We start from the raw sequence: 72,089 nt of genomic DNA, 5'->3' as shown, positions 1-72,089 counted from the left end.
TTTTTGCATAATTACTTTAATTAAAACCTTCTTAAACTTTGCATGTGACTTTATTTTTTATTACGATAAAAGTAAAGGTAACTCAAGGTATCTTTTCGCCCCCTTGAGTTTTTTCTGTATCCGCTACTGTGTGTTCCTGGAAGCAAAAACAATCTTAAGCGACCCATAGACGTTCAATATTTTTGTACAATGTGGGTTGTACAATATTTTGACGGCGGCCCCTAGACGGTCAATATTATTGAACAATATTTTGGTTTGCGAAAAATGTCGAACCATGTGAAGGCAATATTACAGGTTGTGCAATATATTGCGCAGTCGCGCGAGCACAGGCGTGCAACCAAATTGCGTTCACAGTCCATATATATACACACAAATAAATTAATAGGCAAGGAAAGAAAGTGATAGGAACATATAATAGAAAAAGGATATAGAAATATTTTAGTCACCCACAATGGGTAAGAATATAAATTTTTGCTGAAGTTTTTTTCACAATATGTTGATTATTACTATCTCATTTTCTTCTAAAGATTGATGTTTTTATTTTATACTTTTTTCAAGTTTTTCCGTTCAATTTTGTATCTGTTATGAGCACTAAAAACTAGCCTATATATCGGACGCCATGCACGAGGTCCAGTTCTCGTACCTAACGACTCTAACGATGGCTGCTCTTATATTTTAACAATAAATTTTTATTTTATTGTTGTATATTTAATTACAAAATTACACTTATTTTATTTAACGACGGGAAACAAGCACGTGGCTGAGCGGATAGTAAAATACTTGATATAATTTTGATAAATTATAGTTGTAAGAGGCTATTTTTAAATTTAAAGAAAAATAGAATTTACTTGTTTTCTGGTTGGTCCTCTTTGAGGGAATAATGACTTGCTGTTGCTTTATATTGAAACTGAATAATTAATAAATGCTGATAAGTTGATTATATGTTATTGTTTAAGCTTCTCGACCTCTGCTATAAGAATCCTGTGGGGCGTGATTAATCTCTTTATTATAACCCGGTTATGCCTAAATTTCCGTCTTAAATAATACTAACGGATTTTAAAATAATATTATGTGTTGTACAAATTATATTTTTCTAGTTGTACATGGGTGAAGACCTGCAAAGGGGTTTACGCATTTATTAGTCCATTTGGGTCAGAAAACCACAAACTCAGGTAGTCATGGGAACCCAAACATGTTGAGTTCTCACATGAGTTCATGGTGGCAAGGGAGTGCTTAGTAATTATTAGAGAAATTAACCATAGAATTAACTCATTAATAATTATACATCCATGAAAAGATTAATTGGCCTTTGCAATAAATAAATATAAACAGCCAATGGCACCTTTGGAGGTGACCAATGATGCAAGCTTACCCTCCAACGTAACAAAATGTAAACCATGTGCTAAAACTAGAAGAATCCTATTACAAAATTAAGTTTAACATTTATTGGCCTTTGCAATAAATAAATATAAACAGCCAATGGCACCTTTGGACGTGACTAATGATGCAAGCTTGCCCTCCAACGTAACAAAATATAAACTATGTGCTAAAACTAGAAGAATCCTATTACAAAATTAAGTTTGTGCATTTATGGGTTAGGCGGCGATACCAAATTCTTCGTACTTACTCGATCTCTTCCATTCGATACGGGAATCCTTCCTCTTTGAGGTCTTCTGGAGAGAACTCCGTGAAGCCCATATCGAAGTAATAGGTATCGAAACTCGATCCGTTCAGTCGATCTCCGTGTAATATCTCGAATATCTCGTTGTCCCTCAGCGGCCGACTGGTTACCACGCCAGAGAAGCCATCGACGTCACTGTCACTACGGTTACGAACGGGAAAAATCAACAAGAACAATTGAATGAGCTTCCAAAGTTATTTAGCTTTCCATCTTGAAAACTAACGATGATATTATAACTGTAATGTGACATTGCCCAGGAGCGCAGCGAGGCGGGGGTTTTGGGGGTTAAACCCCCCCCCCCCTAGAGCTCAGAGAAATATTTAAATTTAATCCATTTTACTTAATAGGATTGATATTACTAATAGAATAGTGTGAAGATTAACAAAATATCCCTCAGAAAACTGTAAAACTCACCATTTTGAACAATTTATCTTAAAATTCCGCAGTTTATTAATCTCGCACCTACCGCTTATCCTGGTGGGTATTCCATACCCCCACACACACCGGTATTAGTTGCACCTAAACCCCCCCCCCAGCCTTAAATCCTAGCTGCGCCCTTGACATTGCCAATCAGTGGTGTAGCCAGGAATTTCGTTCGGGGGTCCAAAATCAGGGGGGAAATTTTTTTAAATACATGGTACTAAATAATGGGTTTTAAACTAATTTTAACCCTTTTTATAATCAAAAAACTTCATTTGTTAAGGGAATATTTTTCTAAAATCACGATTTTTCATTATTTGGCTTTCTTTTATCAAGGAAAATAACTTTTTTTTTATATTTCGGGGGGGTCCGGACCCCCGGACCACCCCCCTGATTGAAGCGCGCAAATCACACGATTACTTATGCGAAGTAAAAATCATCGAAACACAATGGCCTTCTCTAGCGGGTCACTAGAACGATATTATGACCAATATTGGAGTAAATATGGACTATGATATTATTATGGACTAGATAATATTATGACCAATATTTATGTAAATATGGACCCCTGGCTACGCCACGGTTGCCAATGACAACCCAAGGGTTCGTGGATAATAGAAGCAGGCATTTGGTGTCATTCTATTTCTGTTTAATTGAGGTGAACGAACACTTATCGTGATTACCTGGAATTTTTTCATCACTAACAACAATATGGCGGCCAAGATGGCCACGAAAATAGTCTTCTTTCTAATTTTGTGTAGCAATCACAAAACTGATGTGCAATCAAAGGTATTTAAGTTAAAAAATGGGTATAAAATAGTGAAACAGAGATCCCAAAAAAACGTCAAATAATAATTCACATTACTGAAAAAAATTTATAGGATGGACCTGGTCACCTGGAGATGTGTAACAGCTTACCTCAAAACATACATGCATTAACAAAGAAATTTGATATAGGCATGCCCGGACATTTTTAACTCTTATTTATGGAATTTATCGTAGATATTACTTCATTAATTTAATTTTTAAATTGATTTTCAACTCTGAGTGTGAGATTCCGGTAACTGAACGCCAATGGCGACGTTAATTGAAAAAGAAATTGAGCGGTACCTGTTGAAATTAGAATGAAAATTAGCATGGCTTATTGTCGATTTTGTATTGACGGGAAATTTGTTGCGAAAATTTAGAACGCGCATTGTCGAATTCATTTTTTCCGATCGCAGTGCGACCGTGTTTTGTCAATTCTAATCGTGAATTATAGAAAAGAAACATCTTTCAACGGGAAATAACATGGCATCATATGAAATTGAGAAGTTAAGTACGGAAAAAACATATATTTGACTAAGAAACAGATCAATTCAATGTGAATACCTTTTGCGTCACAGTTTTACGTCTTACATTAGCAAACCTATGGGAGATGGTTCTGGTACATTCCAATTTCCTCTATGACCGTCCTGAATCTTAAAATCTAATATACGATTTTAATTTTTCCCGGTGAATACTTCTGACGAATATTTCTCGGGTTCTCAGCCAGGTTTATGCTTTTATACAAGCCGACGTTTCGGAAAACGACTTGTCTTCCATTTTCAAGGCTGTGTTACTTTATGGAAGTCCAATTTCCCACTGAACTGGATCGACCGTTTACATAGGACAACAATGCAGCTCAGGTGTCGTCCGATTGGCTGTAGGTCTTTTTAAATTCTTCATGTTCTTCCGTTATATTTTTCATACAGCTGATTAAAGGTGTATCCATGTATTGCTAATATGAAAGCCGGTGTCCCGATTGAAAGTTTTTGGATTGAGGCGGATCTCTATTGCTTCCTTAATTGTGCGGTCCCAGTAACGTTGTGCGTGGCAAAGGATTTTTGTATCTCCCCATCTAATATCATGGTCTTCATTAATGCTGTGTTCCGCCACGGCCGACTTTTCTCGTTGCGCTAATCTGAAAAATCTTCGGTGTTCTTTCAGCCTCGTCTCAATCGTTCGGCCTGTCTAATATTTTCTTGTATCCAAATTTAAATACACTTTTGCATTGCTTTATCCTAATTTAATTTTTTAATAAACCGTACTATACGATGCGATTCCTACTAATTTCGATCACAGAGCGGTAATAGGCTGAAATTTATGGTTATATGTGTGTTCATTGTTTACGATTTTCAACGGTACGTATTGCGGTTTGAAAGGAACATTTTTGTCACAAATCGACGCTAGTTCTAACTATTCCTTCGGCATGAGCAAAAAGATCTTGTGAACGACTCAAATACGAATTGAAAATTCGTCAAAACATTGTCATGGGAAGTCGAGAGGAGGTTGCCATGGACGACAGAATCTCCTTACCTGATTGTGTAGACTGTCAGATTGTCAGCAGTGACGACAGAGTTGTTTCCAGAGGCCGGATGGAACTGCAAAGGAGCATACATATCTATCTCTGAAGAGGACCTGCCGAAAGGAATAAAGGAAGAATGTGTGAAATTAATTGGACCGCCATATCTGTCCTCACAATTAAATCGACGCCATTTTTGTCCTAAAATTAATTGTACCGCCATTGTTGTACTGATAATAGGGTAGTTTCCTTCATCAAAGAAATCGAAAAGCATTGATTGCGATTCCTTACCCACCATTAGTGTATTCGTAGTATACAAATTATTTGGTTTTAGAAATCCAAGTTCAGACGAATGGCAAGGGTCAATTTTATCCTCATTTGAAAAAGTCCAGATTGGCGCCCATGCGATGCCACTCCACGAGACGTCAAAGAGACCTAGTTTCTATACGAGTAGATAGCAGTTTTACATCGTCTGAAGTTACCAATGCATGCATGAGGCACAGAGCTCAGGGAAACATCTCTTAATAATCATACATAAAAAATACCTAAGTTCGGAAAGTTTCCTTCGTTTGATAGGGGAATAATAATCCTTGTTTAAGCCAAGCGCTACCTGGTAGCAGGGTACTCTGCTACCTGCTAGCAGCCTGGGTCGTATCAGCGCTCAAGCCTTGCCCCAAAGTCACCTCACTTGCGGCAACGGGAACCAGAACGACGTCACACGGAGTTTTCCCATCATTCCTACTTAGCCGAAGCGTTTTCGCGCGCTTGAAAATTTTCACTTTTCATTAGATCGCGAAAAATAGATATCGCCATTTAAAAATCTGAAAGCGTGATATACGTACTCCAGGAGTAATAATCTTTCGATTCAGGCAATAAAAAAAATAGGGAACCACCCTTTTAAATCGACGCCATTTTTGTCCTAAAATTAATTGTACCGCCATTGTTGTCCCCATAATTACAGCCAAACCGATGGTTTTGCAAAGAGCTTCTTGTTTTGGCTGCTAGGAGTCTACAAAACTGACTTCTGATTGGAGATTGGCCGCGATAAAATAGAACCTGTTCTAAATTTCATATTGGGCAAGAAATTGTGTCCAATTGAAGTGAACGAACACTTAATATGATTAGCTGGAATTTTTTCACTTGGGATAACAACAATATGGCGGCCAAGATGGCCACGAAAATACTCTTCTCCCTAATTTTGTTTAAGGATAAAAAAAAAATATTGGACTTGAAAATTGGTGTGCGTCAGTTGGACCACAATCCAATATACTGGCCAATATATATTGGGAAGTGTCATGCAGGCTTCAGCGTATGTGGAATTTGTAATAAGAAGCGTCACTGATTTCCTGAACCAAAGTTTTTTATTGCAATTATAAAATTCTACGTTTTTATTAGTAATGGACGGAACCAGGATTTTTATCGGATCCGGATTCGGATCGGATCCTTGATTTTCGGAGCCGGATCTTTCGGATCGTATATTTTCGGATCCGAATGCATTTTCAAATTCCTGACGCTGAGATTCCCCGATGATTGTTCAATCTCTTGGGAAGAGTCACACTGTGTGCCAGTCGTATTTTGCTATTTATTTTTTCCACGGCTGAAATTCTCTTACGTAACCTCTGCGAGAGCTTTCAAACAAAACGGTTCATGAATAGGACAAGAATCGCATGCGACGGCGCATTGGAAGAGGGAATCGGAACTCTTTCCACCCTTATTTGCATTCACTGAAGCTATTATTTAAAATTTCGGATCCAGATCCGATGTCTTCCGCGAGTTTGGATCCGATGTATCCGATGAGGGCCAATATCCGCGGATTTTGGATCCGAGGTATCCGATCCGACCGTCCCTAATTTTTACTAGTTGCTTTTTCACAACATATTCATGGTAAAGAAATTGCTATCGAGAGAAAATGGTCACCCCTGCTATGAACATTTAAAATTCACACGTCTATGGTTTAGTTCGAGGAGAGATCTACCCTAACCCATCCAGGGAGAATATTTTGCCACCCCTACCGAAAAAATGGGTGAAATTCACTCGTCCGTACCTTTTTTCGAGGAGATCTTTACCCTAACCTGAAAGGGGAGAGGAATTGGTCAAGCCTACCCTGAATGTGTTTACATCATACGCAGGTGATTTATTTCGAGGAGACGTTTACCACAATCTACCCAGAGAGAAAATTTAGCCTGCACCGTTACCATTATTGTGTGCAAATCAAACGATTCTGGCTTCGTTTAAGGAGAACTTTACCCTAACCCATTCAGGGAGGAGAGTTAGAAACCCCTAGCTTAAATGTGTGAAATTAATACACCCTTGGCTTAGTTGAAGAAGAACTTTACCTTAATCTATCCTGGGAAAATATCTGATCACACGCTACCCTGAATGGGTATAAATCTAAAACTTCTAGCTTCGTTCAAAGGGAGCTTTATCCTAACCAGCCCCGGGAAAGGAATTAGTCAAGCCTACCCTGAATGTGTTTACGTCACACGCCTGTGGCTGACTTCGAGGAGAGCTCTGCCCTAAATTATTCATGGAGGAAAAACTGGCAACCATTACCCTGAATGTATGCACACCACACGCTTCTGGCTTAGTTTCAGGTGAGTTTTACCCTGACCTTTCGAGTGAGAGAACCTTGCTACCCGACGCTGAATGTGTGTTCATGAATCGCCTGGGTCTTACAATACGATGGTTTCCTATTTTATTTGCCTAAATCGGAAGATTATTACTCCTGGAGTACGCATTTCACGCTTTCAGATTTTTAAATGACGATATCTATTTTTCGCGATCAAATGAAAAGTGAAAAATTTCCAGCGACGGCTAAGTATGAATGCTGGGAGAACCAAAGTGACGTCGTTCTGGTTCCCACTGCCGCAAGTGAGGTGACCTTGGGGCGAGGCTTTGAGCGCCGATACGATGCAGGCTGCTAGCAGGTAGCCGAGTACCCTGCTATCTGGTAGCGCTTGGCTTAAAAAAGGATTATTAATACCATTTCAAACGAAGGAAACCTTCCTACCTTTAAAGGCAATTTTAATAATTGATTATTAAGAGATGTTTCCCTGAGCTCTGCGCCTGATGCATGCATTGGTAACCTCAGACGATGTAAAACTCCTATCTACTCGTATAGAAACTAGGTCCCTGTGACATCACGTGGAGTGGCATCGAATGGGCGCCAATCTGGCCTTTTTCAAATGAGGTTAAAATTGACCATTAACATTCGTCCTAACCGGGATTTCTAAAACGAAATAATTTGCGTATTATTAATACTTTAATGGTGGGTAACGAATCGCAATCCATGCCTATCGTTTTCGTTGATGAAAGAAACTACCCTATTATTTAGAGGAGCCTGACTATGTTATCTGGATGTTTTTGTGATATTGATTTCTGCCTGAGCTGTATCTTAACTCACCGTCCTTCAGCTTCCTCTGAATAGTCCATTTCTCCATGGGATGTGTCGTGGTTCGCTGTAGTCCCCCGTTCGCCTGTGAACAGATATTCAGGAAAGAATTTAATTAGAAATTTGATTAAAATTAAACCTTTAATAAGGTAGTTTCCTTCATCAAAGAAAACGAAAGGCATTGATTGCGATTCGTCACCCACCATTAGTGTATTCATAATATACAAATTATTTGGTTTTAGAAATACCGGTTTAGACGAATGGCAAGGGTCAATTTTTATCCTCATTTTAAAAAGGCCAGATTGGCGCCCATGCGATGCCACTCCACGTGACGTCACAGGGACCTATTTTCTATACGAGTAGATGGGAGTTTTACATCGTCTGTGGTTACCAATGCATGCATGAGGCACAGAGCTCAGGGAAACATCTCTTACCTTTAAAAACTGGCTAAGGTGGGAAGGTTTTCTTCGTTTGATAAGGTATTAATTATTATTATAGTATTCTACTGATTAAGGTAGGTTTCCATGGAGTACTCAAGAAGTGATCTGGGAGCCTCCCTTTCCTTCCAGCACTGCCTTCTTCAATTCACTGTAAGGCCTACTCTCTATCAATCTATCTAAAAATCCTATTCTTTTCCTTCCCCTCCCTCGTTTCCCTAACATTCTAACCTCTATAGCACCATTTTCAACATCCCCTCACCGCAAAGCACTAACTCCATCCATACCTTCTGTCTCCTCCGTATCTCATCCAAAAGCTGCCTCTCCTCGCCAACCATATCCAGCACTTCGTCGTTCCTTTTCCTCTCCGTCCATTTCACCCTCTCCATTCTTCTCCATACCCACATCTCGAATGCCTCCAATCTTCTCTCGTCTTCTTTCCTCAGTGTCCACGTTTCCGCACCGTAAGGTATTAATAACCCTTATTTAAGCCAAGCGCTACCAGCTAGCAGGGTACTCTGCTACCTGCTAGCATAGCAGAAGAAAACTTTCCGACCTACACTAGTCTAGCTCTCTGCCTACACTTTTTTTCGAAGTAGAAATACTGAAAAAAGGTTATTTAAGACTTAACACTTCCCCGGTGAAGAATATGTATAAATTCTACTCGGGATTCCACACGGGCGTTCTTACATAATCTTACCCGTGCGGAATCCTGAATAAAGGTTGTTTTTTGTCTTATTGGTATGGACATGAACATAGAAATGTTCAGCCATGGGATCCCCCTATCGCCGGACTTCGAAACCATTTTAATTCTCACGAAATAATTAAAACTCTACGAAATCCGAAGTTGTTTTACAAAACGATAGCTCTTTAATTTTTTCTGAGATCGAAAATTTATTTGAATTATTTTCATTTTTACTTGGAAGTACGCCAGGGAGAGTTGCAGACTTACTTAGACGTTTTTGTTTATGATGGCATGATTATTCTGGACGCAATTTTAGCTCTGTAAATTGAAATGATATGCTGTGATGTTGAAAATTCAATAAAATAGTCAGCAATATGCCCATCCAATGAGGAAAGTTATTCAATGTCGATAGACGCACTTAGCACAATGGGTCTAGATGGCAAAAACCAACATCACGCAACATATTTCTTACAATTTACGGTACGGTACTTAGCACTTTGAGTGCCAGCCGCCAATTTTAAAGCCCTACTGAAAAATCCAGCCATTTTTACTAAATTTGCAATTTTTTTTTAAACATTAGCATCAAAAATATATTTATATGGATGTGTATTTCAATAAAAATGGACTTTGCTCTTCTTTGTGAATGAGTCGAATAACATTTAATGCTAACTTTTAAATATATATTTTAATAATGAAAACCTACTGTGTTTTTAAATAAAAAAGTTGCAAAAAATGATGTACCGCCTTAAAATGAATAATATTTTTTATTACGCTCAATTTGAACTATTTAAACAATGGAAACCATACAAAAACTTTGTTCCAAGCAAATCATTCAAAATCCTGGATGACAAAAAGGGTCACTGCACCCTCAACGAATGGTTCTTTCCTCCAAAGAATTTTCACACGAAGTAGGCTGAGATAAGGGTGCCGGTGGCTACAGAGGACTTTCCGTCCTCAAGATATCAAAAGAACTCTTTTTCCATCGAAAATTGAATTGAAAATCCATTTTTGAAATAACAGAACCACTAAGCAGTAAACTGGACAAGTACCATGGGCGAAATATTACAGCTTCACGCAAACAAAGTCAATAAAATCAATAGACGTAATATTACGTTCATGGAAATCCTCACAAGGATTAGGAGGACGTAATATTACGCCCATGGCACGCAGAGTGTTAAATCAATCTAAACTTGGGGCACGCGCTTTCATTCCGTGCCTTAATGAATTCATTAGTGCGTGTGTGGAATAGTAATTGGAATATGACTTAAAGAGTAAAAAGGCCCTGCGAACGACGAGGGACTGTACAAATAACAAAACGTCAAACATTCATTTTTTGAATGAATTATTAACTTTTATTATTAAAACATAAAAATTTCAAATTACACATCCCTAACAAATAACGACAATGGGGTGGTTTTCTTTTGTTTTTTTTATTGCCTGAACTGAAAGATTATTACTCATGGAGTAGGTATTTCACGCTTTTAGATTTTTAAATGACGATATCTATTTTTCGCGATTAAACGAAAAGTGAAAATTTTCAAGCGCGCGATAACGCGACGCGTAAGTATGAATGCCGGGAAAAACTCCGTGTGACGTCGTTCTGGTTACCGCTGTCGCAAGTGAGGTGACCAAGGGGCGAGGCTCTGAGCGGTGATACGACGCAGGATGCTAGTAGGTAGCAGAGTACCATGCTGGCTGGTAGCTCTTGGCTTAAATAAGGATTATTAATACGCTATCAAATGAAGAAAACTTACCGACCTTAGCCAGTTTTAATAGGTTATTATTAAGACATGTTCCCCTGAGCTCTGTGCCTCTTGCATGCATTGGTAACCTCAGACGATGTATAACTCCTATCCTCTCGTGTAGAAACTAGGTCCCTGTGACGTCACGTGGAGTGGCATCGCATGGGCGCCAATCTGGCCTTTTTCAAATGAGGATAAAATTTGGCCCTTGCCATTCGTCTAAACCGGTATTTCTAAAACCAAATAATTTGTGTCTTATGAATACACTAATGGTGGGTAACGAATCGCAATCAATGTCTTTCGTTTTCTTCGATGAAAGAAACTACCCTAATAAAGGATTATTAATACGCTATCAAATGAAGGCAACTTTCCGACCTTAGCCAGTTTTAATAAGTGATTATTAAGACATGTTCCCCTGAGCTCTGTGCCTCATGCATGCATTGGTAATCTCAGACGATGTAAAACTCCCATCTACTCGTATAGAATCTAGGTACCTGTGACGTCACGTGGAGTGGCATCGCATGGGCGCCAATCTAGCTTTTTTCAAATGAGGATAAAAATGGACCATAGCCATTCGTCTAAACCGGTATTTCTAAAACCAAATAATTTGTATATTATGAATACACTAATACACTAAACTAAAAATAAACATTAGTCTCTTGGTGCAATGGAGTCTGCGACATTTTTAGTGAGTCCATCTTTAGCCAACACAAACAAACTGGATGGTACAACCAACGCGAGAGTATGAAAAACACGGTGAACTCAAAATGTAACCCGCAAACGTACATCATTTGGCCTTGATATTTATTGACTGTCATTGCGAATGTCAGTGTAGTTGGAAAATGAACCCGTTTGAATTCTATCGGCACATCTATCTGAATAATAGGGATTCGTGGTTGTAATACATCTTCTCCTTGGAACTTTCCATGCAAAACTTTGACAACGTTTTTCGTTAATTTTTTAAAGATTAATCGCGTGCCATTCCGCAGCCGTGGTGGATTCAAATTACGAAGAAAGTAACTGGAGATCCAATCTTCAGTTGCAAACGGTGCGATGGCATGCCTGGCAAATCCAATAAATTAAAAAATTTAGATGAATAATTTATAGCTTCGCTGGTTTCGCAAACTGTATCGATAGAAGAGATGTCAAACAACATGAACAATATTGACGGTCGTCAAGGGGACAGTAAGCCAGTAACGCTGAAATTGAACCTTTTTTGGAATGTTTTTTTCTAAATTCACCGTAAATCATGAGGAAAAGGGAATTCGATTGCAATAATAAGAATGTGCATGACTCTTTCTTTCCAATAATACATGTTTCAACTAAATGTGACCATTATCACTAATTTAAATAAGCAAAAGCAAAAAGGTCTGCAAGCATCAAAAAAGAACTTTACATGCATTTCTTATGGAAATAACTCAGGGCCCTGGAGAAGAATGAAAAATAGTTTACAACATATTTCCAGTCCTACTGAACATACACACCAAATTTCAAAAGAAACGGTCGAGTCGTTTCGGAGAAGTTTGGAAACAAAAACAGCGACACGAGAATTTTATATATATATTAGAAGGAAACAGTTCTCACCCGTTTGCAAGTTGTTGACGTTGCCATGGCAAATGGTGAACAGTTGAATGACGAACAGCGACAGTATAATCTGGACCATGCGACAAACACGCTGGTTTTGAAGATTATGTGTAGAGGAAGCCATCATGGATCGGTGTTTACCACTAGTCCTTTTTATATCCAGCAACTCTTTCGTGTAAAACTTTTACGTCAGAAATATGGCAGTCGAAGCTCCAGAGAGAACTTAACACCCTCAGCGAGCAATTTCGGAATGTTACGGTAGAAACTGACATCCTTATTTATATGGTTAAGAAGGACTGCAGTAATCTCGGGTCTTATTAAATTCATTACGTTCATTAATTCAAAGAAAGAGGGAACTTTTCCGCTCGGTGATCGCCACTTGTACACGTAATGTTCCTTGAATACATTAACATATCCTTACGCGTTAAAAGATAACCCCCATTGAAACCAAGAACGCCCGTCTCGCGAAATATTAAGTTCATTAAGTCTCTTTAATCAAAACAGCGGAAACTAATTTGCATGGCGATATTCATTTGTGACGTAGTGTTCCGCTGTGTATGCTCTCCGGGAGAAAGGGGAATGTATTTTTGAAAAGACTCTGGTCACACTCCATTTATCTCACGTCCAATTAAATTCATTACGCTTATTAATAGATAAAAAGGGAAATATTTCGCTTGGCGATTGTCATTTGGTGACGTTTTATTCCGTGCCGTTCGTTGTCCGGTAGAAAGGGGAATGATATTTAGAAGATACACGCCACACTGAAATTATCTCATGCCGAATTTAATTCATTGCGTTTCTTACCCGAAATAAATACGAAATATTCCTCTTGGCGATTGTCATTTGTTGATGTAATATTCCGTCCTGTTTGTCATCCCGGAGAAAGGGGAATAATATTTAGATGATAGTCGTCACAATGAAATTATCTTACGCCGAATTTAATTCATTACGATTCTTAACCGAAATAAATGAGAAATATTTCGACTGGCGATTGTCATTTGGTGAAGTATTATTCCGACCTGTTTGTTGTCAGGGAGAAAGGGAAATAATATTTATAATATACTAGTTACTCTGAAATTATCTCACGTCGAATTTAATTCATTCCGCATCTTAACCGAAATAAAAGGAAATATTTCGCTTGGAGATGGTCATTTGTTGATGTATTATCCCTTCCTGTTTGTTGTCAGGGAGAAAGGGGTATAATATTTAGAAGATACACGTCACTCTGAAATTATCTTACGCCCAATTTAATAAGGAAAACTGGATATTTTTGGTGAAAAAAAAACAAAATATATGGCATCACAAATTTAATACCTAGATTCCCTAAGAATAACTCACTAAAATACGAAAAATAATAAAAAAATGTTGACCCTACCGGTAGAGTGACCCCCCCTGCCCCAGAATTTGACTCACAAGCCGCCACTGACGAAGACATTGCGACGTGTATCTTCTAAATTTTATTCCCCTTTCTCCCGGACAACGAACAATACGTAATAATACTTCTCTAAATGACAATCTCTGATCAAAATATCCTCTATATTATTTCTACTGCATAGACACCTTTTTCTCAACTTATACGCAACCAAACCCTACAAATGAGGTACCAAAATCCACGGAATTCATCAGAGAACATGCGACGGCATATCTTACTACCTAAATATTGCTATTGTTTCCTAAAATTGGTTTTTAAAATAAAAAAAATTATAATCGATTAAAAAAAATAATAATCGAATACGGCAAGATTGTCCTCATCCCAAGAATACAGTTAACTTCGTCGGATCCCACCATGCCTTTCAATTTGACTCGCAGACAATTTCCCATTAAGGTTTCCTATGCGATGACTATTAACAAGGCTCAGGGTCAGACTTTGCAAAGAGCTGGCTTATTCCTGCCTGACCGTGTATTCTCTCATAGCCAACTTTATGTAGCACTCTCTAGGGTAAGGTCTTTTCAAAATATTTTTGTAAATATTAAGGAAAACGCTAAACAAGTATTAACAGAGGATAGTGTAATTACTTCCAATGTTGTGTTTAAAGAGGTCCTCTGACCTCAATTTGTACATGAACATTCCAATTAAATCCGTACACAAGACCCTGCCTTTTTTCTACATTTCAAAAATTAGAAACGCGCCTATCCCTCTGTGGACCTGCATTGAAAAGAGCGGGGGAAGCCCGCTGGGAGCGGGCGCAGCACGCTCGTTTCTCATGTATTACGGTTAAGAAACGTAATGAATTAAATTCGACGTGAGATAATTTCAGAGTGACGAATATATCACAAATATCATTCCCCTTTCTCCCGGATAACGAACAGGAAGGGATAATACGTCACCTAATGACAATCTCCGAGGGAAATATTTCCACAGGATTTTTATCTTCTCTTTGCAAAGGAGTACATACTTTTCTTTTATATTTCACTCATCTTTGTGTGTCCAATTGCTAGCATGAGTATGTGCAGTGTGTCCCAAAAAGAATGGCCCGATTTTAACTCGTAATAATATTGAAACAAATGTCACTAGGCAACCGAAACAGCGCCATATGTGATCGGCATTGTTTAGAGGTTTAGAAAAATCCGCAGAATGTCACTACGAGCGCTGACGTGGAGCGTGCAACCCTTAGACCATAGGTCTAACAGTTAGGTCTAACAATAAGGTGCAGCCAGTCTCCCTGAAGATGACGTGCAGGACCGCGAGACCAGGCTTTACACTCTTGGCCTCCTATGTCCCCAGATATAACACCATGCGATTTTTTCTCTTTGGGGATATGTTAAACAGCGTGTTTACGTTCCTCCCTTACCTCGTGACATTGATGAACAAAAAACGTGAATATCAGCTGCTGTAGCTTCAGTGACAGAAGACACCTTACACTCAGTTTGGGATGAATTCAGCTATCGGCTAGATGTCGTCCGCGCAACCAATACAGGAAATATTCAGCGTTTATGATGGTTTTTTATAAACTTTTGTCTTTTGTGAATAATTTAGTACACAATATGTTGATGTTAAGCCCTTCTTCCTAATAAATAATCATATTTAATATCTGCCAAAGGATGAAGTTCGCCATGAAAAAATATTTGACTTAGCCGGAATTCGAATTAGTAAGCACGACCCTCGCCACATGTGCCACAGTGTGGACTTGTGACGTCAACATCTTGTTCGGTAAAACCCATCCCGAAGTTCGCTCTGAGAAGATGGCTTGGTGGTGTAACTGGTAGCACGCCTGACCGGCAATCGGGAGATCCGGGTTCGAATCCCGGCTAAGTCAAATAATTTTTCATGGCGAACTTCATCCTTTGGTGTATTTAACTTTGCACCCGTGCGCGTGACTGCGTACAAAGTCACTTGTTCCTTCAGTGCTTTGAAAATATTTAATATCTGTTCATTCTGTTTGGGACACACTGTACCATGGGGGATAATAGTATCCCGACAAAGTTTGTACCGCCACTATTTCTCCGCGTGATAGCATGAGAAAGTGAAAATAAAACTTTTCAGCCAAAACATGTTGTCCTATCATGTCATGCCTTCCAATTCTGTCAAAATATGTTTAACGTTGTACTATCCTATCGTTTTGTTCAAAGCAATGCTGCTGCCACTTCACATCAGCATGTGACCAGATGCATGAGCGTGAAGACATTCGCTTTCTCTGAAGATAGTAGAAAATAGAGAATTTTGTTGCCCGCAGGAAATTACAGCTTATTAAATTTTAATCGCTGAGAAGCGGCTTAGCCTTAACCAGGCCTAGATTGTGCGTGAACCATCCTGATGACTTTTATTATGTATACGGTGAAATTACTTTTAAGGTTCAAAGGTGGAAAATTACTCCCTTTTTCATACAGGGTTATTCATTTTTCAACAAAAATAACAGTCTGAAAATTGATCTGCCAAATCATGGGAATGGCAAATTCCTTATGACGTTTTCCCTTAGTTCAACCAGTAAGGAGCTCTACAGTGGTGCTACGCAACACATGGAGAGCCAATCCTTTATCTTGGCCACCCAACAGGCAGTCAAAATAAAGCTTATAACCCTGTATGAAAAAGGGAGTAATTTTCCACCTTTGAACCTTAAAAGTAATTTCACCGTATACATAATAAAAGTCATCAGGATGTGACTAGTGACGGCCAAGGATCCCTGCGGCCTCATGGCACCAGGGGTCTACCAGATTCCATGCGAATGCGGCCAGGTGTATGTCGGTGAGACAGGAAGGACTATCGCCACCAGGATGGAGGAACACCAGCGGCATTTCAGGCTCGGCCAACCCGAAAAATCCGCCGTGGCTGAGCACAGCATATCACGCGACCATGCCATTCGCTGGGAGAACACGAAGGTCCTGTGCCGTGTGGACAGATTCTGGGAAAGGCTGACCAAGGAAGCTATTTTAATTCGGACGACGACTAACACCATGAACCGTGATGCTGGTTACGCCCTAAGCAATTCCTGGAAACCGGTTCTTAAATACGTCAGCGAAGACCGGGAAAAAAGGCGGGAAAAGGCGGACCAATCACGAGTCACCTGACCTGGAGCCCATGCTATATAAGTGGGATCACTCAACGCAAAGACAAGCCCTGATGACGATGGACGACTCGCCCATCGAAACGTCGGCAGAGATGGAGAACCTTATCCGGTGGCAATCCCGAATAAACTTCAACAACATCATACGCCGGGAAAACCTCAGATCTTTCTTCATCAGGATGGTTCACGCACAATCTAGGCCTGATCGTGTTTCTGTGAATTGTGAACTTCGTGAAACTCTAATAGAGCCTTATTTATGGCCGGATAATGTTGTAAAGAGATCGGGGACATCTCGTACTTGGTTAACACAGCACGCCCTCACCTACGGCTTCGCACCAGCCATCGTCGCCGCCAGCCCGCGGCAACAGCCAGCGGCAAAGCCGCCACCGCAACTCGGCGATATCTCCGCCGGCAGTCGAGGACACCCACGGCGTTCTCCTGCCACACCCTCCGCCATCGTAGGACTTCCTGCACCTACCTGAAGAGCCGCCTAGGCCCTTAAGAGGACCTTTTTGGGGACTCCAACTTTTTATCTGCAAACCAGCTAAACGGCACCCGGACATCATTAGAAGATCAGCGCCCTCAAGGGTTTCGGCCTCCGAGGCCCTTAAGAGGACCTTTTCAGCAGATTCCAAGATAACGCCAGAAGTCATCGGAAAGGCTCCAGCACACCCAGAGGCACCAAGCGCCCTCAAGGGCTCAGGCCGAAAATCCACTGGTATCGTATAAAGACAAATCATTTTTTCACATTGGCCCTCTGAAGGACCTAACACAATCTTTACCCGTAAATTGCCACACCACTTGCCCACAAACACCATTACAGTTCACTACTCAACACTAGGTACACGCACCCGGCAAAGGCTCCTGGGGGAATCGGGTGCAAACCCCAGGTGGCGCTTTGACCGGTCCCACATTCGGTCGCTCTCGGTCGGCAACCCCAAGGCAGAGGGCAACCTCACTGCACGCCTTGGGGGACCCGCCGGGTCCCCTCGCTAGGCTACAGACACACCAACATGGCTACCGCACTAGACACTGACTCACCTGCCTCTCCGGAGACAGTCCCAATGGCTCCACTCGCCGAAGATCCGCGTTTCCTCGCCCTCTTGAGCGAACGCGGCGCCGAACTAAAATCATTTTTCCTCGAGCAGGCTGCAGCCACTACTGCCTTCACTGCACCGCCCGCCTTTACCGTCGTCAACAACAGTTCCAAAAAACGCAAGGCGAACACCCCGCCTTCATCGAACTCTACTTCCCGCCCGACTTCGCCCATTCTGAATACCAACCGCTATGAGGTACTTAGCCAGGACGGAGACGATATGGAAGAGGAAGCACCGGAACCCGAGCCATCATCCAAGATCCCGCCCATATTCATTAGGGACACTACGAACTGGATTGCAAAGAGGAAATTAATTTACTCGGTTTGCGCATTCCCGCCCGTTGCTTCATTGCGCAACAAGGACATTCTAATCCAATGTCAAAAAGTCGACGATTTCCGGGCGACTACCAGAATCCTAGCCGACAACAATATTCCGCACTTCACTTATCAGCTAAAAACTGACAAAAAGCCCCATTTTGTCATCAAAGGTGTGCCCGCGGATTCCACTCCGGACACGGTCAAAGCCGAGTTAGCTGCAAAAGGCATCACAACGGAGCATATCGTCCAGCTCCGATCCTCCCGACCGACAGCAGCGGAAAACAGAAAGCGTACTCAGCTTCGTCAAGCCGACCCTGCCGCGCCTCTACCATCCTTGCCCTTGCGCCCGCTGCCGATGTTTCAAGTACGGCTAGACTGCCCGGACGAAAGGGCCAGGCTGACACAAATGATGGACATCTTCGGCCTCAGCGCTAAAGTCGTTCCTTTCAAGCAATCCCCGGGGCCAATTCAGTGTCGCCGCTGTTTGAACTTCGGCCATACCCATAAGACCTGCGGCCTAGAACCGAAATGTTTCAAATGCGCTGGCCCTCACTTCTATACTTCATGCACAAAGGCAAAAGACGCACCTGGAAAATGCGCCAACTGCAACGGCGCGCACATTGCAGTATATAAAGGCTGCCCTAAATACAAGGAAGTAGCTCGCCTCTTACGTCTTAGAACAGCCAACGAAACCCCGGCCGCAGCTCCACCTACTCTGGATGAAGTAAACTTTCCAGCACCGCCTCCGCCAGCAAATGCATGGAATGCACGAAAACAAACTGTTCGCCCTACCGCAATTGAAACAACCTCCGAACCATCCCAACCCTCCACCTCTCAATCTGTCCCTCGCCACTCCAATCCCCAACCGACAGCTCAGACCGCACCAATCACCACTCAACCTGTCAGAAACCTTTCCCAACCATCAACCTCAACTCAAAGCCAACCTACTCCGGCTCCGCAAAACCCCACTGCCACCACGGAATCGTGGAAAACCCATTTAAAAGCCTGGTTATCAGGGCTTATCCGGAAAATAATAAACCCGGCCGAAGGCAAATCCAGAATGGATATCCTCTTAGAGGAGATCATCACAGGCGCCATGCTGCTCGTCAATGGCCTGTAAAACATACAAGACTCTCAACCACCTTAAGCTGCTATCGTGGAATGTGGGCAGCATCAAAACAAAAAAGGGCGAACTTTTAAACATATTACATTCCCATCAACCAGACATAGCCCTCATTCAAGAAACCTGGCTGCGACCGAAAGACGTCTTCAACATCCCGAATTACTCCACTCGGCGACGAGACAGGAAGGAAGGAACCGGCGGCGGAGTGATGCTCCTCTACAAAAAACACCTTCTAGAAACCCCCCTTAAAGCTCCACCCACTGCAGCACTAGAACTAATCGGTTCCAAATTTGCCACCGCAAAAGGCGACCTCAACGTCTGGAGCGCTTACCTGCCCCCGAAAGGACACGGTATCCAGCAAAAAGACCTGGATGCTATCCACTCCATCCTCTCCTCCACCACGGTACTGGGCGGAGACTTAAACGCCAAGCACAGCGCTTGGGGCTGCAAAAACACCAACTAAAAAGGACGGAATCTACATCACGCCGAACTTACCTTTCCCTTCACAGTTTTACCCCCACCATCCCCCACCCACTTTACTGCAAACCCAAATCACCCGGCCGACATCCTTGATCTTTTTCTTACCAAAAACCTCTCTCCATTCCTCCTACCGTCCACCTTGCCACTTACAGCATCCGATCATGCCCCTATAATTCTAAACCTCCCGCTCTCTTACCCAACCATTCCTCCTCCCCCGCAAGTAAACTGGAAGAAATTCAAGGATTCAGCAACCAAGATCAGTTTTCCGGATCCGCGCTCCAGTTCCACAACGGAGGACGTGGAAAAACACGTTTCCCTGCTCAACGCCAGTCTAAAACTCTGCCTAGAAGAAGCATCATTCACCCTAAAACCTACGCCACTGATCGACACATCACTTCCGCCGTCCATTCTTCCACTCATCCAAAAGCGAAACAGCGCGCTGAAACAATGGCGACGCACCCAGGACCCCATCGTGCGGAACTTATATAAGGCCCTAAGGAACCGAGTTACGTCAGCCATAAGGGCCCACCGTCAAAAGCTGTGGGACGAAAAAATTGCATCATTGTCCCACAAGGATCATTCCGTATGGCAGCTTGCCAGATCCCTCCGAAATCGAAAAACCCCTCCCCCCCCGGTGAACTTCAACGGCACACAAGCCACCACGGACGAAGATAAGGCAAATCTATTCGCCAATCAACTGGCGGAAACGTTCCGTGACGCTGAACACTCTGACGCTAATGAAGAATGCGAAGAGTCCAACTCGTCCATTTCTCTTTGCCCTAGCCCAACATTCCCTCCAGTTTCTCCAACCGAACTCCAGTCACTTATTCAACAACTACCAAAGAAGAAAGCCCCAGGACCGGATAACTTCACCAACCATCTGACCAAACAGCTCCCCCCGAACTTTCTTCTCTACCTTCGCCACCTCCTCAACACCTGTTACAAGATGTCATACTTTCCAAAAGACTGGAAATCCGCCAAAGTTATCCATATTCCGAAACCGGGGAAATCTCCAAATGACCCGAACAACTATAGGCCCATCAGCCTACTATCGGTTTTCGGCAAACTGCTGGAAAAATCCATCCTACTCCGATTACTCCCAGAACTTCAAGAACATCACCTCATCCGGGACGAGCAAGCAGGATTTCGCTCCAGCCACTCCACCGCTCACCAAATAACCAGGCTTGTCGAAGCAATCCAATTCAGCTTTAACATAAACAAGTACGTCGTAGGTGTCTTCCTGGATCAGTCCAAGGCCTTCGACCGTGTATGGCATAAGGGTCTCCTCCACAAACTTCACTCCACTCCCATTTCCATGTACCTAACAAAAATTATTCAATCCTACCTATCCGACCGTACCTTCTTCTCCTCCGTTAACCTCGCACAATCTCCACTACAACCAATCTCCTCCGGTGTCCTACAAGGCTCTATCCTTTCCCCATTCCTATTTAACATCTACATCAACGACATTCCCTCCCATCCGAATACAGAAACCTTCCTCTATGCTGACGACCTCGCCATAATATCCAAATCGTTCGACCCAGACACGGCCGCGGACCGGATCCAGGAACACCTCGACGACATCGAGGACTGGATGTCAACCTGGAAACTGAAGCTAAACCCGGCCAAAAGCCAAGTGATGCAGTTCGCCAAAAAGACCAAACGATCACTATCAACCCCGATTTATTATGGCAACAGCCGTATTCCACGCAGCAACACAACCAAATTTCTGGGCGTTATCTTGGATGAAAAGTTGACATGGAACGCAAACACCAAAGCAGCAGTGAAAAAGGCAAAGAGTGCGTCTGCAGCCATCTTCCCACTCCTCAAAAGTCCCCACCTGGGTCTACACACCAAGAAAATACTCTACACGGCCATGATCAGACCGATACTCACGTATGGCTATCCAGCGTGGGGATCCATAGCCAAAACACATTCACATAAACTCACAGTAACACAAAACAAAACATTAAGAACAATCACGGGAGCTCCCTGGTTCGTTCGAAACTCTTACATACACGACAGCCTAAAAATTAAAACAATGACACAATACCTAAACGACATAGCAAAATCATTCGAACAATCACTCAATAAAACACAAAACAACCTACTGACTCCTCTATGGAACTACACAGACAATCCACACTTCAAACACCAACGATCTAAAACAGCACTTACACACCCGATGCAATAATCTCATAAAAGCCACTTAACACAAAACCGCCAACTTCAAAAATAACGCCAAAACGACGATTACCAGCAACGGCTGAACATCGAAAACATAACTGCAATGCAGATACCAACACAGCGTAGCGTAGTAGCGTAGTTAATAATTATTCTATTCGAAAACCACGCCACTCAACGCCGAAAGGGTAGTCGGTGACATTACTTCTAAATTGAACCTTTATTACCAAAATGTTCAATCTCTACGAAATAAACTTCATGATATTATTGTACAATTGGAATCGGATTTCGCCAATTTCAATGTTATATGTTTAGCGGGACAATTGTTGAAGCCGGATGAGACTAACTTTGATTGCGTTTCATGTTTTTATTTTGGGAATCGCTCCCGCAGAACTGATTTGAAAATTGGTGGAACAGGTACATAAATTAGACGGTGTTCTTGAGCAATTCAACTATTTAGGCAGTACGTTAGAGGAAAACGGATACAGTAGTAAGGACATCAGGAAGAGAACTGCATTAGCGAAGGAGGCGTTCATGAACAGGAAGGAGCTTCTAAGAGGATCGTTATGTAAGAGTTTAAAGAAAAGGTTAGTGAAGAGTTTGATCTGGAGTGTAGCTCTCTACGGTGCGGAAACGTGGACACTGAGGAAAGAAGACGAGAGAAGATTGGAGGCATTCGAGATGTGGGTATGGAGAAGAATGGAGAGGGTGAAATGGACGGAGAGGAAAAGGAACGACGAAGTGCTGGATATGGTTGGCGAGGAGAGGCAGCTTTTAGATGAGATACGGAGGAGACAGAAGTTATGGATGGAGTTAGTGCTTAGCGGTGAGGGGATGTTGAAAATGGTGTTAGAGGGTAGAATGTTAGGGAAACGAGGGAGGGGAAGGAAAAGAATAGGATTTTTAGATAGATTGAAAGAGAGTAGGTCTTACAGTGAATTAAAGAAGGCAGTGCTGGAAGGAAAGGGAGGCTCCCCGATCACTTCTTGAGTACTCCATGGAAATCTACCTTAATCGGTAGAATACCATAATAATAATTCCTTCCCAAGCAATTAATCTTAAAAATGTGACTCCTATAGACAAATATCCAGAATTCTCGATAGTAAAATTGATGTTATTTAATCTTGTTGTCGTTTGTACATATCGTTCGCCAACTGGGGATATTAATCCTTTTGTACAGAATTTGATGGCTCTACTTGAATCAGTACTAAAAAACAAAAATCCTTGGTAATAAAAGAGAGGAGGCTAAAACAAATATCAACCTAGGAAAGCATAAGCTTGAAGAGGTGCACGAGTTCTCTTACCTGGGAAGCCGAATTACCAGCGATGGACGGAGCAAGAAAGAAATACACAGTAGAATAGCGCAGGCGAAGAGGGCTTTCTACAAAAAGAAGAATCTTCTTACAGCTGAAAATACCAGCATAGAAGTAAGGAAACAATTCATCAGATGCTACATATGGAGTATGTTTCTCTATGGAAGCAAGGCTTGGACGTTGACAGCAGCAGAGAAGTCAAGAGTGGAAGCATTCGAAATGTGGTGCTACCGAAGAATGATGAAGATAAAATGGATTGACCGTGTGAGTAACCAGGAAGTGCTAAGGAGAGTGGGAGAAAAGAGAAGCCTCCTAAAAACATTAAGCAGAAGAAGGGACAACTTAGTTGGCCACATTTTGAGGCACGATGGTCTGATGAAGACAATCGTTGAAGGACAAGTGGAAGGGAAAAAGGGCAAGGGACGGCCCCGAATGAGTTATATAGGACAGGTTATAAAGGATGTAACAGAGAATAAATATGTAGCTATGAAGAGATTAGCGGATAGGAGAGAGAAATGGAGAGCTGCGTCAAACCAATCTTAGGATTGTTGACTAATGATGATGAATACTATGTAGTGATTTTCACATTGATTTCTCAAATGAAGGATGTCACAAAGTTAGCAAAGTATTAAATCTTTTGAACTGTTTTAACTTATCGCACTGCATCACTTCCCCCACCAGAATATCAAAACACAAATAATCTGTTTTGGATAAAATTTTAACCAACATTGCAATAAGTATTTATTCAGTTAACATTTTTGACCCTGTTTTCTCAGATCATAAAGCCATTACAGGCCTCTGAAGGTTAGAACTTTTTTATTATAGCGCCAGGCGTCTATATCTGGAGATGATATTATTAAAGTATATGATTAATGGGCTTATCTCATGATTAATAGACACTAAATTCAGTAGACGAATTCATTGAGTAATCCAGTGTCTAGTCTGTTGTTTTACCAATGTTACTTTGTTTAAATTATAAAGTTACCTTGTCCATGACTTCCCTGTGCATGCTTTATATTTCATTTTTTTCATTTGTGTGGTTTTTCAATCATCCAGAATTTGTTTCTTTGTAAAATGTATCTTTTGACAATAAAAATCTATTCCCTCGCAATAAGTGTTTTTCTTGACCATGATTACTTGTGCTGCGCTGAAAGTAACTGCTTATTAATTGAATTTCTCTAGTGTACAGTAGAGATAGTGACTTATTTCCATGCTCGTCGAGGAGACTTCACGGCGTTCTTGCGATAATGGACTCTTCTAACAAATGCAGTAAATCATGAATTCAAATTTGGCGCTCAAAATTCAAACCATATGCACTCTGGCCGCTAGAGAGCAGCACCATCACTATATTACCATTGATTACATGGGAGCTGCGCTTCCTATCTTCTTCCATGGCCATTATTATTATTATTATTATTATAGTGTTCTACCGATTAAGGTAGGTTTCCATGAAGTACTCAAGAAGTGATCTGGGAGCCTCCCTTTCCTTCCAGCACTGCCTTCTTTAACTCACTGTAAGGCCTACTCTCCTTCAATCTATCTAAAAATCCTATTCTTTTCCTCCCCCTCCCTCGTTTACCTATCATTCTACCCTCCAACACCATTTTCAGCATCCCCTCACCACTAAGCACTAACTCCATCCATACCTTCTGTCTCCTGCGTATCTCATCTAAAAGCTACCTCTCCTCGCCAACCATATCCAGCACTTCGTCGTTCCTTTTCCTCTCCGTCCATTTCACCCTCTCCATTCTTCTCCATACCCACATCTCGAATGCCTCCAATCTTCTCTCGTCTTCTTTCCTCAGTGTCCACGTTTCCGCACCGTAGAGAGCTACACTCCAGATCAAACTCTTCACCAACCCTCTCTTCAAACTCTTACATAACGATCCTCTTAGAAGCTCCTTCCTGTTCATGAACGCCTCCTTCGCTAATGCAACTCTCTTCCTGATGTCCCTACTACTGTATCCTTTTTCCTCCAACGCACTGCCCAAATAGTTGAATTGCTCAACCTGCTCAAGTTTTTCACCACCCACCCCTATCTTGAGTCTCACATTGCTCGCTCGTGATGCTTTACAAAACCGCATAACCTTAGCTTTCCTGTGATTAATCCTCATCCCATACTCCCCGCAACGCTCGTACAACGCATCCACGAGAGCCCGAAGCCCCCTCGCTCACTGGCCGATCAACGCCCGGTCACCCGCGATTCTCACCGATTTGAACATCATTCCTCCCACCCTTATCCCAGCCTCCAACTCATCCCACGCTTCCCCTACCATCTCTTCAGCGTACACGCTAAAGAGCAGCGGCGATAGAGGACAGCCCCGCCTCACACCTTGGCCAACGCCCGCCCACCCAGATTCTCCGTCCGCTATCCTCACTTGCGCAGTCTGGGCCATATACAGATCACGAATCAGTCGTCCATGCCTCCAATCCACCCATTCTCTGGAGAACATCCATTAACTTCACCCAGTTCACCCTATCAAACGCCTTCTCAAAATCAACGAAACACGCATATACGTCCTGGTCATATTCCAGCCTCCTCTCCACGAGGGACCTCATCATTGCTATTGCATCACGAGTTGACATCCCTTTTCCGAAACCAAACTGATCTTCGCCCAAATACTCGTTTGCCCTCGCCTCCATTCGTCTGTTCAATATCCTCAGCACCACTTTCGCCGCATGCGATATTGAGCTGATAGTCCTATAATCTCCGCATTCCGCAGCTTTCTTCTTTTTCGGAAGCGGAATTAAAACCGTCTTCACGAAATCTTCCGGCCAACATCCCTCCTTGCAGATCCTGCGCACCAGTTCGAAAAACCCTTTCTCACCCTCCCTCCCTAGATTCTTCAGAAGCTCACACGGGACATTGTCCACGCCTACCGCCTTCCCAGCCTTCATATCACGAAGTGCTCTCTCTATTTCCGAATCTTATATCTCCGGTCCAAGATTATCCTACTATACTGCACTTTCCTCCTCTAAAGTCAATCTCTCTGGTCTGTTCGTTCCGTCATACAGGTCCTCCACGTATTCCTTCCATCTACTCTGTACCTCTTCTCGCTCGGTTAGCATCCTCCCATCCTTAGCCTTAATTTTAGACATGGCTTGTCCTCTTTTGCCGCCCGATAGTGACTTAACTTTGGCGTACAACGCGCCCACCTCTCCATCCTTCTGGAACTCTTCCACTTCCCCACACTGTGCTTTCCACCAAGCCTCCCTTGCCCTCCTAGTCTCACGTCGTAATCGATTATTCAATTCCCTATACATTCCCTTGCCCCGTTCTGCGTCCACGCTCTTCCACTTCCTTCTCTCCTCCATCTCTTTCACCAATGACTCCGTTATTCACGGCTTCTCCATCCTTCCACTGTCCACGCGGACAATTGACTTCTCCGCCGCTTTGACTATTCCCGTTTTAATATTATCCCATCTTTCCTCAACAGTCTTGGTGCTGTCAATGTCCCTCATACTAATGTCCACCAGTTCCTGACACTCTCTCCTCATATTCCCCTTCAGGTCTTCTACGCTCCATTTCTTCGTCTTCCCAACTCTTATAAGTCTTCTGAATCCTACGTTGCATTTCATGAGCACTAGATTGTGGTCCGAATCAGCATCCGCTGCAGGGAAGCTGCGCGAGCCTTTCACACCATTCCCAAACCTCTGTCTTACCATAATGCAGTCCATTTGACATCTCCCCGCATCCCCTGGACCTTTCCATGTGTACTCTCGCCCCCTATGATGATTGAACCACGTGTTTGTGATGAATAATCTGTTTCTCCTACAAAACTCTGCTGCTCTCTCTCCCCTGTCGTTCCGTTTTCCTAGACCAAAATCTCCTATTTCGTTTCCATCCCTGCCTTCCCCGACTGAGGCGTTCCAGTCCCCCACCACTACCAGACTCCTCTTACCCGGTGTGTCCCTAATTACTTCCTCGAGCTGCTCATACACCTCATCCACTTCCTCCTCCCTATGATTGCTAGTTGGCATGTAAACTTGGACCACCACAAGGTTGGTGGGCCGCGCCTCAATTTCTACCACCAGAATCCTATCGCTTACCTGATCTATACCTACCACACGCTTACCCATCTTCCCGTTTAGCACCAAAGTCACCCCCCGCTGGCTCTCCTCCCCTCCACCATATACAACCCTATACCCATCACTCCAATAGTCCCCCCATCCCTCCACCTCACCTCGCACAATCCTAAGATGTCCATCCTCCCTTTATCCATTTCCCCTTTGATACTTTCTAATTTCCCCGCCCTCATCGTAGTCCTCACATTCCACGTCCCTACATTTACAGCCGACTTCTTCTTCTCCATCTTCTTGGTCTTCTTTTCTTCTTTCTTCATTGCTGCTGCTGCTGCCGCCGCTGACGGCGACGATGACAAGTCCCTGCAAGAACTTCGCATGTTGGCGACCCCGAGGACCCCGCCGACCTCGCTGCCGTGCCCGACACCCGCCCCTCGCGGACGGGTCCCGGGCGACGAGATTCTGAGGCTCATCCGACTGCACTCCACGTGTTCAGGGAAGAGACAGTTGGTAGGGCTTCCAACTTCCATTCCAACAGTGTTTTCCCTACGCGACACCATCACGTGGACCACCCTTCGTCCGGCTCCCACCCTTCGACCCATCTGGCATGGGTGGCCCTACCGGGAATAATTTGGAATTAATCCCGCCAGTGCAGCTCTAGGGGTCACAGGAACGCGCAAGCCCCTCCACCGAGACAAGGTTGTAGCCCAAGGGAAAGGCCATGGCCATTACTGTATAAGTAAACTGCGATCTAATAAACAACCCACAGTACATCTGGTTACATAAGCGGTGTTATAACGACGAACATTTGCAGCTCTTTGGTTTCTTGCTGCAGAATGAAAACTGGGAGGATGTCTAACATGCAGACTCGTTCAAAGCAAAAGTAGAGACTTTCCTAAGTAAATATCGGTATTTATATAAATAAATGATCGTAGCACTTTCCCACAAAATGTTTTACTGCGTACAACGCGTTTCGGCTCACTGGAGCCATCATCTAAAGCCGGTGTCCCACGGTCAAATTTGCATCAAAATATTTGCAAATTTTGATGCAACGGGAAGGGGGTGTCCCACGATGCATCTCATTTGGACCAAAAACAAACGAAAGACGATATTTATGTAAAAAAAAATTGGAAGCTTGTGGAAGTGAAGGATTCTGTCTTTTTTACCAGCCGAAATTGTCTGAACAGGACTCTTGAACATGAAAGGGGCAAAAAACAGAAACCAGAAGGAATGCTGAACTTGACCTTGGCTGGAAAGGGGGTATGAAAACGTTGGAATAAGCGTGCTAAACATTTTGGAGAAGGAGTTGGTCGCCGATTTTCGCGTATATTATCGATAATAATTGTGGATAGGTGAGGATATTTTCATGTCCCTAATCAGCAAGGTGGAGGGCAGAATAAAACGCCAGGATACAAATGTGAGGCAGTTTATTCCCGCGAGGAAAATGTTATTAATAAACGATGGACATTGTGGTTGAGAAGATGTTATGAATAGTGCTGTAAACGTGCATTTAAATCACATTTTTCCTCTCCTAATCTAGCAGTTGCTGACATAAGGTCCTTATCCTATAATCATAGTAATAGAAACGGGCAGCTGTAGTGTTTCACAGGTTATTCGTCAGTTCATATTAGTCATTTTTCTAGCTGTTCGCTCGCTCGCATTGCATGCCCTCCACAAAGATAACATGTAGAATTCGGTCTCGATACCTTAAGTAAATCTTTCATTCTTTCCAAAACATCCCTCCTTGTATTTCGATTCTAAAGATCGCATCCTTCTTATTAAAGATCAACTCATTATTACGGATTTCCTAGTTGAGATTCCATCGCCTTTGGAGACCAATTTTTGTTCATTTTTACTTTTAGGACCACAACAGGCGATGAAATAGACGATCACGAACGTATATATACATTTGAAATAATGTTATGTGAATTCACTTCGCGGTATGGTGACATCATAAATTCAAAACTAAACCTTTTAGTATTCAATATAGTACTAATGAAAAAACTCAACCGGTTTCGATATTTTCAGGTATTTATCTAGAGGTTTACGATAACGCTAATGACCTGAAAAGAAGGAAACCGGTTGGGTTTTTAATGCATCCTGTGTGGAATACAACAAAGTTTGCAAATGAGCATTTTAATTAATAAAATATATATTATGGACACAAAAATAAACTTTGTTGTATTCCACACAGTATGCATTAAAAACCCAACCGGTTTCCTTCTTTTCAGGTCTTCATCGAAATAGATTTCTAGCAGCAATGCAGATTCTATTAAACGTAGCTGATGTGAGCGTGATGCATGAAACGTCTCCAGACCCGTTTTCATCGCATTATTCCACACCACCAGATTCTCGTGAATACGAACATCTCCATGCGAATTGCATAGTTATCCAGGTAAGCATGCATCATCATAGTTAAAATATTTGTTTTTAAAACGTAGCAAATCCTCAAACATATTATCTTCCTTTAATTAAGACTCATGCTAAATACAATACGTGTTTTTTCACCATTATGAACAAACAAACCAATAATAATTACATCAATAATAAATGGCGGGGAGAGGATAAAATTGTTTATAAAGCAATTCAATTCTGGTTTATAAGAGAGAACAAATAGCTAAAGACATTCGCTCCAAAAAAAGGATGTTTGTAGGGAAGGGTGGAGAGAAACCTGCCGTGGGGGGAGGCACTAGCTCGTTAAAGGAAAGGCATTAAGGGAGTAACAGATCAATGTCCCTTCCTCAGGGATACAACAGGGATAAGACAATATTTGAAACAAATCGCTACCACCGCAGGAGGATATGAACCAGGTGACCAACACTCTAACCATCACACGCTAACTCGATGCCTCTGATTTACTTTCTCAAATAAAAAGAACTGAATAAAACTATATTATAGGGTAAAAGTAAGAACAAATAAACTCAACACATATCCGATAAAAAATTTTTTATTAAATTTTTTGTGTCTCTGCCGACATACAGTTCTTCATCTCCTCCATAGTTGAATATCATAATCTCTTTAATAGAAATTTTAAGGAAAGCAGGCAATACCAAACGCCTTACAATGCCCCGCACTTTGATGTGCCCCACCAACTTCTCCCTATATCTCGTGCTTATTTTTTCTATTCTCGTCACCAAGTATTTTTTACCAATAGCCATCTCCTCCTTCTTCAAAAATTCATTTCCTTTTTGTGCCTCTAGGAGAGTTTGACGGATCAAAAAAAACAACATTAGATATGCAAGTTAAAATAGCTTATAAAAAAAGTATAAAAATACTAACTGAAGGAGCGAGCATGGTTGTTGGAGACGAAGCGGCTAGTGACCTAAAAAAGAAAGAACTTATTAGAGGAATAGCTATCATATGTAAATAGATCTTCAATAACAGAACTACAAAAACTATTTTTAACAGATATGACCAATATTTACCCCATTGACGTGGATGCAGATGGAGAACCCTTCCTATCATTAGAGGCAGAGAAGGAGGCAACATCATCTGTGGAGAAATCTGCAACGTCGGAGAAGGAGTCGAAAGCATCTATGGAGAAATCTCGGACGTTGGAGAAGGAAGCAAGAGCATCAATAGAGGAATCCTGGACGATAGATGAGTCGAAGAAGATGGTTCGCACAGCGGTGGCAGACGGTACGGCAGTGGTTTGCATGGCGGTAGGTGAGCTGGCGGCGGCAGTTGGAACGATGGCTGGCATGGCGGCGGCAGTTGAACGCTGGCTGACATGGTGGCGACAGTTGGAACGGTGGCTGGCATGGCGGCGGCAGACGGCACGGTAGCGGTTGACAGGGTGGCGCTTTGCACGGCGGTAGCTGGCACAGCTGTGGATGGGGCGGAGGCAGCGTTGAAGATGTCCATTATGTTTCTACGGTCGGCAAAGTCTTGGAGTTGCAGAGATGTTCAGTAGAGTGTGACTTACTCAGCCAACAGACCAGGTTTTTATACAAAGTGGCTGTGCAAAAAAGTGAAGTAAACGGAGTGGGGGGACTCACGAACTTAGTTGGAAGAGAGAAGGAGTTGGGTCTCATGAACTTAAGATGAAGAGTCAGAAGAATCGTAAAAAGTATCGTTCGAATTACGAGAATGAACGAGTCTTCGCTTTCTTGCAATTTTATATTCTTTTCTGTCACTTAAATATCTTTTATAACAATGTGAGTTGAAAGCAAAAGTGTAGGAATGATATGAACGCCATTGTCTGGAACTATTGGATGAATCAGTAGATGGTAAATCAGAAGTAGAAGATGACGATTCAACTAAAGATTTGTAGTTATGTTCATCAAAATTGAGAAAACAATCGGCTCTATTCATTAAACAAAATAGCGGGGCTCGAATGCAGTTTGAACACCAATGGTCCTCATTACGAATTAAATCCATCACCATGTGTACCGATATGACTGTATGATGTGTGTAAATGTACACACTTTTCGGTTCGTGCGGAATTATTTCCGAAACATAAGTTTTACAATATCTAGTTCTTTCGAAATTGTGCATGAAAAGGTAACTCATAACTATGACATGTACAGAACTACCAATATGATTTTCTATATTTAATTAAAAACTCTAACGGTCTTACTAAAAGCAGTTGATAAGCGTATTTAGATAAACGAGAGTAAAAATCAAAATCAAGGTTGTCAACTTCTGATTCGTAATAACCGTACGAAGCACCCGATAGGTTGTTTAACCACGACTCCCACAAACGCATTCTATTACATTCTATATAATACACCAGGTCTGTTTGAACTGATCGTGGTAGAGTTAATTTGTATATGTCCTTTTTTTCGTCCACTCATGCTGAGACTATTGACAAACAAAGTTGGTAAAGAGAAGAAAAACCGACTTTGAAATAGTAGACATGTTTAGGAATGCCTAATGAGGAAGTAGTCATCTCCTCAAACTGAGAATGGCTCAAAGAAGCGAACATTTCGAATCTAACAGGTGGCGCTATAAGAAAACACACGCTATTTATATACCCACCCTCACGGTCAAATAAAAGTAGTTTTTCCTCAATTACCCTCACTCCCACGATTGGGAAAGGAGTGAAATCCACCTTTCAAAAATTAACCTTTAGCAGGCGGAAAAAAGACACGCGCAAGGGGGAAGGATAAATGAAAGGTTACACATGTTCGAACGCACAGCCTCCAAACTCAAACCAGGTTACAGAGTTGTACTTAAACAATGTTAAAGAAGAAGGGCGTCCAATGGAAAGGCGAGTGAAAGGCTTCACCAGCAGGAATCATAACCAACTTAAAACCAGTTTACTTGCTCCGAAGCAATACCATAGTGAAGGGAGTGGGGATCCGTCTCATATAAATATCACAAGCGCAACGAGAGAAATTATCAGTTCCAGTCAAATCTTGCGACTTGAACGGACCTGTGTGGCTCCGCAATTTTTACAAACCGCAGTCTTTCAACGCATCTTTGTTCAACCGTCTGCGTATTTGAGATCGAAAAAAAGTAAGTACACAGCTTTCCTACTCAACTAGAATATAATCAAGCAGTAGGTCTACGGATAACCTTAAGTTTCATAGTTCTAAAGTCTTGATAGTATTATCTCTAATTTTCCAGATAAATACCTCCCCAGTTACACGTAAATCATGTCTTCCATCCAACAAATATTAGCTGATTACACGTCCAGTGCATACAACACATTAGATGAATTAGATAGAGCCATAAGGAGCATACACGAACGCATAGTTTTCAAAAACGACACTATTGATGATATTGAAACTTTTTCCAATAAGAAAGACGGATAAAGACAAATTGTACGAGCTGAAAAGAAGACAGTGTTGCAATTACTGCGAAATCTTTTGTAGCATTGATGAGGCTCTGCCTCACGAGAACACAAACGAGCATAGACGTAATGTAACTGTGCAACTGGGAATGGGTTTCAATGAAGTTCGATCTGCAATTAGATCCAGAGTGAAAACCTATTGGATTACACCAGAGGGTGATATTAGTGATATTGTATCTTTTTTGGATGCAATTAAGCTACAAACGAGTGAAAAGTTAACTGAATCAGTGAATCATAATAACTTCATTTAATTTAACCTAGTTTTAATTTGTCAGTTTAAGAAGCGAGAGGGAGAGCTTTTGGAAACGACATTTAAAAGTCAAAATCGCGTCATGCTCAGTAGTAGGATTTTGAGGTCCCTGGAGCGGTTACCATTTTTAATTACTCCCCCCTCCAATTAATTATGCTCCGCCATCTTTAATTACGCTATCACGTGACTATAAAATCGACTGTCACTTGTTTTATTGATCTTAAGTTGTTTCCCTTTCATATTCGTATCGTTATTCATCTATTTTCGCTTATCATTTGCTATCTCTGACGTTATTTACTATTTCTCTTTTCGTTTATTTTCCCAATGTAGACTGTCACTTGTTCATTCATCTTAATTTGATTCTTTTTTGTCTTCGTATCGTTATTCATCTATTTTCGCTTATCATTTGCTATCTCTGACGTTATTTACTATTCCGCTTCACGTTTATTTTCCCAATATCATAAGATTTTCGATCGTCATTATATTTTCCCAAGCTGCTTCCCCCTCCACCCCCTATCATCGTCCCCTTCCCTTAATCTATGGAGGTTCTGGGTTCGATAGGAAATAATTCGACAAATGAAAGAGGTTTGTTGGTAGATTATTATTTTTTTATTTATTTCACATATGCACGTTTACAAACATTGACACTATACATAAATTAACAGCAATCACTGTCGAGTACTAATTGTCTTTTACAATTCATGGGTGATACTGACGATACATAGATTTTCATAGTCTGCAACAGCTTATCCAATTCTGTAACACCAATGTTTTCGTGAATCCATCTCTGTAATTTTTCACAGTTTTTTACAGCACACGCATACTTTTCTGTCTTATGAACAGAGACTACACATTACCCCTTCTGCTTTTGGAAGCATTTTAAGGCTAGGTACGTTAATAAATCTTTCTAGCTCTATGACGGGGCGATTAATGAGCGTGGATATCGCAACTTATTTTTCTAATGCTTTGGTAAAGATAAAATTATATGGCATTGTTTCATTCTCGATAATATCATTGAAAAGATAATACGGTACATTTCCCAACTAATGGTCAATTCCATGGTAGTGATTAACAAGCCAATCATTCTCTCGACTATTATCAAAAATTGGAGGAAGTTTAAAAACCCACGACTTTCCTCGACTGGAATCTCAATCTTTTATTGCCAATTCACGTATCACAAACAGTTTTTCTTGTCCTTGAACGCACGCTTGGAAGTCGACAATAGCTTTGCCCATCCTTCCGCATACATCGGGTCTAGGGGAAAATATGTTGTGGCAATGATTGATTGCTCCACTCCGAATATAATCTTCATATCCTCTATACCCAATCTCCGCGCTGCGTGCTCGAAAGATAGGAAGTATTGTTCCAAATCCATCTGATTTTGATCTACTACAGCCACAGCAAGCATCACATTGTCTAGCACATTTGCGAGAACATGCCATTCGTCTTTATTTAATGCAACTTTTTCTTTACCATTTGTGGAAAACACAGCGTAATTAATTTAAAAATATTTCTTGAATGAGACGGAGAAAACAGGATTGGCTACTCCGCTAGGGATTTCTGGATTGAATGCACCAGAATTTAAGAATTCCCTGATGTGATGTTCGTTATGTTTAAGAAGGTAAAGGTCGTTGGTAAATAGATCAATTACATCCGAGTCATCCGATATTCTCGCAAATGCTCGTCCATCGCTCAGCCCCCAACGGATGCGAAAAAATTTTTTACCACCTAGTGAAGCACCAAGGCATTATAGTACTTTAAAATCCTCCAAAGGTGAGGGTAATTTTCTCGAGGATTTTGTGTGTTCTAAACGACTTCTATTTTTTCCAATCCTCAAATACTTTTTTCTAGGATTCTTTCCCTTTTCTCGGGTTAACATGGGTGACGTTGAGGGCACGTCTACTCCGGTAGGTGCCTGGATGTACACTGATTCATCGGGTGATTTCTTCTTTTTCTCCCCTTTATTCATATTATTTTGTTTACTTCCCTTTTCCGTTTCTCTACTCATCTTCCGCTTTCTCGGAGATGGCTTGCAAGACTTCTCCTCGGTTATATCTTCAGATAGCGTAACATCATCCACGAATCTAACTCCATTCCAAGAAAGCGTGACTTCTTTGCTGGAAGACTGCATCATGACTAATTGTATTCACAATTTACGCAACCTATTTCTCCAAGTACTTGTTTCTGCGAATGCGCAGCAAGATTGAGACCTTGGATTACATCGTCGCTTTATTCGCCCACGTGCAAAGACGCGAGAAAAGATTAAGGCCACTTTGCAATCATTAAGCTCGGGGCGGGGAAATAGCCGGGTGAATTGGGTCAGCGTGCGATTTATTGACTTGAAATATGCATACAAGCAGCAGTACTCCCCGCACAATAGGGTGGTGCGAAAAAACTCAAGTTCCAAATTTCGTGTCGTAATAGTGCGGAAAAGTTGCGATACGTTAGTATAAGAAAAACAAAAAAAGAATTATTAAAATCGGACGTCATCTTCCGATCCCGCAAAGCACCTGAAAAAATGACAAAAATGAAAAAAATTGTTTTTTTTTTTCGTTGTAAAAAAATTAAATTAAATTAATATCTTTTAACGCTGTAGCAAAAAATGATTACAAATAGCATAGGTTATTATTTATATATGCATATTTATGACTTTTAACTGTTATTACCGATCGCACAAGATCAATAAAAATGTATAAATTTCGCAATTTAGCCGGTTTTTCAGAGTTGTGTCATAATAACTTAAGGTAATATTTTAGTCTAAAATACATGTTTGATTATGCAGCTCTTCCTTTGTTTATATATTATTTAATAATATTTAAACAACCCAGAACTCACCGCGGAGAGGTGGCTGCACTTAGAGTTCTACCCACACCCTCCATTCATCCAACCAATGAGGGTTACTGCTTCTACGATACTTAAATTTTTTGTCCTTCTTTTAAATTTTAACTTTTGAAAACTACTTTGTACTACGATTTAGTGGTAAGGTCTGGCATAATGGACCTTGATTTGAATTAGCCCTAATAAATCCATCACTGGATCGATAGCCACAAAGCTTAAGGGATTCCTCCGTTACCAATTTCACACACGGCTCCATTACTTGCGTTTGATATGGGAAGTTATAATGTCCCAATCTTGTTTATCGCCAGAATAATGAAAGAAGCTATTTTTTCATTAGTAATTATTCTCATAGGAAGAGGTGGAGTAGACAGTTTGACTACATTCCAGTCAATCAATTCTATATGGTCAGTTATTTAGAAGTTCGTGGTAGGAGTAATGAAGTTTACGATAGGTTTTGCCTTTTGGTTAAGTCTGTCGGGCTTTAAATACTCTTTTTAGCCCTAGCTCTCTAATGTGCCTTCTGTAATAAAAAACCATCGCCATTAATACATTCTCTTCGTGATCAAAGTTAGAGTTCCGTTCAATAACAGGGAAAACTACTTTCTTTTAATATCCAGGTATGTATCGAGAGGTTTCCTTTGCTCTGTTCACACGGGCCATCTAGCATGTGAAAATGGTCCAGTATCCCGGTTTGCTAAGTCATTTGGAAATTCGCCACTTGTGATTGCTTGACTGATGTCAATAAGGTATCTTTGGTCCTTGCTCAAAATTTATCTATCAACTTGTAGAATTTCACATTCAATTGTTTGGAAATGCAGTTTGGAAGCTTTCCATAACCATTCATATTAGTCCAATTGGCCCAATAAATGATTTTTGGCCAATTGTTTCACCATCTAAATACTGAAAAATATGACAAAAGTAATTCAATGAAATGAAGTAACCCAACTGCCCACTGCAGCGGGTGTCATTGGTGTTTTACGAGCTTTCTAATAGTGCAACCTTTCCATCTAATGTTGATGCCCGTGCCATCACAGCAAACTAACTCTAAGAACTCTAATGATACTCCTTGATCAGAGAGATAAGATAGTATGGAGACCACTATATCTTTAGCAGACCCGGAGCTTGGAGAAACATAACTCAAATACACAAAATCCGGTTCTTTTATTAGAGAATGGTGTTCCGCTATAACTGTCCGACAGTACTCCTTCGATTCAATCATTTCTATGACTATGGTATTGTCTACCCTTCCGTCAAAGTATAACCGAGTAGCTCACCTAAATCAAGATGGATTTGCTGTAAATCGCTTATAATATTTTTCTTTTCCCTTTTAATTCTACATCGGTCAATGAACTTAGAAGTATATTCTTCAGTTATAACTCCAATGTCTACAAGTGCACTTGATGCTATGGCAGCAGCTGTACGGTGAGACACCCTTATCATCGTATTGATCACAATGAAAAGTTGTACTTTGGAATTTTACCCTCATTTGCCATTATGATTTATATATTTTTGGATGTACTAGGCATGTAATCTTCCTAGTCAACAAATTTCTCCTTGATTGTTGAACCTCGCGTTGCGTCATTTAAAACCTCAACATCTTCACTTTCGGTTTCAATAGGGTTAACATGCTGACTTTTTAAAGTGTAATTTTGCCTTTCAATTCTAGTGGTCAGTTTTATTGTCATTTTTGATCTAAAGAGCTAATTAAAACTTCTCAAAAATTATCCTCAAGTAATTATTACAAAACTCTGAAAAATAGGCGAAATTGCAAAATTTATACATTTTTAATGATCTTGTGTGATCGGTAATAACAGTTAAATGCCATAAATATGCATATATAAATAATAACCTATGCTATTTGTAATCATTTTTTGCTACAGCGTTAAATGATATTAATTTAATTTTTTTACAACGAAAAAAAAAACAATTTTTTTCATTTTTGTCATTTTTTCAGGTGCTTTGCGGGATCGGAAGATGACGTCCGATTTTAATAATTCTTTTTTTGTTCTTCTTGTATTAACGCATCGCAACTTTTCCGCACTATTACGACACGAAATTTAGAACTTGAGTTTTTTCGCACCACCCTACCGCACAAATCGGATTTGAAATTTTGCAACCGCGTACTATTTTTCTTTACGGAGGAAAAGCGACAAAGAAAAACTAGTATATCGGGTACGAAAGGAGGTAGCCAGTATGAGTCGAAATATTCTGCGCGTTTTAGATTGATCACATGAACCGCAACCCAATGAATTCCAGGACGTGTAGAAGGATCAACATTGATTATACATAATCCAGGTTTGATGCCAATTTTCTTAATTATATCGGATGCGAAAACTCCTCGAAAAAAAGGCTCGCGTATTTCGATTACTCGTGAGAGCTCTTATAATTCCATTTGTATCCATAATGCCCGCAGTGCTGAATTGCTTATGTCCAATTTAAGGTGACTTTCCTGTTTTTATTTATTAAAATTTCAGAATCGTACTCGGCCTAAGTAAGAACTGTCACTGCGTGCTCGAGGGGTTTTTAAAATTTACCATGTAATCGTAAATTCCCCATGCGAGATAGTGAAACGTGATTTTCACTCACGGAAGCATCACGAGTGAGATTCCATGCCAGCACAAAGTATCCATGTTGAAACATTTCCAACGCTATTTGGTTTCCGCCATCGGCATGATGTAATCCCAGTGCGGAGAAAAGCTGTCGATAAGCACGTGTGCAAAACTTTTTTGTACTGTATCGAAGTCTGTTTCAATTCCTCCACACGGATATTCTTGATCGTCGACAAAAACAGAACAGTTATACAGGCTAAAGTGACGAAAATTGAATGGATTTGTATTTCTTTTTCCGAGGAATGCATTATCCTCTATCATAACGGCAAGATGTAAATTTGGGATTCGACCTAATATTAAATTATCATTGTTAAATATGCTGCTATTTGCAGGAATCGTGAATGATTTCATTTCAACACGTTTATAAGGTAAAATACTAGACATTCCGTCTGAGAGTATTTTTGCATGTGCAACTAGAACGGAATGATCAAGCTCATAATGAGTTGCGTAAAGTGTAGCATCTTCAATTTTCAGAACCCCTTCTCCGTCTGGTTTATCCATTAGAAAGAATGTAGGTTTTGCAAAAGACAGTTCAATGTCCACGTCAACGTTGTTTAGAAGTAGCCTGGATTGATGAAGTACGTCCGCATGTAGTTTCCCTTCCAGTTCTATAAGGTTGCTATTTTCAAACATTCCTTTCCTAGTCTTTAATCCTGCATTTGTTTCAAGACTATCTAAATCTTCTCCATTATCAAGCACCCATCCGATACACTGCAGTGCGTACGTGCTGCGTCCGTACCATAATTTAGCAGATTTTCCAAATAACTACGGTAGGCGTAATGTTCCGACGTTTTCACTCTTCGTCCATTCAGATACACATTGCAATTTTCAAAAAGGGATTGGAGTATGTTATTTACAATTCCTGGTTGCTCTTCACCACTCACGAACGATTTGTTTCCATTCAAGATTTTGAGCTTAATATTCAGGGATATATCGTTCAAGTCTATGTATCTATCACCGTTTCCTTTGATGGAAAATTTCAATTCTGAGTAGGTATCGATAGCAGTCACTGGTTTGTATGCAACTATTCGGTGGCCTAGAATACTAGCTTGGATAGGACGACGAGTGAATATATCCAAAGACGAGGGAATAACCTGCGTCATTTTCGTTGATGTACCTTCCACCGTCTCAGCCAAAAGACTAATATAATATTTCATTGGATTTGTATTATAATGAAAATATATACCTTATGCCAGCACCTCGCTGTTTTTTCCCACGTCCTTTCCTTCTCCTCACTGCCCTTGTAATTTTCTTCTTCTTTGAGATGGGATTTCGTTTTATTCTCTTCACCTTTTTAACCTTCCTCTTCTTTTTAACGATTGTAATTGCATATAGAGCCGCTTTTTTACGTGGTCTCTTTGCCGTGCGTAATCCAGCCCCCACCATTCTATCCACTTTTTCTTCGGCACGTCTTTTTAAATTACTTCCTGCTTCCTTAAGACGAGTTTTTAAAATTTATTTTCCAGGCTTTGTACCGATATCCGTGAGGGCTCCAATTCCTGATTTCAAGCCTCCTCCCCAACTGCTTTAAAGCTGCTAGTGAAAAGAGGTCTCACGTATTGCCAAAGCCCGCTAAAAAAAACCCTAATCCGTTCCCTTTCAGTCTATATTGACTGGCTCGGTAAATGGGACCAATCTCACCACCTTTTTGTCTTGAAATGTAATATTTCAAGTATCGATCCACATCCGTAGACATCTTGAAGGATACTGAACTTCATGAAAAATATTACTTTTTTTAAAGTGAAGAATCAATGCTGCAGGATCGATACTCGATTCAAAAGGGTATGATAGACCCATTTTATCTCCCAGAAATATCTCAATACTATCAAATTCCATCCGTTCAACAGGGACATAATACGGTTGCTGGAATATTTGATGCCTACCCCTCCCAATGTTAATGACTCTTAAACATCTACTCATCGTGTCGCCTATGAATTGCGGTTTCACGAGATCGTTATAAACAAATACGATTCCAACGTATTCCTCTTCCTTGATTTTTGGTGGTTCTTTCCTTTTAATCTCCAATGTGTCAGATGAAGACGTTGGCATTGCCTAAGAGAGAGGATTACCGCACCTTCAGAAATATCATTACCTTTATTCAAATTTGCTATTTCAATATCATATTCTAAAAGCCAGTCTTCAGGTATGGATTTTCGAAGTTCACCGAACAATGTTGACAATGTGTAGCTTGGTTTTGTTAAAGTGATTTAATGATCGTTGTTGAGCATTCGAATAGACACCTTATTGTTCACTGGTGCCTTTGCGCGTGGTAAAGATATTTTCACCAGACCCACAACCCGTTCTTCTCTTTCATTGAGAGTGATTCGTCGAGGAAGTTTTGTGCGAAAATGAGCGATTGAATTTTCCGGGTAATATTTTGCCGAACTATCGCTAAGGAGTGTGATATAAAAATAATTCATGTTAGCTTAATTATTAAGCAATCTTTTCACAGTGGAAGCTAATATCCAACTGTTGTAACTGTCTCCGTATCCCTTCCATTTAACGAAATATTCCTGCTTAGCACCTTTTCCCCTCCGTCTAAGAATTTTTTCAATTTTGAATTCAGTATGTCGCGGATTCAGCGACCTACGGAGGTGGTAGGGAGACCCACCCCGGTACACGGGATCGGGTAAGCATCTTGGAAGGAAAATACGTTCAGAGTAGTTTAAAACACCCCGAGGGTGTGTTTATTGATTACTTTCCCCTACAAGATTGAGTGCAAAGGTGGGTGGCGAGGTCCGCGGCGCGGCTACTGCTTCCGCGGGGCTTGGGCTGGATCGGTCCGGAACGGCCTCTCTGGGGATCGCCGGGGATCCACGACAGCTCTGGCGGGGGTTCACGCGTTGGCGGCGGGTCCACGAGCCGCAGGCGGGATGGCGGCGTCAGTGGTCACCGGCCAAGTGCTCCGTCTCAGCTCCGATCCTCAGACTCCGCGGGCGGCTTCCGGCTGAGGTAGGGGACGAAATCCGTTAAAAAGGGAAGAGGACCGACGAGGGTGTCAAATCGGCTCTTGCCCTAGGGTTCCGTTCACAAGGAAGGAAGGCCGACGAGGGTGTCAAATCGGCTCTTGCCCTAGGGTTCCGTTCACAAGGAAGGAAGGCCGACGAGGGTGTCAAATCGGCTTCCGTTTCCTAAGGCTCCCGTCTCCGTACTGCTTTCCCTGGTCTCGGGCTCCTCCTTATATACCCCTGCCTGGCCGCCCTCCGTCCAATGAGGGTGCTCTGCTGGGACACGTGGTGACGCGTTCGATGAGGAGGTGGTGTGAGGGCAGGTGCGCCAGTAGATGCGGGAGTGGGGGAAGCGCGTGGTGTAAGGGGAAGGCAGCGGGCCGGAGTGGGGAAGGTGTGAGAGGAGATGAGGGGAAGATGTGTGGTGTGAGGGGAGGTCACGTGGTGCCGTGTTCTTTGCTGTGGCGCGTGCTTCAAGTGGGTTTTGCCCATGTTCTAATGCAGCACAACAATCCACCCCTCCCCTGATGGCGCAAAACCCGCGAGAAGAAACACTGTGGGGGGATCGTGGCCGTATGGTGTCGGTCCATATAATATCCCTTTGTGTAGCACTTTCCACTTGGCCGTATGGTGTCGGTCCAAACGATATCACATTGTTCATTCGTGTCACTTTAGCACTTGTTATCACCTCTGAGGTTGAAGTCTTATCCCTTGGTGGTGGTGGTGGGTTTGGTGGTGATCGTGGCAGGGGGGCGGGTCGTAGGTCATCGGCGTGGACTTTTTGGCGACGTCCCCCTTTTAGTCGCACCCAGTAGATGTTTGCGCTGATCACTTCGTCGATGGTACCAGGGCCTTCCCATTTTGGAGCAAATCCGGCATGGAATCGGCGCGTGGCATCGGAGAGCGGGTGTGTCCGGATGAGTACTTGGTTGCCGAGGCGGAATTCCGGAACGGGTTCTCGTTTGGCGACGTACTTTTGCTGGTATTTTTCCTGGTTTCCCCGTACTATTTCGGCGCGTTCTTCGGCTTAAGGTGGGATCGTGGTGTCCTCCGCTGTTTTATCTGTTAAAGGTGCGAAGGCCCATTCCCCTGGACCCTTTATATTTTTACCGAACAGCACTTCTGCTGGTGAGAACTTCGTTGCAGCATTTTGTCTTCGTCTCATTGAGAATAGGATAGCCGGAACATGTTTGTCTCATTCTGTGTGCTTGTCTTCCAAATGTAGCCGTAGTCCACGTTTTATCTCCTGGTTTCTTCTCTCCATCGGATTTGCCTGTGGATAGTAGGTGGGGGTTGTCCACGGCTTTGCTCCCCATCGGTCGCAGGTATCATTCCACAGGCGGCTTGTGAATTGCCGTCCGTTGTCAGTGAGGATGTGAGCCGGATATCCCCAACGCGTAAAAACTTCATTCTCTAATGTTTTAATGATTACCGGTGTCTCGGCGTTGCCAATGGGGAATGCTTCCGTCCACCTTGAAAACAGGTCTGTAGCTACTAACAGATTAACTTTTCCTCTCGCGGTGCGTGGGTAAGGGCCCATTAGGTCTACCGCGATGTTTTCCCATGGTCTCTGTGGTTTGTGGGCCGTGAGTCCGCTTGTCTTTCCTCCCTGTCCTCCTTTCTTGCAAGCACACTTTATGCAGCTTTTTACGTGATTGCGGACGTCAGAGAGTGCTGCGCGCCAATGATATCCTCTAGTTAGGGCCGTGTAGGTGGCCTTTATTCCCGGGTGTCCTTCCAATGGCAGGTCGTGGTAGCGTTGGAGAATTTCTTCTCGTAAGGCGAGTGGTACCAACAGCCTCCAAGGTCCTTTTTGGCCTGGTCGGGACCACAGGTACCCGGTGTCTTCCTTGTATTTCTTCAGGAATTGCTTCTGGGTTTTTGTCTTCGAGGTGGTTTCCTGGGCCTTAAGTAGCTTCTGCCTTATATCGGCAACCTCTGGATCTTGTTGTTGCGCTTGTTGGACTAGTTCATACAGATCTGCTTGTTGTGTGACGGCATGGATAGAAGGTGGCACCGTCCGATCCATATCCGGAGTTAGAGCGTCTTCTGTTCCAACTGGAGTGCGGGAGAGGGCGTCGGGTAATTCATTCTTGCTGCCAGGACAGTGTTCGACTGTAAATGTGTATTCTTGCAACAAGAGAGACCACCGTGTCAGCTTGGCGCGATCGTCCCGCATGCGTTCCAACCAGGTCAATGCCCAACTATCAGTGCGCAGTAAGAACGGTTTATCGGAGAGGTATTGGTGATACTTCTTGATGGCCCAAATGACGGCGAGACATTCTTGTTCGTTGGCGTGGTATTTTGTTTCAGCGCTCTTGAGTTTAGTGCTGGAGTAGGCAATGATTCTCCGCTCTTGATCTGAATCCTGTTGATATAATACGGCTCCCAATCCAGTACTGGATGCGTCGGTCTGCAGGATAAATGATTTTGTGCAGTCTGGGCGAGCCAAGGGGCGGATATTCCTGAAGGCTTCTTTGAGTTTATTAAAGGCAGCCTCTTGTTCTGATCCCCAGTTCCATCGTTTCGCGGGGCTGAGTAACGCCGTGATTGGTGAGAGGATTTCGGCCATGTGCGGGACGAAATCTCGGAGCCAGTTGCACAAACCTATAAATTGGCGTGTCTGCTTTCTTGTGGTTGGTGGCATGGCTTCCAGCACCGCACGGACACTCTCCGGTCGTGGTTCGTTTCCCTCGATGGTGATTTGATGACCGAGATATTCCAGACTTCGTTTTCCAAAATGGCATTTCTCAGTGGCACAGGTCAGTCGATGAGTGCGAAGCCTCTCCAATGCCTTCCGTAGGTGACAAAGGTGTTCCTCGTAAGTTTGTGAGTAGATAATAATATCGTCTAGGTACGCTATACAGAATTCCCCAATATATCCGCGGAGTACTTCGTGGGCCATGAGTCGCTGGAACGTGCTCGGAGCGTTTTTGAGACCAAACGGCATGACTCGAAATTGGTATGTGGCGCCATCAGGTGTACTGAATGCCGTCAGTGGTCTGGAATCCGGGTCCATAGGTATCTGCCAGTATCCTGTCTTCAGATCCAACGTTGAGAAAATTGTTGCGGGTCCAAGATCCCTGAGAGCGTCATGAATGTTCACCATTGGTTGTATTACCTCCTCTGTGACTTGATTTAGTCGACGGTAATCTACACAGAACCGAGGTGAATTGACTTTCTTTCTCACGATCACTACAGGTGAGGCGTAGGCGGAGATACTGGGTTCGATGATCCCTCCCCTAAGCATTTCCTTTACTTGTTCTTGGATGACTCTCCGCTTTTCTTCACTATATCTGTAACTGGGAGGATATTTTGGCAGGTTATTTTTGAGCTTAATACGGTGTGTTACCGTTCGCGTCTTCCCGGGTGCCATGTTCGAGGAGAATACTTCTTTGTGGTTACAAAGGATCTCCTGGAATTTTTTTGGTGGATTGGTGGGAACTGCTGTTGGAAATGACTTGGTAGTTGCCATTCTACTGTTGTTTCTCTCCCATTTGTCCAGGCGGCGGTGACTCGGTCCGTAGTGCCGAAGGAGATTGTTCCCTGTGAGTAATCTATGACGGCTTCGGCGCTTATTAGCCAGGGGTGTCCCAGGATGAGGTCCTCCTCCATATCCCGTGTGATGTGCAACGTTACTGGAAGGTGCAGTTTTTGGACGGTGACAATGGTTTGTAGACTCCCCGTTGTTAGGAACGTGTCTCCCTTTACCGTTCGTAGAGTAGTGGGTTCTCCTTGGATTAGTTTCTGGAAACTTGATGTCAGGCAACGTTCAGCAATTAGGTTTACTCCCGCTCCTGAAACGATGAGGGCTGGGAGTATTTCGCCGCCGAGTTCCACCTGGATTCTGGGGGTGGATTCCGTTTGTTCCTCAGGTTTTGTGGCCCCTATAGGCGGTTGGGCGGGCCGGAAGGGGTCTTGTGATTGTCCGCCCGAGCGTTTCCCACCCGAGCATTTCCCGCCTGATTTTCTGGACAGTCTCGGTGCAGGTGGTATCCTGGACAGAGCTTGCATTTTGGATGTCCAGAAGGTCGGGTGTGATTGACGTCTTCAGCTTGGTCGGCTTCAATGGCGCTGGCTAACCATATGAGCTCTTCAGTGCTCCGTGGTGGACAGGCTCGTGCATTTGTTTGATTCTTGGGAGGAGTTGTTCTGTCAGCGTGGGTAAGATGGTTTCTTTATCTCCATCCGGGAACAGTCTTCGAAACAGCTGGATCTTCCGAAGGATGAAAATCTCTGCGCTTTCCTTCTGTGTCTGCATGCTCCCATAGAGTTTCGCTTGTATCTGGAACCTCCGTGCAGGTGTGTCGAATCTTCCTTTCAGCTTACGCTTGAATTCGTCCCACGTGAACGAGAATTCCCGGTACGGTGTCCACCACCTTCTTGCTTCCTCCTGGAGTTGTTGCTCCGCACTGGGGACCCACCACGAGGTAGGTATCTGGTCCTCGTGGAACCTCGTCTCCATACCTCGCAGGAACATCTCCGGATCTTCCGCTTCCCCTCCGAAAAACTCCGGCCACGGGGGACGGTAAGCTGGCTCCGGCAAGGCCCGAGGACTGATGTTCTGAGGTTGACGTTGGCTGCATCTTCCGCATATGAACTGTAGTCCTTCAATGTTCCTGGCTTCGTCCCTCCAGCCAAGGCAGAGGTGATGAAACCATCGTTGGCAGCTGGCACAGGAAATTAGGTGCTCCCCTACTCTGGTGCAGGTTGTAGCCTCGCATTGATCCCTTGTGCGGGTGCGAGATGGGTTGGGCGCCACCGAGTTTTGTTGAGGCTCTCTCGGAAGAGCAATGTTAGGTGTAGCGGGCGCTCCATCGACGGGTTGAATATCCATGGTGGAGGCGTTGTTTTGCCAGGCGTTGTCAGTCGGAGGGTCCTGTGGGTCCCGGCTGCTATCCATGCTGCCGGTTGATGTCCCCGTAAGTTGGGCGCCAATTGTCGCGGGTTCAGCGACCTCCGGAGGTGGTAGGGAGACCCACCCCGGTACACGGGATCGGGTAAGCATCTTGGAAGGAAAATACGTTCAGAGTAGTTTAAAACACCCCGAGGGTGTGTTTATTGATTACTTTCCCCTACAAGATTGAGTGCAAAGGTGGGTGGCGAGGTCCGCGGCGCGGCTACTGCTTCCGCGGGGCTTGGGCTGGATCGGTCCGGAACGGCCTCTCTGGGGATCGCCGGGGATCCACGACAGCTCTGGCGGGGGTTCCGGCGTTGGCGGCGGGTCCACGAGCCGCAGGCGGGATGGCGGCGTCAGTGGTCACCGGCCAAGTGCTCCGTCTCAGCTCCGATCCTCAGACTCCGCGGGCGGCTTCCGGCTGAGGTAGGGGACGAAATCCGTTAAAAAGGGAAGAGGACCGACGAGGGTGTCAAATCGGCTCTTGCCCTAGGGTTCCGTTCACAAGGAAGGAAGGCCGACGAGGGTGTCAAATCGGCTCTTGCCCTAGGGTTCCGTTCACTAGGAAGGAAGGCCGACGAGGGTGTCAAATCGGCTTCCGTTTCCTAAGGCTCCCGTCTCCGTACTGCTTTCCCTGGTCTCGGGCTCCTCCTTATATACCCCTGCCTGGCCGCCCTCTGTCCAATGAGGGTGCTCCGCTGGGACACGTGGTGACGCGTTCGATGAGGAGGTGGTGTGAGGGCAGGTGTGCGTTTAGACGCGGGAGTGGGGGAATCGCGTGGTGTGAGAGCAGGTGCGCCAGTAGATGCGGGAGTGGGGGAATCGCGTGGTGTAAGGGGAAGGCAGCGGGCCGGAGTGGGGAAGGTGTGAGAGGAGATGAGGGGAAGATGTGTGGTGTGAGGGGAGGTCACGTGGTGCCGTGTTCTTCGCTGTGGCGCGTGCTTCAAATGGGTTTTGCCCATGTTCTAATGCAGCACAACAAGTATTATCAGTTATTCTACTCCGTACTAACTCTCTTCCGTAGAAAGAACCCTTTATTTCCCCACCATTCAAATCTTCCAATTTATATGTGGGTATGTGAAAACCCCTTGAAATGGATTTCACTTTAAATATTTCTGTAGAATAATTCGGTGTGTAACCTTTAGCGAATGGTAACTTTTCTTTGCTAATACGAACGTGATCACCAATCACAAATTTCCTACCGCCATCATCTTGCTTAAGTCGTCTTCTCGACTGATACACAGCAGTTGAAAATGCATTTGATTTATTTACTTGAAAAGGAGCAATTCCAATACTGGAATGCGTTCGATCATTGTATCCTTTGAGTAGCTTTTGGAGCACACTCACGTAATTATAAGTGTTATTTTTTGTAAAATATTTATACATTTTACTTTTCAACGTTCTGTTAAACCTTTCCACAATGGCGGCCTTAACGTCGGGGTTGTTCGTGGTAAAGAATTTACTCCTCGCTCGTCGAGAATTTTTTTTGAATATATTAGCAAATTCACCACCTTTATCACTTTGAATTTTCAATGGTTTCCGTTTGTTAAAAATCGAACGAAAAGCATGGATGACACTTTCAGGTTTCTTATTTTTTAAGGGTTTAGCCCATGCATATTTTGAAAAGAGGTCTAAAGTCGACGGAACCGTGCGTTCACATCAAATCTACGAGCATCATGTATTCACTCCAGACGCTTTGCATTAGATCCATCAGGAGTTTAAGTGGAACAGATAGAGAATTGGAGTTAATGCAAATTGCGGAGTTGTTAAAAGAATATTATCCACATCTGTTTAAAGAGTTGGTGCATATAGATATTGATAGAAGCGTACGAGAAATTAACCCGTCGGCACTATCTCATTTCAGTTACATGTTAGCGAGAGGGAAGACAGTTGCAAACATAATTTTCCGACGAGATTTCACTCTCTCGGAATACTTTGGGATAAGAGATTTGAGATATTTCGATGGACAAATTGTAATAATGTTAAGAGGAAAAAAACCGATTCACAAAAAGTTCAAGCATTTTGTTAGAAACAAAAGGAATGGAGAACAAGAATTACTCTGTCCTTTCTGTTTTTTCCCAGTGTTGGACGAATGCAGAGGTTTAACAAGTTTTGTGAAAAATTATTCAGCAGACACTTTTGGTGTTATTGAAAAAAGTATGTTAGTTAGAGATGCAGTGAAAATAGTATCAAGTGTTAAAAGTTGGTGTGAAAACTGCTTCACAAGATCGTTATTTTCGGATATACATCCAGTTGACTATTGCTTACAAAGTTGTAGGACTGAGGAAATGGCTGATTTAATGTATGTGAACAATGTAAAGATAATTGAGTCTAGGTGTAAAAGATTCAATTTTAAAGGTTATTTCAATGATAATTCGGCATTCAAAAGACTAAAGATGTTTCCGTACATGATGACGGACAGTGAAGATAGCGATTAAGAAAAAAACAGTTAAATAATTGTGAAATCTTTTGTTGTTAAATTTTTTTAAAAAATCTATTGATAATATATTTTTGTTTTTTTCAAGTGCTGAATGGTGTAATATTTCACGATACTAAATTGTTAAAACACATTGTTATATTTTCTATGAATATTTATAATTATTATAATCTATTAATTGTATTGTTTTTTTAATATTTTCATAATAGTAAATCTATTGGTTGTTTAATAATTCATGATACTATATTGTGATCTATTAATTTTTTTTTCAAAAAATGTTTTCATATCATAAAAACTAATAATAAATGAAAATAATTTGATAAAAGTGTTTACTTCCTGAACTTCCTGAATTTCAAGTCAGTTTGCTCGCCGTTCTTCTCCATGAAATTGGTCACACTCTCGGAATTTCACATTCGAATTATGAGAATGCTTTGATGTATGCGTATTATAACCATTGTGATTACCGTCTGACACTACATCAAGACGATATACTAGCAGTTCAATTTCTCCATGGACCACCGTTGGAACATCAGAAGGAAGATGATCCAGTTCAGGAGAATGATGATGATGCTGGGGGAGCACCTGAACACCCGGAGGATAGATTCAGAGCAGAGCCAAATGATGCAAAAAATAATACTCACCATCCGACTTTATGTGAACTTGATACTATACACCAGTTACTCATAATCAATAATTTGCTGTATTTATTTCATGGAAAATGGTTTTGGTATGTGGATATGGAAATGACTGAAAGAATAGACATGATTGGCCCTCAGCTAATCACAGATTGGTTACCATTTTTACCTGAGAAAATTTTCAATGGTTTTGATGCTGTTTATCGCAGGCCTAGTGGAGAAATTGTAATATTTATCAATAACATGATATACATCGTTAATTATCCAACTATGCAACTGGTTGAAGGTCATCCTATGAATATTATCACCGCCGGTCTTCCCAGAAACGCTAGAGTACAATCAGTTGATAATACATACTCTGGCCGCACACTCATATTTCATAGTGGGCAATTCGTCATTGAAATGGAATGAGTGCACTTTAAGACCGAAGAGTCAAGCTCGTCACACGAAATTCCTGCCACAGATACCTATAGGAATACAATCAGCATATAGACATACGAATGGGATCCTCTACTTTTTTAGAGGGAAAAATGTTTCGAATTTCAGTGAAACGGAAAATATATATTCTTGAGGTTGACCTCGAATATCCGCGAGATCATCACGGCAAGCATTCAGATTTTCCACTTTGCTCAGAAAACAAAGTCCCACCCAACGGTAAACGGAGGAGTGGGAAGAAAGGAGACAATGACCCCCCCCCACCCCCAGAATGGCCAAATTCACCCTACTCCTCCGCCCCACCAGTGTTAAGGTCACTGATTCGGTGTCAGAAAGAGAATTTATGTATTAAGAAGAGGATGCTTAGTTATGGGTAAGGATACCCCGTGGATTATTTAGTGTGTCTCAACATTCGGTATGTGGGGAGAGTCTATTGGCGCACTTTATGTTAAACGGGAGGAAGAGAAGAAAATCATCTCCCTTAGTATTTTAATTTGACAAAAAAATTAGAACATAATCACTTCGAGGAAAAGTAAAATAAAATACTTATCCTATTAATGATTATAAAAATTTTAATATATATATACATGCGAGGTTCTCATTAACCTCGGTTTGATTTCCTATAAAAAGTCTTGATAACATGTTTTATCCTTACTTCCAGCAATTCACTCTGTTCAGTGTACAGAATAAGAGACGCAGAGATTACTCTTGTCTTGAGAGATCAGCCTTAACTCTACCCACATAATGTATGCAGTTTAGGACGAGGGTTCTGAAGCTGACTATGTCGCTAAGGTTGCGATATTTTTGGAAATGCTAAACAAACAAATGCTCTCATGTGCTAGGAATTCTTGGCAAGTGAGAAGTGATGTCATGACGTCATGTTCAAGAAACCTCATTTCTTTACTATTGCTATTTATTATTAAATCTTAGTGTTGTTTATTCTCTCCTTTATTGTTTTGCATTATATTTATATAATTTGTATTAAGGTTTTGATTACCAATATACCTCGGCCAACAATATTCCCAACGCAGAATGACTGACGGCGTTCGCAAAATGGTTGCTGGAGCTAGCCAACACACTACCCAGCGGTGACACATACTATTCAGTGGGCATTTCTTGGTGATGCTATTAGGTTTATATTTCCAGATTTTTACCACAGCGTACGCGTTTTTTATGCGTAAATTGTTTCTTCCATTCAACAAATAACAGCTAGTTACACGCTAGGTGCATACATCACATTAGATGAATTAGAACAGGCTATTAATGATATTCACGACCGTATTGTATTTAACAATTATATCATAGATGATAGATCATTAGGCATTCCAATACATGTCTACTATTTCAAAGCCGGTTTTCCTTCTCTTTACCAACTTTGTTTATCAACAGTCTCAGCATGTGTGGATGAAAAAAGGACATATACAAATTAACTCTACCCCGATTAGTTCAAACGGACCAGGTGTATTATATAGAATGTAATAGAATGCGTTTATAGGAGTTGTGGTTAAACAACCTATCGGGTGCTTCGTAAGGTTATTACGAATCAGAAGTCGACAACTTTGATTTTGATTTTTACTCTCGTTTATCTAAATACGCTTATCAACTGCTTTTAGTGTTTCGGAAATAATTCCGCACGAACCGAAAAGTGTGTACATTTACATACCATGTGCGCATCAACCAATAGGTGAATACGTTCATACTCATCAAACTGCCCTTTCGTTTAATATGCCATCTGAATAAATTCGTAGTGAGGATAATTGGTGCTCCAATTGCATTCGAACTGCACTATTTGTCATAAATGATAGACCCGATTGTTCGTATTCTTTTGGAGGGCATGGCTAAGAGTCATCGAGTGAACAAACATCTAATGTCTCATGGTCTAGCAATTCGTAGGAAAACAGTACATTCCATTCGTACACGTTTGCTTTTAACACTCTCAGGAGAAAACGATATTTAATTGATGTTCACGAGTATAGCATTGCCAGAAAACGAAGACTTTTAATTCATGTCATTCAAGCGACACCTTTTTGTTTCAGTCCGACTTTTCGGACTGAAACCGCTGCTGTTTCACTCTATTTCCCCACGTGCCACCACTCAAAACCATATTGATCAAGGTGAGGAGTGAGAATTTGGCAAATCATATGCGATAATATCGCCACAGATGTAATCGATCGAGATTCAAAAAGGGAAGTAAAAGTTCTTCTCTATAATCATAGTGATGAAGGTGTTTTGGCTAGAAGAGGAGTGAGAATTTCATTTCCCGAATCACCTTCGAAATAATCGCCAGAGATGTTTCATTTGTGGTTACAGATGACTTTACAACTAAAAGTAGCCGAGGCGTTGATGGTTTTGGGAGTTCTAATTATCGCAATATCATTTGATGCGAGTGAATTACGATTACATACAGTCTTTAAACGTTCCATAGCTATATCAAATTTATGTTCTCTTCCCCATAAAGATTGAAACATGTCACCCCAGCACACGACACCACCATAGTTGGCACCGATGTTGTGCCCTCCACCTCGACGGGGTAATTATTATATGTTATGATTATGTATATTTATGAGTATTATATCGGTTAATGACAAGTATCTGATTTTTCCCCTTAGGTTGGTACCTATGTCTAACCCTACGTCTATCTCGTTAGTTTCTTCTGCTTCCACAACGAATTGAACAGAGTGAAAGAGGTTTTTCTATTGGTGTGTATTGTACCAATATTTTGTTTTATCGTCCTTTTTACAGATTCGTCAGAAACTCTTAGAGGCACAGAAGACGCATTATTTCGTCAAAAAAGAAGAGTTAGAATACGAAAGTAGATATGTCTTTTCGAGGGTAGAAAATCTACAAACTTGATATGGACTTAAGCTTATTAGGCACGTGGAATTGTCCGGAAGAGTTAGGAAAATAATTCTTCCGGGCGTGTTAAAATTGACGGCGTCGGAGATGATGCCGCTGAATTATGAAGGGGTGAATATGAGCGTTTATAGAAGGAAAAATAATTTTTTTAAGTCTAGTAATTGGGAATGTCAGTGGTTCATTGACACTCAGTCCGCTTGGCTGGAAGGAACTTGGAGTCTTTGCACCGTTTGAAGAGGAGACTTCGTGGAATTGGTCCGTATGAATTACAACAACGAGGAAACGTATATATTCTACGGATGAGTGCAGCTTCCGCCAACACAGCTCGAGATAGATTTCTAACAGCAATGCGGATACTCTTAAACGTAGCCAATGTGAGTGTTGTGCCCGAAATGTCTCCGGACCCGTTTTAATCGCCATATTCAACATTACCGGATTCTCCCGACACCCCAGCCACAGCTGCTTGAGTATATATTCTACGGATGAGTGCAGCTACGCAGACTCGCATCCCGCTCTAGCTAACCGGTTAAGCATGGGATAGAAGTGGGGGCGAGTGTAATCGACCCGGATTATAGGGTTCCAATAAAAGTAGTCCTCTATAATCACGGTGATGAGGATTTCTTAATAAGAAGAGGCATGAGAATATGCCAAATTATATTAGAAAAAATCGGAACGGATGTATCGTTCAAGATAACAGAAGAAGCCCTCGGTAACACTGACCGAGGCGAGGGTGGTTTTGGGAGTTCCAATCTTCATTTATGTAAGTGTAGTGAGTGTAACTTACTTTTTTCGCGATGTATATACATATATACATTTATTTGGAATTATAGGATGGAAACCACCACCACCACTCCCATCAATGTTACCACCACCAGTATAACCTCCACTACTGCAAGCGATGTTACCAACAGATCCTCCTCTTCGTTTTCTTTGGTAAACTTATTTTCGTTATGTTTCCTTGTTAATCAAAGGTGTATTTATATCTTTATTTATGTGTAATTTTTATTTATTTTTACTGGATAAACTGCGTGATAGGTTACGCCGCGCGCAATATAATCCTACTTATTTGAAGAAAGGGGAGTTGGAGGAGGGGAAATTGTATCGGGTGGAACGTCGGGAGAAGGTGACCACTCGATACGGTGAGGGTTTGGTGGGGAGTATTGTATTTCAGGGGAGGAATAGGCAAATATTTCTCCCCCGAATATTTGAAATGCGTAGAGCGGAGGTGATGTTATACAATTATGGGGATGAAAAATTTGAAATTTATAGAAAAAATAAATTACTTACGATTAAGAATATGAAAAATTCATTCGATTTGTTTATTTATTGCTTAGCTTTAAGATCCATCAAACCTGAATAGAGCTTTCCTCCTACTTGCTCAAATAAGGGAGTTATAGACCATCGCAGGAATAATCTCCGGAGTATAGGGGTCTCACCCTAATTAAAAAAATTATGATTTTTAATTATGGAGGAGAGGAACTGTATGTAATCAAAGATAAAAATAATTTAATAAAAATATCTTAATAGATATGTGTCTGGAGGTGTCTGAAATAAATATTCGGCCTACGTACCAATCTATCTGGATCTAATGAAACATATGAATCGAACTCTGTAAAAGAGCCTTAGCCCGGGGAGAGAGGGAGCCGGATTGTGGAATCTCCCAGGCCAGTTTAAATAAATGAGAAAAAGTGACGTCACATTGTGCTAGGAATTCTTGGCAAGTGATAGGCAATTTTGTGACGTCATCTGCCAGAAACCTCATTTCTTTACTACTGCTATTTATTTTTCAATATAATTGCTTATTATTTTCTGATTTATTGTTTCGCGTTACATTTGTTTAATTTGCATAAATGTCTTTAATTCCTTAAATCACACTGATTCTATTCAATGCAATAGGTTAGATGCAGTAGTTATCAGATTAACATATTCTACAAAGGCCTTTGATCTTAAAGATTTAATGTTTAGAAAAGTAAAATCATAATTTTACGTTTTACAATTGGGATTATAATTCTTTTTATTACAGTCATACAAAGACACTAAAATGAACACCTTATATCAAATTTGTTTGGTTGCTGTTAGGGATAAATTTACGATATGGCGGGTAAACCTTTGAAAGAAGACACTGATTCAAAAAACCATTCCAAAAGGAACATTTGGCGTTTTTTGAATTATTACGTCGATATAGTGCTGTGCGAAAAAGAATTCCAAAATTTACCTCAAGTAATTTACGAACACATTGAAAATACACCTGCTCACTTTCACTGGATTAGGTTATTTTGGAAGACAGGTACGCTCCAAAATTACAGGACGTAAAAATAGAATTTATACTTGCAAACGCTGTCTCACTCATTGCCGTGACGAATAAAAAACTCGAGGCTCGCAAAGAATAATGCAGAGGAGCGGGGACACCGTGTAAAATCGTGCTAGTTGACGGGGACAATAAAAGCTTAAAATTCACTCACTTTTATTATTCTTTTCGGTTACTGTGTGTCATTTCCGCTGACTTTGAATGTCTTCAGGAGAATATTAATAGCTGGAGCCTTCTCCTGAATCATCCCTAATTAATTTAATACGGACACACACCGCCGCTCAGCTTTTGATATGTGATGGTCAAACATGAGGGAAGCATAGAACCGTTCCTGCACCGAGGTCCCAATGCTGGAAGGGTATTTGTTAAACAAATGAAAGAGGAGGCTTAAAAAGTTTGTAAACTTTACAAAAATACTATTCCTATTAATCCTCTCACTCCAGAGGATGATTAAGGAAAATTTTCAAAACAGACTGACTGGTGAATACATAAATATATCTGACGAATACGATCAAAGTCATCATTTAATCCGATAACTTCCACCTGGATACCAACCAGTGCTATAAAGCTGTATGCTACAAGGAAAACATCGTCATCATCATCAAATAGACCAGTGGGTGGGTCCAGATGCCTCAGTGCCACTTAAGTAATTTTTCGTGAGTTTTCTCGTGATGCTTTAAGCTAACTTTCCATTTTATTTGTACACTTTGTTTAAAAAATGACGTGTAGTTCATATTAATCTACTTTGCTTGAGTGGTTTTATTCTATATTTCGAGAACTGAATGGTTTCTTTCAATCTATAATTCCAATTGCTTCATAACTGATATATTTGCATCATATTTGTATAAATTTTTGTTCATTCGAATGTATTTCTACCAAATAAATGTCATTTAGTGTTTACCTGTTTCTTTATGTTTGAGAAACACATCGGCAATTGTGGCACATTTCCTTTTCTATGGGAGGAAAAGCAAAAATAAATATTTTTACTATAAGCATATCTGTCCAAATAGTGCAGTTCTTCGTCAGTCCAGATGAAAGTGTAGAAACGGTTGGAAAGTCCATTTATTAAGCTATTACTGAACTCTTGCGTGGTGCATGAAAGAAGGGTGATTTTTTAAATAAGTGAGCGTGAGTAGAAATTATTGAAAAAGGTCCTTTTTGTCCAAGCAACCGGTTAAAAAACCCGTTCACTTTGTTGGCGGCGGAGAGGTGGGGTGAGTTTTGGGTAAAAGTAGATAGGCTGACCTTGGATGCGGATCCGAGCCGTTAATTGGAGGATTTGCAAGTTGCGGGAAGGTCGCTCAGGGAACATCTTTTTTTTATGGCGATCATGTGTCAGTGTACCTTCAGTGTGCCAACAGAGAAGATACTGAAGCAGCCCTACTATTCGGACAAATTCCGGTCCCTGAAGCCCCTGGCATCAAACTTCGCGGAAGGAAAAGAAAAATATTTCTTCCGAGGATTTTTCAGCTGTCTATGAAACAGATCATACAATACAATTAATGTGAAGACCGTATTTCTGCATTTAACAATCAGAATAACAGTAAAATAGAATAATATTAAACTTGTGTAAAGGATCAACATACTTATTCGGATAACCATACTTAACATCATACTTATTCGGTTTGTGTATTATAAATCAGGACATTTTTTAGATATTTTGAATTGTTTTTCTAACGTTTTTCCATTCTTCTTTAAAGGTTCGGCAGAAATTAATAGATACTCAATCGTCCAATGAATTTTTAAAGGAGGATGAGATGGAAAGACGATTTGGAGAAAAGCTAAATTGGAAAGTAATCATAAATTGTAGTATTAATTAGTATTCTTATTTCAGTATTAATACACCAATACAATCATGGATAGCAATAATGCAAAAGCTTTATATCATCTCTGCCTCGAATATATTTCTAATAAAATATTGGATGTAGCGTATAAAAGGATAATGGAGAGCGACGAATCTTCCACACGTCATCGCATTAAATATAATGTTGAATGTCAAATTGAAACGATAATGTGTGATGACGTATATCAAAGTTTGCCAGACGAAGTATTTTTTGATTTAGAGGACGTCGGCTTAAGAAATTTTAGATATTAAACGATATATGACTTCATTTTTTGGTAAAAGTTTTATAAATGAGAAAAAATAATACATTCCAGTGTTAACCATGATGTTAGCCTGGAAACATCCCTTAACATGCATCTGTGCAGGTCCATCAGGATGTGGGAAGACCACATTCGTGACAAGGTTTTTGGAGAACTTGAACTATATGTTAGATTTCCAAATCGTAATAGTGTGAGTGATACCCAATTTTTACTTATTCGTATTGGAGTATTTAAGTTACATGTGTTTTATAACAGAACCACCTATAAGCTTCAAAAGTACGCTCTTTTGAACCGTTCACAGTTTTAGGAGGTGGTTACTTCCTCTTCTGATATTAATCGCCGTAATCACTTTAGCTTTCCCTCTCTTTATCAACTCCGTTCATTCGTATTATCTGCATGCTTAGATAGAAAAACTGACGTATGTAAATTGTATTTACCACGTACTGTTAAAACTGATTTAACGTTTTACAATGAAGGTAATAGGTTATCTTTATGGAAGTCATGGGTAAATAAGTTATGGGATGAACCATTGGCAAAATATTGATAACTTTGTTTTAGACTTTAATATTCGTTTTTCATCTTACACTTATCAACTCCTTCTTGATAGAATACTAGATTTTATAGCTCAGACTGGAAGACTGTATTGGTACTTCAATGCATGTTGTAATTATTAGTTACATATTTCAACGTAATGCAAATAGAGCCAAGTTTTGAAATGAATGGGCTAGAATGATACGTCCACATCAACCAATAAGTGTATACGTTTATACTCATCACGCTGCTCTTTCGTTAAATATGCCATCTGAAATAATTCGTAGTGAGGATAATTGGTGCTCCAATTGCATTCGAACTGCACTGTTTGTCATAAATGATAGATCCGATTGTTCGTATTCTTTTGGAGGGCATGGCTATGAGTCATCGAGTGAACAAACTTCTAATGTCTCGTCGTCTAGCGATTCATAGGAAAACAGTACATTCCATTCGTACACGTTTGCTTTTAACACTCTCAGGAGAAAACGATATTTAATTGGTGATCACGAGTATAGAATTGCCAGAAAACGAAGACTTTTAATTCATGTCATTCAAACGACACCTTTTTTGTTTCGTTTGACTTTTCGGACTGAAACCGCTGATGTTAAACTGTCTTTTCACTACGTCACACCGGTCACACCATTATGATCATTGGGTATAAATAGCCGCGGTTTCTGCAGGATAAATCACACACTCGTCGATACGTCGTCACATCTGGGCTTCACTGCTGCTGTAATCGTCACCACAACATCAAGATCGCTGCGTTGTCAGCATTTACAGATACCACCGCATCCCCCTTCGCCTCTCTAGGTGTCCTCACCACTGTTTTCACAGTACCATATCCCCATTTACCCCTAGAATAAGAAGAATATACATAATAATGAGCAAGCCGACCACATTTGCCTGCATTGAGCCATCCGAGGTCTACGATCCCTCTCCCGTTGCCAAAGAGTCCTCTTTCGCTTCCTCCATGGGGTAAATATTATGTGTTATTGTGTATGTTATTCAGTTATGATTGAATAGGATGGTTTAACTATTTTTATAGCATTGACATTCTTCAGAATTTCCGTCGCTATTAGAAAATTACACCCGTTCGTGGTTGTTCCCATACCTTGCTATGAATGTCCTGCTGGATATGATATAAGTGCTGTCCAGTGGGATATATTTTCAAAGCGAGGAAGGGATTTAATACCTAGCGGTCTTGAAATTCCAAAAGGATTTTACAGGAGACTCGCGCCCCGCTCTAGCTTGTCGGTAAGGTACGGCGTGGAACTAGGACCGAGTGTAATCCACGCCGACGATAGAGGGGAAGTAAAGAGTTCTCCTCTGTAACCATAGTGATGAAGATGTTTTGGTGAGAAGAGGAGAGGGAATTTGCCAAATAATCTTCGAAAAATTGCCACAGATGTTTCATTTGTGGTGAGTAATGACGTTACAACTAATAGTAGCCGAGGCGTTAGTGGTTTTGGTAGTTCTAATTATCGCAACATTATTTGATGCGAGTGAATTATGATTACATATAGTCTTTAAACGTTCCATAGATATATCAAATTTATGTTCTCTTCCCCATAAAGATTGAAACATGTCACCGTCCCACGACACCACCATCGTTAGCGCCGATGTTGTGCCCTCTACCTCGACTGGGTACTTATTACATGTCATGATTATGTACATTTTTGAGTATTAGATCGGTTAATGACAAGCATCTGATTTTCCCCCTTAGGTTGGTACCTATAACTAACCCTACGGCTATCTCGTCAGCATCTTCTGCTTCCTCAAAGGTATTGAACTGAGGGAGAGAGGTTTTTCTATTGGTGTGTATTGTCTCCGTGTACATTTTACTAATATTTTGTTTGATCGTCTTTATTACAGATTCGTCAGAAACTCTTAGAGGTTGAGAAGGCGTATTATTTCGTCAAAAAAGAAGAGTTAGAATACGAAAGGAGATACGCCTTATCGAGGGTAGAAAATCTACAAACTAGATATGGGCTTAAGCTTGTTGGGCATGTGGAATTGTCCGGAAGAGTTAGGAAAATAATTCTTCCCGGCATTTTAAAATTAACGGCATCGGAGATTATGCTTTTAAATTACGAAGGGGTAAACACATTAGTATTAAACACCGGTGCTTGGAAGAAGAACTAAGCTACGTATTTCAAGGAGACTAAAACACATTAGTCCGCATATACTATACAAATTTGGGTCGATGGCCATTCTTTTGATGGCAGCAGCCCCAGCTGAAATCGCCGCGACACAGTATGTTAGGTTTTTGTCAGCTGTGGGCAGTAAATTCAAATTTGAAACATTTCATGAAATTACAATGGAGCTACCATCAAAAGAATACGTAGAACTTACACCCAATAATGATGCAGCACCGGCCGCATAACCAACTTATCCCATTGGTGAGTAGAATTAAAAGGTGTTAAAGGAAACCACAAGAATACTTTAAAAATTTTTCAATAAATTATTTTTATCTTTCATTGCAAAAAGTTTTGCACCACTACAATTGAATGATGTAACTTCGGTTGCAGTTAATACGAAACTACAAATTCGAAGACAGATACAAGACATTGGTCCATATAAACCTCATCAATTTGGACTAATGTTCATTCTTTTAACGGCAGCAGCCCCAGCTGACATCGCTGCGAACCAGTATGTTAGGTTTTTGTCAGCTGTGGGCAATTAATACAAAATCGAAACCTTTCACGAAATAACAAGGGAGCTGCCATCAAGCGAATACGTAGAACTTTTAACCAATAATTACACAGCACTACAGGAAATTCGTCCACACATACACCGAGTGTAATTGACCCGGATTGTAGTGGTATTAATTAAAATACTCCTTTAAAATCACGGCGATGAAGATTTGTTTTTAGTAAGAAGAGGCATTAGAATATACCTCGGATTAAATGTATGTCAAAGGAAAAATTACAATAACACTGGTTCTTTGAAGAAGAATGAACACAAAAACCACGGATTTAAAGACGGTTACTTGACATTGGTCCATAGATACTTCATCAATGTGGACCCATGTTCATTCTTTTAATGGCAGCGGCCCCAGCTGACATCGCTGCGACACGGTATGTTAAAGTTTTGTCAGCTGTTGCTAATAAATACACTATTGCTGTCATTCACGAAATTACAACGGAGCAACCATCAACCGAATACGTAGAATATCCAACACGTAATTATGCAGCACAACAGGAAATTCGTCTATTCAGTCACAGAGTAATTCACCCGGATTGTAGTGGAGAATACTTTATAGTCACGGCGATGAAGATTTTGTTTTAGTAAGAAGAGGCATTAGAATTTGCCTGATTATTTTTTATATAATTGGTAAGGACATTTCATTTATGGTGACGAGTTTTCTTCAGCCCCTTTTCCGCAAGGATTATACGATTCATATGAGGCACAAGTAGATTCAATTAATTGACAATTCATAACGTTTTAAGTAAAGACAAAAATTAAATTATAATTCTTAAAAAACTTGTTGAGATTCTTTATCACATTCAAACTTATGATTTATTTTATAGACAATGAGTACTAAACCAATGTCTACCACAGCCACTACGGGTGTTTATCCAGAACCGATTTACGCAGCCATCGTTTCGCGTAAGGGAAGCAGCAGAGCTGCAACATCTACCTCCACTGCCGGATCAACAAACACCGTCATCTCACCGGTGTTTGCAGCGCTGGTGAGATGTCAGGAGGAAAACTTATGTTTAAAGGAGAACTTGGTGAAACATATAAGATATCCGGTGGAAAGTTTGGAGAGTATTAACACACAATACGTCGAAGCACTAGTGGCACATTTTATGTTTGATGGGAGGAAGAGTTTCCTCATCCTCCCAAAATATTTTAAACTATCAAAAAAGGACATAAGTGAATACAACTACTTTGAAGAGAAATTTTCAATTTACCTAGATGTGGATAATATTATAAAAATTGAAAATTGAAATAAAAATAAACTTTAATGATTGATTCTTGTGTCTTATTTCGTCAATAGTGTAACCTTCAAGATTTGACTTGAAAGTTTTGTAAATGTTCATTGCTGTCGATTCTTTCAATTTATTTTTCTTCCATTGTATCAGACTGAACAGAAATTTTTGTTACGTGTAAATTGTTCTTAATTGGTTCAAGATGTTTTCTGCAGTATTTAATCGACTGAATTCTTTGTGCATGTTGGTTTTTGTTGAATGGTTCATGATATTTGCTTCTGTTAAGCTATTTAAGTTATTTACTACTGTAAAAGCTCATTTTTTTAATTGGTACACATGAATGTTATATCGGTTAATGTTCTGCTGAGCTATAAAATGATTATGTATGAATGTTCCAACGGATATAAATCTGAGAACAATAAATTACATTATATTATTATTATTACATAATATATGGTAGGTATCCCACAACACTTCATCCTCGGCAAGTTCGTTGATTTCTTTGGGGTGGGTTGGACGCGCAGTCTAGCATTTCAAAGAAAGAGAAGGTTAATGGGATGGGTGGGGTCAGTGACTCCCCCAGGATGCTCATCTCTCGCCTACTCATACATCAAGCCCTATTAATTCTCAACCACCAATAGGTGTATCGTTATATACTTATCACACCGTTCTTTCGTTAAATATGCCATCTGAATTAATTCGTCATGAGGATAATTGGTGCTCCAATTGCATTCGAACTCCACTGTTTGTTATAAACGATAGACCCCATTGTTCGCATTCTTTTGGAGAAAGAAGGATTTGAGTCTTAGAGTGAACAAACATCTAATGTTTCATCGTCTAGCGATCCATAGGTGAACAGAACGTTCCATTCGTACACGTTTGCTTTTAACTCTCACAGGAGAAAACGATATTTAATTGATGTTCACGAGTATAGCATTGCCAGAAAACGAAGACTTTTAATTCATGTCATTCAAGCGACACCTTTTTGGATTCGTCCGACTTTTCGGACTGAAGGCGCTGCTGTTTAACTTTCTTTTTTTCCTATGTCATACCATTCACATCATTATGATCATTGGGTGTAAATACCCACTCACGAGAACCCGCCTACCGACCCACCCACCGACGAGACAGTGGCCACAAGAGCACTGCAACTTTTCTCTCCTGTAGTCGCTGTATGCAACTCGTCTACTGCAAGTGAGGATACCCTGGAACTAACCTTTAAACCTTTAACCTTAAAGTTCTTCTCTATAACCATAGTGATGAAGGTGTTTTGGTTAGAACAGGAGTGCGAATTTGCCAAGCCATCTTCGACAAAATCGCCACAGATGTTTCGTTCGAGGTGACTGATGACGTTACAGCTAATAGTAGCCGAGGCGTTGGTGGTTTTGGCAGTTCTAGTTATCGCAATATTATTTGATGCGAGTGAAGTACGATTACATACTGTCTTTAAACGTTCCATCGCTATATCTAATTTATGTTCTCTTCCCCTTAAAGATTGAAACGTGTTACCGCAGACAACGGCACCACCATCGTTAGCACCGATGTTGTGCCCTCCACCTCGACTGGGTACTTATTACATGTTATGATTATGTACATTTTTGAGTATTAGATCGGTTAATGACAAGTATCTGATTTTTCCCCCTGAGGTTGGTACCTATAACTAACCCTACGGCTATCTCGACAGCATCTTCTGCTTCCTCAACGAATTGAACAGAGTAGGAGAGGTTTTTCTATTGGTGTGTATTGTACCAATATTTTGTTTTATCGTCCTTTTCACAGAATCGTCAGAAACTCTTGGAGGCGCAGAAGGCGTATTGTTTTGTTAAAAAAAGAAGAGTTGGAGTACTAAAAGAGATATGCCTTATCGAGGGTGGAAAATCTTCAAACAAGATATGGACTTAAAGTTGTTGGACATGTTGAATTGTCCGGAACATTTGGAAAAATAATTCTTCCGGTTGTTTTAAAATTGACGGCGTCGGAGATCATGCTGCTTAATTATGAAGGGGTGAATATGAGTGTGTATAAAGACAAAAATTATTTCTTAAAAAATGAGTAATTGTTAATTATGCACACTCATATTATTCCCTTGTTATATTTATCCCTTTAAATACACGTAATATGTATCTAAATTCCTCTTTTCTGGCGAGCCATATATCGGTTACGTTTTTTTACGTATTCGTTCTAACATGGCAAATTTGACATTATTATTACATTAATTTTTAATATGTATTCACTTATATTTACCCCTTACACTTAGATAAGTTTTTTGTAATAATATGTGAATTGGCATGCGGACATGATAATGTGCGATAAGGTACATCGAAATGTACCAAACGAAGTTTTTCTTTTAATTACAGGACGTCGCCTTGAGGAATTTTAGATATTGAACGATATTTGGTAACATATTTAATATATATTGATAAACTGTACTAGAACTTAAAATCCAGTACTGCAATGTTTACATTACAGAATCAGCAGCGTCATAAAATATTTCGAATAATATTTGCGATGTTCCATGTAAGAGGTTGAAATAGAGCGATGAACCTGTCATGGCTCATCTCATAAAAAAATATTGTTAATTGGCATAATGACATGATAATGTGTGATGTCGTAATTAATGCCACCAGTAGACAAATTGATGTTTTGGGGGTTTATTTGGAAATATTTTAAAATCAAGGTCGAAGGGATTATCCGATTTGATTACGACTATTTCAAAGTCGAATTTCCTTCTCTTTATCAACTTTCTATGTCCAAAGTAACCGCCTATGTAGTATTAAAAACAGACGTACACAAATTAACTTTACCTCAATCAATTCAAACAAACATAACGTATAATATTGAATACGATAGAATGTTTTGTGGAAATCGTCGTTGAATAGATTATTATAGTTTCGATTGCTTCTTATGCATAGGAACTATACAATATTGATCTTGATTTTATCTCCCGTTTATCTCAGTACGCATATCAATTCCTTTTTGGAGAGACCATTTGATTTTTTATAAGATATAGAAAATAATATAGGTAGTTCTGTACATGTCAAACTTAAAGAGATACTTTTTCTTGCATAATTTCGAAAGACCTAGGTGTTGCAGGCAGATTTGATTGAGAATGCATACAAAATGGGTGAATACATGCAGGGTCTATGTGGTTGACCTGAGCGTTGTTGAGTGCACTAATTTCGCCAGGAATCATGTTTAAAGTGAGGATTACGTGCAGATAAAGCAGTTAATCTTGAGAGCATGAGTGAGGTGATTGAGAATACCAATCGTCTTGGTGATGATTTGCAGGTGTATGGTGTTGATAAAAGGACCACGATTTTCACCATACCCTTAGTATCCTAGGATACACAAAATATTTCAACCCGTTTTTTGCCGAGGGTAGAACTTTCTTTTTCGCTTAGCCTTAACTCACCCCACACAATGTTTGCCGTTTAGGACGAGGGTTCTGAAGCTCACTATGTCGCTAAGGTTGCGATTTTTTTGATATGCTAAACAAGCAAATACTCTCGTGTGCTAGGAATTCTTGGCACGTGAGATGGGATGTTATGACGTCATGTACAAGAAACCTCAGTTCTATACTATTGCTATTTATTATTAAATCGTAGTGTTGTTTATTCTCTGATTTATTCTTTTGCATTATATTTATATAATTTGCATTAAGGTTTTGATTCCCTAAGTCTAACTAATTATATTCAATGAAATAGGTTAGATGCAGCAGTTATCAGATTAACATATACTACAAAGGCCTTTGATATAAAAGATTTAATGTTTAGAAAAGTAAAATCATAATTTTACTTTTTACCATTGCGATTACAATTCTTTTTATTACAGTCATACAAAGACACTAAAATGAAAACCCTCTATCAGACATGTCTGGTTGCTGTTAGGGATAAAATTTACAATATGGCGGGTAATCATCTGAAAGATGACATTGATTCGAATAACCATTTGAAAGGGAACATTTGGCGTTTTTTGAATTATTACGTCGATATAGTGCTGTGCGAAAAAGCATTCCAAAATTTAATTTTGGAAACTTATCATGAAATGAAAGATGCGTTAGATAAGGCAAATGGTAGAAAATATTATCCTTACTGCAAAATCTTCTATAGCATTGATGAGGCTATGCCTCATGAGAATCCCAACGCACACCTGACGAAAATTAACGAGCAAATAGGGAGAGGGTTCAATGATATCGAATCGACTATTAGATCCAGGCTTAAAACCTTCTGGATAACTCCCGAGGGGGATGTTCAGGACGTTGTAACTTTTCTCGGTGGAATAAAAAATCTGTTGATTGAGAAAATTAGAGTGCGATTAAGGACGAACAGAAGTATAAAGTTCAACCTTGTATTGATTTGCAACTTTCGAAAAGGAGAACATGTGGAGCTAGATACCTCATTTAAGACTAGTAATCAACGTTGATAAGTTAAATGAGATTCTGGACGAGAAATTTTCTAAAATTTTAAAAGAAAAGTCCGAGTTTCAAGCTAAAGGGTCAGGATGGACTTTAGCTGAAGTTATAGGTTTAGAGCTACGTATTAACAAGTACACCCCTCTTCGGAGTTCTACATTCATCGAGTTACCTACAAAAATTAAGCATACGAATTCCGTTATCAATGTCAAAAATGGTGATCCATACTGCTTTAATTATGCTATATGGGCATAATATGTAACCAATCAACCCGAACGAGTTTCAAAATACGATTGTGAGGAATTTCGGGAGACCTATACTTGGAACTGTATTGATTACCCAGTCGATCTGAAGGATATCCCTAAATTCGAGCGTGTCAATAACATTTCAATTAATGTGTTTGGACTAGATGATAAAAACAATGTGTATCCTATAAAAATTGTAGATTATGAGCTTTAGGATCATCGCGACCTCCTCTACATTACCAACGAAACAACTGCTCACTATTGCTGGATTAAGAACTTAAATAGTTTGATTAAAACATAATTAACTAGACATGAGAATCCTATATTCATTTGCAAACGTTGCCTTACTCACTATCATGACGAACAAAAATTGCAGGCTCACAAAGATTTATGCAGAGGAACGGGGACGCCAGGTAAAATTGTGCTACCAAACGAGGACAATTATTTATTAATATTTACCCACATTAATCATTCTTTCTTCAAATAACCATTTGAAAGGGAACATTTGGCGTTTTTTAAAATTACTATGTTGCCGTAGTGCTGTGCGAATAAGAATTTCAGAGTTTACCTGAAGTCATTTACGAACACATTGAAAATACACCTGCTCACTTACACTGGATTAAGTTTTTTGGAAGATAGGAACGCTCCCTATTTACAGGACGTAAAAATAGAATGTATATTTGCAAACGCTGTCTCACTCATTACCGTGACAAAGAAAAAATCGAGGCTCGCAAACAACAGAGGATTGTGGACACCGTCCAAAATCGTGATACCTGCAAGGGATGATAAAAGTTAAAAATTCACCGATTTAAATTATTCTTTTCGGGTACCGTATGCGATTGATGCTGGCTTTGAATGTCTTCAGGAGAATATTAGTAGCTGCGAGCCTTCTCCTAAATCATTCATCACTAATTTAATACTGAAACACGAGCCATTCAGCTTTTGCTAAACAGAGGCAGAGTTCTGAGAAATCACGGTAATTCGAAGCAAAAATCATGAACTGTACACAAGGAGAAGGAATAAAGCAACACTGAATGCGTTCGATGACAAGAGATACATCGGCGAGAATGGAACCAATAACCTTGCTTGGGGTATTATAAAATGCCTCGAAAACGAAACACATGAGGAGGCATTCGGTAACGATTGATATTATAATAGAATGACGTTACCAATCAATAATTCCAGTGTTAATCAAGACGTTAGTCTGGAAACATCCTTTCACATACATATGCATTGATATCTGCGCGGGTTCGTCAGGTTGTGGAAAAACCACATTTGCCACGAAGTTTTTTTAGAAGTTTGATTATGCGGTAGATAGTCCTAGACCATAGAGCATGTGGTTTGGTGTTTTAGCAGGGTAGTGAACGATCCCTCGATTGTGCCTCCCCTACGATCAATTATGCAGAATAATGTGGATGCATCAACAAATACCTTTCATTATATGCTTCCTCACTGTATACCTGAACGCTTATAAGATTACACAAAAGTAGAAGAATATTACTTTTCTACGATGATGGTTCGACATAAGCAAACGCGGGATAATCGCGCATTTTCTAAGCTTCTTCATTTTAAATTCGATACTCAACTCAAACTAAATTTAAACTTTTCGATACATAGTTTTATAGGTATTAAAATCTACTTGTTCTTATGCTCATTTATTTCAAATACACTTGGAGTGGTATTAAAACTTATTACTCAATTATTAATCATTTTATGTGATGTATGAAGAACGATAATAGTAATTGCTCTAATGTTATGTTTCAGTTTTATCCGTTAACATGTACGTGAGAGGTACAGTCACTTTCAAAAGTTTTAAGACAAAGTTTGTGGCGCCACTTCTGCTTCTCAAGAAAATTTAGTTTCCCTTACTCCATTTGTTTTCTTTGCTCACGCACTGCAAATATTTCGCCTCCATGTGAAGATATATGAACAAAGAGGGAGAAGTTACTTGCTAAATTTATCGTTTTGTTTCGATCTTTGATGGATTTAATGATTAATTTCGTGTGCATACTGTGTGTCCTTGCTCCGGTTTTCACTGCTGGTCTGATATTATGTATTTCAAAAGCCACATCGTCAGAAGTCGTGGTGGCGTAGTGGAGTTAATGCGACGTCGTCATAGAAAAGGTTGTTGGATCGATTCCCCTGCTCGGAATTAAGGATTCAACATTTTTTTTCCTTGGTAACTCCTTTCGTATTTAATAATGGGTTTCAAATAATTTAAATTCGCTGTAACCGTTATATACTTTTTTAAATGGTAAATGGTAATATACAAGTTAAGAATTGGGCAAGGGTTGACGTATCATTTTTATGGATTGCTAGTACCTACCCATTTTAAAAATTAGGGATTTGCAAAAGGGGTAACCGTAACCTGACGGTATGGGGCGCATTCAAACCCAGCGTTGGTATTAACTTAATGATTTTAGATTGGCGATGAAGGGTCACGCATAGTAGTTGATTATTGCATTGATTGGTTTAGAAAGCTGTTGATTGTTATGATTCTCTGTAATGAGCTCCATACTTTTTCACCCGTCCCTAGAGACGGGTGATATGTGTGTCATTATATGACGTCCAACTTGACTTGCATACAGCAAATAGCCTTTATAATCATAACATACTACTTCATTTGGGTTTTGCGTTGAATGTGTTTTCTAGTTTTCAATCAATGCAAAGATCCAACTAATTTGTCAGAACGGATTCATCCAAGTAATCGGCGAGCTGATAATGGAAACCTGTTGATGTTATACCCTATTGCGAATGCACAATCTAGAATTTTAACCAATGAATTAGAAGAAGGCCTATACAGCCCTAAGAAGTAAAAAATATCTTAAGAGACCTCGACCCCATCATCAGCGCAAACCAAAGTACTTCCAATCTCCTCCCTTCCCGCCCTTGTATCACCCACAGAAAGGCATCCAACGTGCGCAAATATAATTCACAGTGTCCGGCGATATATAGTGGAAATGTTTTATATCCATTAGGATAAAATAAAATGGTTAACTTCCACACACTTCTTTATTAACAAACTACCGACCCGGTTTCGACACGTAGTGCCATACGCGATGATGATTAGCTAATTACTATGTCAACCGTTGAGTGTTTGTAGTCTGAATTTAGGAAATCCATGTTTTTCTCATGAACAATTATGTGTCATGTTCAGTATTGGAAAACTATCCGCTTCATTTGTTCGTGCGTCTAATAACAAAGCAAAAACTGTTGTATATCAGAAGGTGCTAGTGCAGAATAAACCCAAATGTGTAGTGTACACTCGGGTTCGTTTACATACGGGGCACGTTTACGGAGTGCACTTTTACCAAATCGAGTTATAAATGGCTCGCCACAATTTGGACTTTATTAACTGCTTTATAAAACCACAATGTCTAAATTTTGATAAGTTAAAACATAAAATTAAGAAAATTCACAGAAAGAAATTCTGCGTAACAAGCCCTAGTCAACCATATGTAGATAGAGAAAATACCTTTCTGACAAGCAATTGTAATACTAATTGTTGTAGTTTTATTGAATTTTTTCCTTACGGTATTATAATAAGTCAAAAATGATTCAAATCGGTTCCGCCGCTCATTATTTATAAATGCTGTAACCAAAATGTTCATTGTGAAATATGATTTTATACTTTCCCGGAGAATAATGTGGGTAAACTCTTCTCGGGATTCCCACCGGGTTAATGTTTTTATAACGGTCAACGTTGCAAGTACCGTCTCGGCACTCATCATCATGGCTGAATGTTGATTTATTTCAAATAAATGTTCATTGATTGCTAGGCGGTGCGAAGTTCGCCGGGTCAGCTTGCATAAAAAACAAATTAAGCCCTTTATAAATTATGAGTGGAGCGCGGAAAGAAAAGTCTGGAATTTTTCAAAAAAAATTCGCCTAAAAAATCGTCAATATATTTGAAAAAAGTCTCTTTAAAAATCTGAGTAATTTCCATGAGAAAATGGCTGAATTTAACTGAATTGATGGAGAAAAGAGGGTAGAGATGCGGATTCGTGGGTTTACGTATTATTTTATGGACTTTTAAGACAGGAGATCACCATAATTTGTAGAATATTTTTTTAAATTCCTAATAACACTTTCTTGGATGATCAGCAATTGTTTAAGAATATTGTTGACCCCTGTAATTTTTTTAGCTGATCAATATCTATCTTTATTTTGAAATAGAGAAATTAAAGTCAAATTACGGATTACGGATAACAGATTTTATTTATTAATTGCATGATATAAAATAAAGGAAAAAAACGTATTTTCATTCAATTTGAGTTGTATTTCCAAAAAATTATTTATGAAGTAGTGACAGATAAGATATTTTTCTATGTTTTCCATGGTAAATGTTGTGCGACGTTCGGTCAAAATAAGTTTATACGTCGAAAACGATCTTTCAACTTCACATGTTGTAATAGGAGCATATCGCAGCGTAGCCACTTCACTTAAGGTGAGTTTTTGTAAAACATTATATGTCTGCCCCTTTACCTTTCCGTTGAGAATCTGAGCTATATCAGTCATTAACTTGAAGCCTTCGTTTTTATCCAAAACATTGCACAATTTGCTATAAACACTTACGGCTTGTTTACCCTTGACACATTCAAGTTTCTTCTTCACACCCATTATTGTTGACACCAAATCACTGAGGCTCAGGATAGAAGATGCAAGATATTTGATTTTTTCTACCAAAAACCCAAAGGATACTGAAATACACATCATTCCCAGTGAGAGTGTACTATCTTCTAAGAGTTCTCGAGCATTTTCTATACATTCTGCATCGTCTTCAGGGTCAATATTCTTTAACACCTGAAGTAAAAAATTAAATACATTTTTCCTCTATAATTTAGAACTTGCTGTTGTAGTTATTTTTAACGGAGCAAAATTGCAGGAATTCCATTTCATATAACGTGAGACTTTTTGAGAGATTTCGGAAATTCTAGATAACCTTTCATGCATTTGTATCATTTTTCCACTTATCTCCTGCAAAAAAGCAGAGTGCTAGTGTAGGAGAGCGCGGTCGACTGCTCAGGGCATGGACTCTTGGGGGAAACCCAAGAGGTGGGGGCGTGAAGCCCTCAACGGAAAAAAGGCTTTCGGGCCCGTTGTAAAAGAGAGAGAATAAAGGAGTTGTGGTTTGAACCTCGAAGTGAGCGAACGTTATTTTGAATATCCTTCTCCAGCGAACCGGCGCTACACTAGCATACAGTGTAGCGCTCTCCCCTTGTCAGCTGACCACCCGGGTTCAAATAAGTTGGTTCATAATGTCCCTGTGTGAAGTCTTTGGACACCCTTAGCAAGAAAGGGTGAGGTGGCCCAGGGAAAGAAAAAATATGTGAATTTAACATGCAATTGGACGTGGTAAGCTCTACCCTCACATATCCAAACCACCTTCGAGTTGAAGCACTTCATGAGTTTCCTTCATGAACGGTGGAGTAATCGAAAGAATTCATTGCAGTTTCCAGAGTTATTAATAAAATTCCGCATTAGCAATTGTCAGTAGCTTACACTTTACGGTAAATATTTGCTCCGTATAGTATGCACAGCATAAAAAACAA

This window comes from Ischnura elegans, assembly GCF_921293095.1.
Source record: "Ischnura elegans chromosome 13 unlocalized genomic scaffold, ioIscEleg1.1 SUPER_13_unloc_2, whole genome shotgun sequence".
In the NCBI taxonomy this organism is placed as follows: domain Eukaryota; kingdom Metazoa; phylum Arthropoda; class Insecta; order Odonata; family Coenagrionidae; genus Ischnura; species Ischnura elegans.
The sequence above is the reverse complement of the archived record's forward strand: the minus strand, read 5'-3'. Positions refer to the sequence as shown.